Source organism: Hermetia illucens, chromosome 3, assembly GCF_905115235.1.
Source record: "Hermetia illucens chromosome 3, iHerIll2.2.curated.20191125, whole genome shotgun sequence".
In the NCBI taxonomy this organism is placed as follows: Eukaryota; Metazoa; Arthropoda; class Insecta; order Diptera; family Stratiomyidae; genus Hermetia; species Hermetia illucens.
Genome location: NC_051851.1, coordinates 132,671,869 through 132,743,957, shown reverse-complemented (window position 1 = coordinate 132,743,957; position 72,089 = coordinate 132,671,869). Strand labels below are relative to the sequence as shown.

At 42.8% G+C, this 72,089-nt stretch overlaps 1 protein-coding gene across 1 annotated transcript; it reads right to left on the bottom strand.

Moving 5' to 3' along the window:
* Positions 1-26,854: 26,854 nt before the first annotated feature.
* Positions 26,855-34,239, bottom strand: LOC119651706 (odorant receptor 59a-like). Its single transcript, XM_038055419.1, has 3 exons — positions 33,258-34,239; positions 27,364-27,724; positions 26,855-27,301 (listed from the first exon to the last, which is right to left on the bottom strand). The coding sequence occupies exons 1-3, from the start codon at positions 33,998-34,000 to the stop codon at positions 27,251-27,253; spliced, it is 1,155 nt and encodes a 384-aa protein (XP_037911347.1). The 5' UTR covers positions 34,001-34,239; the 3' UTR covers positions 26,855-27,250.
* Positions 34,240-72,089: the final 37,850 nt, after the last annotated feature.

Sequence of the window (72,089 nt, the reverse complement as noted above, 5' to 3'; positions counted from 1 at the left end):
GCTGGCTATAGAACCGTGGAAGCAGATTGGTAAACGGAAGGGTTTGAATGGTCTGTTGACTGCTGCGAGTGATGGCGGGTGTGATTCGCTCGAACTCTGATACCGAAATTCCAAAGTTCAAGTTCAAGTAGTATGCATCGCGGCAAATGGGAATTTGCTATTGCGCTGGTCAGGAAAGCGGAAGACGCTATAGATCGTATTGATTTCAGAAACGGATGCCGCATCACGAAAAAACTTGCATGTGACCACAATTTTTTCGATGATATAGTGAAGCACCTTAACGATTTTCAACGATGATGAGCAGCTGAAGAGGTGGAAAGCGCACTTCACAACGGTCTTCAACCGAATGACATATGTTGAAATTCTACCTCTTGTGTGTCGAAATGGCTAGTCACTGTGACATATTTAACCAATTCGGATGTAATTCCATCGACTCCTGGCGACTTATAGTTTCGGTATGCGGAATTCTTTCATTCCGTTGCTACCAGACGTTCCAACTCTTTTTGCGGCCCATCTATATGTTCCCACATTCATCAAAGCTGAGAGATGGCGGCGTTCGTTGAAAGTGGTCTCGTCTGAAAAGGCCCACGTTTGTTAGCGGACCAATTTCCGCGCAAACCAGGTGCTTCCAACAACCATTTCGTGTGACACTGCTAATTGAATAATCCGCAGTCCGTTATTATTTGTATTTTGATGTAAGCTATAGGAGCCAACGTTCCGCCTGAATACGGGCTCCGTACCTACTTGGCTGTTTAATTCCCCAAGTATGCAGTCTTCCCTGTAGGGGCGTGAACGTTAATGAGGCTTATATTTTTAAATTTGCCTCAGAAGCTTATGTTTTGAAAGCCGATAACAGCAGGTTTCAGTTTTTGGCTTACTAAGAAATCACCTCCGAGCGCACACACTGGCCACTATAATATATAATGTAGTGATTCTTCGCCAAGAAACCGGTCCCTGTCCAGCGCATCTCTTACAAAGCTGTTTCATCAGCCCTAGCGCACGTTCCATGAGAAAATATGCAAATCGTTATTCGATTATTGTTGCCGGGTTCGTCGTTGTGTAGTGTATCCAGTCTGGAGCTCCTTTGGGAGCTTCGTAACAGATTGCTTTTCGTGTAGGGTTGTCAGCCCTATCCAACTCCCAACCTGGAGGACCAGTTGGCACGGTTTGTACTGTTTTTATGCGCGAGAAACTCGACTTGGCCCTTCTTCGTCTGCAGCTTTTCGTTAAGAAAGAGCACCCAGTGGTCACCACGTGGAGGATACAGATAGCTGTTGGTGTTGGTTCAGCAGTCGTTTCCCAGGTTTTACCGAGATACTTGGCTTTGGAATGATGATGTTGAAATGAAGGTCCGTGAAAAGAAACGCCTCTACCACAAATTTCTCGACGATAAAACGCCTGCTAATTGGCAAATTTATAAGAATGCCAACCGGGAAGCAAAGAAAGCGGTCGCTGTCACCCGAGCGAACCATTTCAAAAATCTTTACGATAAACTGGACACTCGGGATGGCGAGAGAGATCTGTACCGACTTGCTAAAAGCCGTGATGAACGCACACAGGATATCGAACACTTCTGTTGTGTTAATGACAAGAACGGTACTTTGCTTACTGATCGTCGAGCCGCCACGGATAGATGGCGAGAATACTTCGAGCAGATTTCAACTGAAGAATTTGCTCATCCTCCACTTCCACAATCATTGCCGACATTTGGAGCAGTTCCACCAGTCAGCGCAACTGAAGTCGAGGAGGCAATAAAACAAATGAAATCGGGGAAAGCAACAGGACCTGACGACATCGCATCTGAGCTCTGGAAAGCAAAGAGCTGGGACCCAACACCGTGGCTGAGTGAATTCTTTAACCGGGTTATTCAGGAAGGAAGAACACCATCTGACTGGCAAGAAAGTACCACTGTTCCAATATGGAAAAAGAAAGGTAGCCCAGCAGAATGTTCAAATTACCGTCCGATCCGGTTACTTTCCCATACCATGAAGATTTTTGAACGCATTCTTGACAACCGTATTCGCGAAATCGTTGAAATAACCGTGAATCAAGCCGGATTTGTCAAGAACTGCGGAACTACTGACGCAATACACGCTGCGCGGTTACTCATGGAGAAACACCGTGAGAAGCATCGCCCTCTTTACATTGCCTTTCTGGATCTAGAGAAAGCGTTTGACCGTGTACCACACGAACTCATCTGGTATGCTTTACGACAACACTTCGTGCCAGAAGAACTCGTGCGCTGGGTTCAATTGCTCTACCACGATCCGAAAAGTAAAGTTCGAAGTATGGCGGGTGTATCAAAACCGCTTCGTGTCTCTGTTGGAGTTCATCAAGGAAGTGCCCTCTCACCACTCCTCTTTGTCCTTGTTATGGACACCGTCACACGGGATATCCAACGTCCAGCGCCCTACACACTGCTTTATGCAGATGATGTTTTCCTAGCGTCTGATAGCAAAAATGATCTCGAGCAACTTGTTCAAAAATGGAATGATCGCCTCATGCAACACGGTCTCAGATTGAATTTAAACAAAACTGAATTTTTGACGACCGATCCCCATGAAACAGGCACAATCACTGTCAGCGGCAGTGATCTGCCCAGATCTGAGCGATTTAAATACCTCGGGTCAACGCTATCAGCCAATGGAGAACTGCGTTATGAAATTGCTTCACGCATTAACGCAACCTGGATGAAGTGGCGTTCCACAACTGGTGTCCTTTGTGATCGACGTATCAACGAACGTCTCAAATCTAAAATTTACCGCAATGTTGTCCGTCCAGTCGCTCTCTATGGTTCTGAGTGTTGGCCGACCATAAAAGACAATGAACGGCGTCTCGCGGTAATGGAGACGAAGATGCTACGTTGGACTAGTGGCGTCACACGTTTAGATCACATCCGAAATGAGGATATCCGCGATCGTTATGGGGTTGCACCGATCGTGGAAAAGTTGCGAGAGAGGCGTCTTCGATGGTATGGTCACGCAATTCGTGCAAACGAGAATTCACTTGCAAAGATTGGTCTGAACATCGAAGTCGATGGTAAACGACCAAAAGGCAGACCTAAGCAACGGTGGCTTGATACGCTGGATGGGGATCTGAAAGCCTCGAGATTGCACCCAGATCAGGCATTCGATAGAGCCAAATGGCGAAGCCGATCACGACGAGCCGACCCCGCTTGTGAACGGGACAAAGGCTGAAGAAAAAAAGAAGGATTCCCGATTTTTTGGAGTTCGATTTTAATCAAAAAAAAAAAAAAAGTAGCTGCAACTGCAGTTATCCTGAGGAAAGAAGCAAATTAATTATAGTAAGGAAAGCGGTGGATTTTTTGTTGCAGCTTCAAGTTGCATATCGTTCTCCGTACATGCTCATATAGTCATCCTATGAAGCAATATACATAATTACGGGGATGATCCCGGCAAATATTTTAGCTGATAAGGCAAACTGCCAATATAATATAAGGATCAGGGCCCTATCAGGCCATTAGCAGCGTAGAAAACGGCATAGGAGCAGGTGAAGAATGGCCGGCGGACATACAGGCTCATCCCAAATATAAGTATGTGGACTACGCGAAATAATGTTGAGACGAGTTACGATCTGGCTTAGTTCTTAACCGGGTACAGTGGATATAGGAAGTATCTCTATAGGTTCGTATTCAATTAATTGTTGCATTGTCCTACGTATGAAGATGAATAACATGTTCTCTCCACCTGCCCAAGATCAAATCTGGTAAAGTTCATGTCCCAATCAAGTCCAGAATGAGGCTGCAATGGTAAAACGGATCCACCAGCAACTAAACGAAGCGGAGGCATAGAAAGGTAGTTACTGCAATTAATGCCACGCAAAGCGGTAGCAGGCTCCGCAAAAATGGCAACTAAAGCTTTAGGAAGAGATAGATCTGCACTGTTTTGGAGCCTAGTGGCCTCCCCTGGTAGAGAGAAATGAGATAAATTTGTTCTGTTTTGAAACTTAGCGTTTCCTGTTGGAGTTTTATTTTTAAATTTTTTTTGCTTCTATTCTTGTCAGGCTCATAAGCGCAATTATTCATATTTTCACTCCACTATTAGTGAATCTGGTTTGTTCCTAATAGGTTCAGGACATTTATTAAAAAAAGTATTTTTCGCAATCCGACTTTTAAACTTTATCATTTACAACCTTTGTACAGTGGAAAATATTGTTATAAGCGTTCCGGGTTCGTTTCTTTTGATTAAAAACACTATTTGATTTCGGTTATACTTATTTCGCACTCTCGGAACAATCACAAATCCTGCTTTTACACGGCCATCTGTTTCCTTCGCAGATTATATCGCTATTTAGAAATGGATACTTTACGAAATCGTGACGAAATCTGGTCTTGAATATTCGCCGGATTTTCTCGCAGTCTTTTTAACCTGTCAAACTTGTCAGTGCCCACTCGATTCGTCAGTTCAGCGCGTTTACGACAATATTATATGATACTTAGTCTTTGGATAATTTTGAATAAACACTTATATATATATTCGTAGGGTTGTCCTGCTGTTGTGAATTGCACCGCCAACAATCATTCGAACAGCTAAACTTCGTTTTCTAATATATGAAAATTATTAATTAGGAGACCTTAACCACCGACCAGAACTCTCCACCAGGGTAATGAAGAACAAGTCGGGAAACCAGAAGTTAGGCGGTTCATGTATGATAGGTTTTGTTTGTTTCTGATGTAAGTATAGAACTATCTCATTTGTACATAGCCCGTAATCTACAGTATCTGTCCATTGAATTATGGACGCAAAGAAAATATGCAAAGTTTCAATTTTAAACAGCGAAAAACCAATGTACTCGTATGTGTGTAATATTGCTCATACACCATGTATGTGTGTAATATTGCTCAAGCTCAACATCTCCTTACATTTAATATACTTTATATTCTTCATGTTTTCTTTTCATATATCCTTTATGTTTTTTTTGGAGAATTAGCAACTAGGTAATTCATGCTATCTTATCTTCTGGTACGGTGCGACGACCTGCATGAAGGCATATTCTGCACGTAGAAACTACAGATGGTTGATATATGACACAACGACCCTTTGTATTACGTTAATGTTCTTCCCAGATCGCGACGTATCTTCAATAAATTGTATTGGACTAGGTCCTTCTTCTGAGCAGAACTGAACGAGTTAAATATTTCGGGTCAATGCTATCAGCCAATGGAGAACTGCGTAATAAAATTGCTTCACGCATTAATACAATCTGGATGAAGTGGCATTCCACAACTGGTGTTCTTTGTGATCGACGTATCAGCGAAAGTCTCAAATCTAAAGTTTACCGCAATGTCGTCCGTCTGCCGCTCTTTATAGTCCTGAGTGTTGGCCGACTATAAAAGACAATGAAAGCGGTCTTGCGGTAATGGAGATGAAGACGTTGCATTGGACTGGCGGCGTGACACGTTTTGATCACATCCGAAATGAGGATCTCCGCGATCGATATGGGCTTACACTGATCGTAGAAAAACTGCGAGTGAGGAGTTTTCGATGATGTGTTCACGTAATTCGCGCTAACGACAATTCACCTGCCAATTTCATTACCCTCTAGTTTTTAGAAAGCGATTTAAATAAATCATTTGATGGAAAGCCCTGTATTGATAATGGCCATCCTCACACGCTTCACACTCTGAGTTTAATATTATTAGCAAATGCGAAGAATTTAACCTACAGCAGATACAAAAAGGGGCTGGGGAGAAGTAGATTCTTCATGAATGGAATTTTGATATTTCATTCTAATGTCAATTATTCTCGTTAACTATGATATCAACATCTTATTTGCATTTCTTAGAATGCGGTAAATTATCATTAAATTGATAAGTTTGAACTGCTATAACTTTGACAATAATAGTCGGATTTCCATAAACCTTGGCATGTATACGCACAAGGTTGCCCTCTATGCCGGTGTGGAATTTAGTAGTCCTAGGATGAATTTGAAGGGGTTTTCAGTAAATTCCTGAAAGTTGTTAATATACTATTAGTAAGTTTATTTGAGCAGATATCGGAATGGGACATATTGTGACGCCTAGATTTCATCTAAGCGCACCACTCTGATTTTTTTCAGATTTTTGGGTTGGGTAGTTTCCGAAAATGAGTCCTGTCTCACTTTAGGTCGATTTTAATAAGGTTTTGTTTTACGCAAAACCTTAAAAAGAAAAAATAAGTTGAAATTCGAAAAAAAGCTGAGAGTGAAAGATTTTGAACCAATTTATCTTTCTCCAATAGTTCGATTTGTATTCGTGTAAGCGGACCCATGAAAATCGACGTCGTCTCATCGCGTCTGTTAATTTCGGCTTTTTAGCCTGTCTCCCTAATTTCAACCCGTCAAATTAAGAACGATAAACTTCATAATTTGATGCACAGATACTGTATATGTATATTTAGCATGTCAAACTATTCACATTAATGTAATATTGATATTAAGTATTTTGATTTGCAGTAAATTTACACGAAAAAGACAACTTTGAACAAATGTGTACTTTATTAATGATAGCTCGACTTTGATCAAACTTCGGGAAATCATGATTCATACTATCGTCTATATTAATGCAACTCTATGGTAAACTCAAGGGTAGTTCTAGTCAATTTCGCAGAAAAACATAGTAATATACTATTAATAAGTTAATTTTAGTGGATATTGATCAAGTGTTTCGAGGCCTGCACACCGTATAGAGCAGCTTCATTTTTTCGGTTGGGTTGTTTCTGAGAATATGTCTCTTAAAGAAATCATCACTTTCCACTCCCGTCTTTCCAACAAATGGCAAATGGCACCGAAAAATACTAATCGAGTTCTCTCATTTGATACCAAACATGATTATATTCGGTGAAAAGAGAATGTTACACCCCCTTATGAGGGTCCTCCTCTTCCTTTAATTTACTGCATGCGTGGGCGTTTACAATTATCACCCTTTCACTTAATTTTGTCCATCGGTATAGTTGTTTCTGAGAAAACTGCGTGTCATTGACAGCCAGACAGATAGAGAGACATTGAACCGATTTTAATAAGGTTTTGTTTTACAAATCTGATCTAGAGAAGGAGGTGTTCAAGCGAAGTACCACCTTGCCGGCAACATCAGCAACAAGAGCCGACAAAGAGATCCTGCTGTACCAGCGGTGTTACAAACAACCCAAGGGACGCCTAAACGTACTGCCATCGAATCACGCGAAATAAACGAGTACACGAAAAAGAGGAGGATCCTCTAAATAATCAACAAGCGCCTAAGAGAAAAATAGGCGGACAAAGCAGTACTAATAGTTCAGAAGGAGGAAATCATAAAGCGAATTTAGGAAAGTCGGCCAGCGTTGCGAAGCCCAAGACGAACGAAAACGAAGGATGGATTAAAGTTACCAGCAAAAAAGCGAAAGGAAAAGCAAAAGTGCGGACTCGTCCGGATGCGATTGTTATCTCCAATAAGGACAATCTGTCTTCCGTGGAGATACTCGGAAAAGTCAAAGCTGATCGTGACCTAAAAGGTCTGAACAGAAATGTGAACAGAATATGAAGAACCCAGAAAGGGGATCTCACGTTCGAGCTGAAAAGATCCAGGGAAGGCAAAACTGATGACTTTCGCACTCAAGTTAAAAACTCACTTGGGGAGAACGCCGCAGTGCGTGTCCAGAAAAATGAGATCTACGTACAATATAAGGATCTCGATGAAGTGACGTGACATCGAAAGCAGAAATTTGTACTGCTCTAAAGGAGCAATTCAAGTTGGAAGAACTTTCCAAACGGCCAGCATATGAGTACCAGTGGAGGCAACGCAGAAGTTGTTGGTTGCCCGAAAAGTTCGGATTGGATGGGTAGTTTGCCGTCGAAGAGAACAAATTTCACTCAAGAGGTGCTTAAAACGCCTCATGTTTGGAAACTTCGTGAAGGCATGCACCAGCGACATTGATCGATCGAATCGATGCAGAAGGTGTGGGGGGAAAGGCCATATTGCTAGGGAGTGCGATGGGGACCCCAAATGCCTATTGTGCCAAGTAAAAGAGGGACATAATAACCGGCATATTGCTGCAAGTGATAAGTGTGCGAAATTTAGGAAGACACTGACTGCAATGAGGAAATGAGGTTTATTCAAATAAACCTCATGCTTGATAATCTTGTTCTCGACGCAAGGGGATCAACTCCGAAGATGATTGCTGGTGGTTTCAACGAATGGACTCTTGAGCGGGGTAGCGGAGAATCAAATGCTAGGGGACGCATTTTGTTAGAAGCTTTGCGCAGACGGACATAGTTTTGGCTAACGAAGGTGCTATAAATACTTTTCAGAAATAGGGGTCAGGCTCGGTTGTAAACCTGACCATTGTTACCCCTTCGCTGGCACGTAGTAGGTCCTAGTGAATCAACAAACGCTACACCCACAGCGATCATCAGGAAATCTTCTTTGAGTCACAGGGCAAAGGCCCGTCATGCCCAAAACTGAGAAAGATCTCAGGCTGGTCTGCAAAAGCTTTGGATGAGCAGACTGCAAACCCCGCAAGCTTGTCATTCAGCGAAACAGCTGAAGCTCTGATCAAAAAGCGGACGTAAATCCGTGGTGGAGTGCCTATAGAATCATGATGGGACGATAGAGAGGCCGTTTAACTCCGCAGATCTCGCGTCTTACCCTCTTGCTGAAAATCATCGATGGGTTATTCCCCCAGCAAGGGGCACCGAAACATTCCAGCCACCTCTAAATGTGACCGCAATTGCGCCAGTCACCAGAGACAAGCTCCTGGATATCTGCGGTAGAATAGGAGATAATAAAGCGCCGGGCTGGGACGATAAATATAATCTCTCCGACTATCCAAATTACGATGGAATCCCAGAGGACCCAGAGCATGTGTTCTTCCACTGTCCGAGATTAGTGGGAGAAAGGAGGAATCTAGGAGAGATTCTAGGAGAGGTGCTGGTACTGGAAAATCCGGTGCCGAAAATAGGATCTATCCAGAACGAACTGCGAAAGGCAGAGGTGAGAAGAAAAGCGCGGTCTCGTATGCCGTGTATAGAAGAAAGGTTACCAAACTAGAATAGGCTGACTTCGCCCCATGTTGTACCACCTTCTGGTGGTTCCGGGGAGCAGGGCGAGTCGAGGGTGATTTTAGTGGGTAAAAATCCCATTAAAACCCCCATTGAAGGGTTATAATTTTTTTCAGATCGAATACCATGGTCAATTAAAACCAATAATGATCAAAGAGTGTCCGGATAGCTGAGTGGTTAGAGCGCAAGGCTGTCGTACGGAAGGTCGCGGTTCAAATCTCACTGGTGGCAGTGGAATTTGTATCGTGATTTGACGTCGGATACCAGTCGACTCAGCTGTGAATGAGTACCTGAGTCAAATCAGGGTAATAATCTCGGGCGAGCGCAATGCTGACCACATTGCCTCCTAGTGTACCGTTACGGTCTTGAATGAAGTGCTCTAACACACTTCAAGGCCCTGATCCAACATGGATTGTTGCGCCAACGATTATTATTATTATTAATGATCAAAGAGTTGCTCAGTTTTTTTTCAAAACCAGCTTAATCCTTATCCAGTGGCAAAAAGCTGGTATCAAACTTTATATTAAAATATTGAAAAGTTCTGAATTGAAAATGGAAAATTCTGAAATTGACTGGGAAAAGTCTGAAGTTAGTTTGGAAATTTCCGAAAATAGTCTTGAAAATTCTGAATCAGACCTGCAAAATCTACACATATATTACTTATCATTTTATTTCACAGAATGACCCAATTTTAGGATTTTTATTTTGATGCTATTTTCTTCCCATTTCACGGATGATTTATTTGCCTGGAAAAATTAACTGACAATTAACGCCAAACTAAAGTTACAATTTCAATGATCTTCTATCAAACACCGGGGGAATATGAGCAGTTCAAACAAATAGTTCTGCATATTCCTGAGTCGTTAATAATTCATCTGCCCTTCCGGCATCTTAAAACCACTGCAGATATTGGCTTACTGCGTCAACATTCCTGCATATTACTGCTCCGGCATTTCCATCTAATTAGGACTGATGAACTGTACGCCAATAACCCTTCACTGACCATATCAGTTAATCTTCCACTTGAATTGTAATCGCTGCGTATTGCAGGCCTATTGAATTTCATTACTTCCTCCCATGAATATGGATATGTGCAGGCAATTGCTTCCGGTGGTCATTCGATATTCAAATGTCCTGCTGTTTGTCGGGTGCGCTATTAATGAGGGTACTTTATTCTCGATCCTTGACGTTGGTTGAGGGGATGTATTGAAACAATCATGTCGAGTACCTAAAAAAGTGCAAAAGTGTTATAAGGACTGTCGAGTTGTTCTCGTGAAATTCAAAATGTTTCAGTGGTTAGTGCTGAAAGCGAGCTAATGAAGCTGATGTTCAATTTGATGAATGAGCTAATTGACTGGAGATAGTTGATGTTCATTCTAGTGTAAATTTCAAACTATATACCAGGTAGTGTAATGAAAAGCTACTGATATTACGCATTCTATCAATCATGTTTATTTGCATGATGGCTTGATGAGGCTTTTATTTTCAGCATTCCCAGTTGATGAAATAGAGTTAGAATTTCTTATCAGCCAAGATGGTATTTGCGCTCAAACTATATACATACTATATACGTTCCAAGCCTGATTGTATATGGAAATCATTGTTTCAAAGTTTGAATTCCTCTACTCTAGATTCATATTAATAGCTTCCATCGATCAACCACCCCAAAAGCAATTAAAAGCCTCTTTCACATTCACAATGTTCCCACTTTCATTCAACAGCGATTTGCATAACAAAGTGACTGCAATCATCGTCACCATCACTTAAATTACTTGTATTTTTCAGATTTGCATACGTAAATTGAAACCTTAGCTCGCCATCCAGAGTAATTGATAGGTCCTGACAGCGAGTTCATCCATTCGATGTGTCCTTCCTTTAACCCTTCGAATTTCGCCCAGTTTGCAAACACAACAATATGGCAATCTGTACAAGCTATGCTAGTTACTCGGGGGAGAGTATGCTCAGCTAGTCGTTTTCAATAAATAGCAAATTCAGTGAAAAATTTTACGTATCGAAATCCTGTAGCTTGGGACTTATCGGAATTCGCCCTTGTAAGAGAGATATCTGTCGCATCTTTCTGGGGGGTTAGACAAATCCGAGGGAGGAGATAAGCCAATCTTTGCTTGTCTATTGCTCTATTCACAGTAGGAAACTAGTCATTTTGAAGGCTTGCGATTTTATCCCTTATTTATTAGGATACGGTTTGATATTATTATTTAATGGAGAGGATAATCGATTTCGAGTGGCAAAGATATTGAAGGTCTTTAAAGTTAGGGAGCAATCGAGGGTGTACTTTTGCTGCCGGCTGTGTCAGATGTAAAAAATAATTTGAGATTGATCTTCGGCTAGATAAATGCGAATATATATTTATAATCCGATTATTTTTTTTGCGAACGATGTAGGTTTTCCAAATAGCTATAGATATTTACATTTCAATGAGTTTCAGTAGGCATTCAAATTTCAGGATCTTATTGAAAAGATTTCTAAGCAGACTTATGGGGAAATGTTGCATGAAATATACAAATCCTCATTTTTGAATGGTATCCTTAACAAAAACTAGGAAAGATTGCCCACTATTGAAATCCACTTAATCTTGAATTGAATTTTTGATTTGTTTGGAGCAGATTGTTCAAGAATATGTTTTTTGATAAGCATTTACATTGATTTTGGGCTTATTCGTACATTATTATTATTTTTTTTTGCCGTTTTGTGTGAAACAAAACCTTTTTAAAATCGATTCAATGTATTGCGTTGTGTTATGTTTGCAGAAGACGTGGGGCCAAGGGTCAATAAAATGTAATACCTCCATATTCTCCGCCACCTTTACGCAGCTTGGGAAGTATGGCGAATCATCATCATTAACGGCACAATAACCGGTATCCGGTTTAGGCCTGACTTAGTAAGGAATTCCAGACAACCCGGTTTGGCACCGGAGTCCACCAATTCGAAATTCCTAAAAGCTAGGACGCCAGACAGCTTTTAGGAATATCTACGCCATCGGTCCCTCTTAGGCAGGGTCTGCCTTGTATCCTTTTTCTATCATAGATATTGCCCTTATAAACTTTCTGGGCTAGATCATACTCATCCTACCGCAACCTATTGAGCCGGATTTTATCCATAACCAGACGGTCGTGGTGACGCTCATAGATTTCGTCATTATGTAGGCTAGGGAATCGTCCATTCTCATGTAGGGGGCTAAAAATTCTTTTCCCGAACGCTGTCGAGAGTTCGCAATTTGTCTTGCTAAGAACCCATGTCTCTGAGGAATACATAAGGACTGGGAAGATCATAGGTCGCGGTTGTGGTAGAGGGATTTGCAATCATGACTGGATGTTGGATACCAGTCAATTCAGCTGTGAGGTAGTACCTGAGTCAAATCAAGGTAGCAATCTTTGGCGAACGCATTGCTGACAACATTGTCTCCTATTGTGGGCTGTAATCCTGTAGTGTACCGTTACGGTCTTGTATGAAGTGCTCTAACACACTTCAAGGCCCAGACCCAATATGGATTGTTGTGCCAACTATTATTATTATTATTAAGACCATAGTCTTGTACAATAAGAGCTATGACCCTTTGGTGAAAAGTTTCGAGCAAAATAGTTTTTGTAAGCTGAAATAAATGGCTGGCAACAAAGTTGTAGTCTCCTATCTTTATTCTTGCCGTTTGGCCAGTGTGATTCAATGTTGTTCGTTCTTTGCTTTTTGGCGTTGACGTTGCCACCATGTACCTCGTTTTGCCTTCATTAATGTGCAGGCCGAGATCTCGCGCCGCCTGCTCGATCTGGATGAAGGTAGACTGTACACCTCGGGTTGCTCTTCCCACCGTGTCAATATCGTCAGCGTAGACTGGTTTTTGGGTGGACTTGAAGAGGTTGGGGCCTCTTGCATTGACATCTGCATCGCGAATCACTTTCTCCAGGGCTAGGTTAAAGAGGACGCATGATAGGGCATCCTCTTGTCTCAGACAGTTGTTGATGTTGTCTCGAAAGTGATTCTCCTGCTTTTATCTGGCCTCGCACATTGGTTAGGGTTAGCCTAGTCAATCTTGCTATGCTATCATAGGCATATCATATGGTGCAACTGATGGCCATATTCCAGGAGTTTCTCCATCGTTAGCCGTTAAGAGAAAGTCTGATCTGTTACTGATTTGCCTAGAGTGAACGCTCTTTGGTATGGACCGAGGATGTTCTGGGCGCATGGGGTTATCTGACCTAGCAAAATAGTGGAGAATATCTTATGTACCTCAGCACCTCTATAATTGCAGCACTGCGTGATTTATCCCTTTTTATGTATGAGGTAGATAATATTTTGTTGCCCGTTGTCAGGCATTGATTCGCTGTCCCATACCTTGAGCACAAGTTGATGAACCACTTGGTGTAACTGGTCGCCTCCATATTTAACCAATTCGGCTGTAATTCCATCGGCTCCTTGCGACTTATGATTTTTTAGCCGACGAATTGCATGGACTGTTTCTTCTATACTTGGTGGTGGCAGTATTTGTCCGTTGTCTTCAGTTGGCGGGACCTCCAACATGCCGATATTGTGCTTGTTGAGGAGTTCATTAAAATACTCAACCCATCGCTCCAATATGCCCATTCTATCGGAAATCAGATATACCTCTTTGTCTCGGCAGAATGAACATCGAGATTTATAAGGCTTCATCCTACCGACTTGTTGGTAAAACTTCCGAGCCTGGTACGGTTAGTCTCTTTCTTTTTAGGGTTCACTGATCTGTTGGTTCTCCCAGGCTTCCTTTTTCCGTGTGTGAACTCGCTTCTCCGCTTACCGGAATTTGTGATAAATCTCTGCCCGTGCCCGCGTGCTCTGAGAATGCAACATTACTCGTTATGCAGCATTTTTCCGTTCCGTTGCTAGCTTACATTCATCGGCATCAATGATAACGTTCTCCAGGCTCATCAAGGCTGAGAAGTGGCGTCGTTCGATCAGCAAGTGGTCAAATTGGTTGAAAATGGTCCCGTTTGGAGAGGCCCATGTATGCTTGTGGACCGCTTTCCCGTCAAACTAGGTACTTCCAATAACCATTTCGTGCGATACTGCTAACTGAATAATCCGTAGTCCGTTATCATTGGTATCCTTAAGTAAGCCATGAGAGTCAACGTATCGTCTGAATATGGGGTCCGTCCCTACTTAACTGGTAAGATCTCCAAATATGATTTTGATATTACACACAAGGTATCCTTCTCCGACTCTGCAGTCTCCTCTGTCTTGGCATGAACGTTAGTGAGGCTTACATTTCTAAATTTGCCTCACAAACGCAGAATGCATAGCCTTTCGCTTATGTTTTTAACGCCGATAACAGCAGGTTTAATTTTTTGGCTTATTAGGAAACCTATTCTGAACACATGGTTTACTGGATGACCGCTATAATGTGTGGTGTAGTGCTACTTCTCCTGGAAACCGGTCCTTGTCAAGGCATCTCTCTAAACGCTTTTGGGACTGGATATCGGCTAGCTGCTGAGCAGCATTCGGTCAATTCATTGAGCATACGTTCCATGAGAAGCGTTATTCCGTTTTCGTTGCTGGGTTCGCCGTTGTAAAATCCATCCTGTCCGAGGTTCCTTCCGTGGCTTCGTAACTTCGGTTTTGCGTGTAGGGATGTCAACCCTACCCAGCTCCCAACCTGGAGGACCAGTTGGTACAGTTTGTCCCGTTTTTAGCACAGGAGGCTTTATCCTTCTCGGTCTGCAGCTTTTCGTTAAGAAAGAATTCCCAGCGGTTACGACGTGCAGGTGAAGATAGGGTTTATTGATAGAGCTGTTGGTGTTGATTCAGCAGGTATTTCCCAGGTTTTATGCTCCATCATGGATACCAATCCACGTTTCGCCCTGAGCATATACTATCCTTTGATCGATGGAGAATCATCATGTTCCAATCGATGTAGGTATGCACTATAACCTCCATGTCCATTAAACAATTGAGTTGGCTCGTAGTTTAATTCCCTGTGGCGTTTGCTTTATCATAGAGACGTCGGCCTTCGCTTGACAGGAGCGCCTCTGTTAATATGTGTGCTGCTTTTCCTGATCTGGTTCGGTAAGCGATGTATGCCCGGAGTGCATTTAGCCCATCTACCGGCCCTTTGGAAAACATTGGTACACGCCAGTGTTTGTGGGACATTTACCCGCTAAAATGAGCCGCGACTCCCTCGTCCTTCCTTTCTCGTAGAGCCATCATAACATATTACATCAAAAAAAGGAGTTAGCTTACGCTATCTTTTTTCTAAACGCGCTATCTGTAGTGACAATTTCCCGGTCACTTTTGCCTTTGCCCATTTGCTCTGGATGGAAGCGATCATGCTACCGTCCTCCGCGCCAGAACTCACCTTGAGTTTCCTGGACAGTGCAAAAATAGGTTCTATGGGTCTTCTTTGATTGCGTGCTAGTTTCGACAATCGGCTGTGGTATTTAGTTAAAATCTGTACAAGTAGTTGCAATATCCCCCATGTTCTGTGAGGTAGGGTAACATTATAATTGACTTTCCATGCTTTCTCTCTAACCACTCCTTAATTTCATGGATTAGCCTGTGTGTCTTTCGATCCTTTCCTGAGCGATTACTATGTTTTCAGATCTCCTCCTTTCGACGGTCTTCGTCTACAAAAATGGGGGAATTAACTTCACATTGTATATGCTTGTCATCTCATTTGCCAAGATATCAGTTGGCATTATTCTCGAAATGATGAACGTTGCAAGGTTAGAGGCAGTCTTGAAGGCAGAGGAGGCCTGTAGTCTCCACTCAGTTTATGGTGTGAGATCTTATTTAAACCTTCAATGCCGTTCCCAAAAATTGGGCTGCATAAAATAAGATCGAATTCACTGCTCTGTCTTCCCTACTTTCGGTATCATCCTTACCAGAGCCATGCTTTCAGTGGATTACTTGTCGCAAGCATACTGCGCGCGTTGCTTATTGCTAAGCTTCGCATCTATCATCACATCCGATTATTTGATGGCCGCCATGGAATTAATGATATGATCTCCAATTTGAATGCGGGTGTGATTTCTTTTACGGCGTTTGTTGATGCGAACTTCTTCCGTTTTTCCCTCGCAGGTGTCAGACTCTCGTCTCTTTAACTCTCTAACTAAACCTCAGTAGTATTGATTATTTCGCTTCAGTATAACTTAGCATCTTCGAAATGGTTTGCGACTACAACCAGGCCTTCATAGACGGCATAACCACCACCACCCCATCCTCCGGAACTGGAAGATTAAGTACATTGTTGTAGTTACATGATGTTCCACAGCTGTGCACCCAGTAAGGAGCCCTCTGGGACACCCGGAGGGACAACGTACTCATGGCATCCGTCGTCGGTATCTTACCAGAGCCTCCATTCTTGTAAGTAGGTATCGACAATATTAGCGAGAAAAGCATGAATTGTATTTGTTCAGTTAGTGCCGGACAGCTCGGAAATCTGCGCCGAAATCCACGCTGCGCCAAAACAACGGACGAGTTGTTGCGCAAAAAGTGGAAACAATTATACTGCGTTCTTGCGGAGTAAACCGATTCATGGCTTGTCGATTTGTATTCTGCGTTTGTTTCACAAAAGTCAAAATCGAATTGACAATAAAGTGATCACTCTTGTCCCACCTTGTATCATAGATGACCTGGCTCTGAAAAACCAAAACTGTCTCTAGGAGAATAGCTCACCTGAAGCTTTACGAATCTTAGGCAGAAACAATACCTTCTATCGCATCCATGGTGCTATGAACAGCTTAACGAATGTATTCTATTTGGATTCCACGGCGAGTTTAAGGACCTTATTCGGTGTATCGTCAGTACTGGGGTTCCAAGTTCGTCTATCTGTCATACAAACTTTTTCGGAAATGGTGGCACTTATTTGGAAGCACTTCCGCCATTTCTTCCAAATAAGTGCCACAAGACATTACTTTGTATGTAGTTTAAGGGGGAGTACTTGTGTCTTTTGAGCTTTAGTAATGATGTTCAGTTTAGGTGTATAGAGACATATAAACGTTTTTGCGTAGGGACTAAAGTCGAATTATTCAGAACCAAATATTTATATGCAGTGCGTTGTCTAATCAAGGTGCGCTTATACACCGTAAGTAAGTTGTGCAATGCCTGATTGCTTAGGATAAATATAATTGTACTCGTATTTTGCATATGTATATTTTGGTATCCACGGACTATGCCACACGCAAGCTGAACTTCACGAGAAACTTTGCTGTGGACCTTCCAACCAGGGCAAAGTGAAAGACCGGCGGCGTGTTGCAAGATTACGACACAGTATTCTTTACGGACGGATCAAAGATGAGATGAGAGTCGGCGCGGGGGTTTCCTCGAATTCACACCGTGTATCCAAGTCGTATGGTCTCCCAGGTTTCGTTGGGCGGCGATATTGGAAGTTTGTCGATGGCTGGAGCGTGATTCGAGTCCCAAGCGTAACATAGCCATTCTTACCGAGAGCCAAGCAGCCATAAAAGCCTTGTACTCAGCGACGACGATTTCCAGGCTGGTGGGACAGTGCAGAGACGCGCTGAACCGTCTAGGCGGCACGCTCAAGGTCAGCTTTCTCTGGGTCCCTGGGCATAGGAACATAGAGGGGAATGAGCGGGCTGACGGATTGGCCAGGCGAGGCTCTGCAGGTCTGGCAGTCTTTCGGCGAATACAGTCGGTATTCCGCTGGCGGCTGTCGGGGGCCGAGTTTACTCGCACTACCAATCAGCCGCGGGTCTATAATGGCGAAGGCTTACGAGCTGTGCCAAGTCAAGGAGAATTTTCCCCGCTTATAACATAGCCCGATCACGAAAGCTCCTGTGCCAGACGCGTGCAAATGCATTCAAGATTACGGCGGTCTGCACGGGGCACTGGCCATGCCACTAGGTTCGGCATACCCTACAACTCGCATTCCCGAAGCTGCGGAAAATGAAGGGAAACCCTCACGCCCTTTCTCTCCGATTGCCCAGCTCTGGCTAGAGTCAGGCTGCGGACACTGAGTAAACCATTCTTTGGGGACCTCCGAAAGATTTCTGGCTGCAGGGTGGGAGAGCTGCTTTATTTCGTGAATTCTACGGGCTGGCTCTGAAGTTTTGAGCCGGCTGGACTCCGCCTCCGTGCTCTCATAACAATAGCCACGGTCTTAGGAGTTTGTGGCATTAGAACGGCGCACCAAAGCGCTAATTGTGTTCCTTGGGCGGCTACTGATACCTACTCTACCGATACCTACCATATCCTGGTATATAGGATTGTGAGAAGAAATATGTTGAATTTTTAGTTATGGGGGGAAACGTACATGAAAAATTCCCTCATCATCAACGGCGCAACAACCGGTATCCGGTCTAGGCCTGCCTTAACAAGGAACTCCAGACATCCCGGTTTTGCGCCGAGGTCCACCAATTCGATATCCCTAAAAGCTGTCTGCCGTCCTGACCTACGCCATCGCTCCATCTTAGGCAGGGTATGCCTCGTTTTCTTTTTCTATCATAGATATTGCCCTTATAGACTTTCCGGGTGAGATCATCCTCATCCATACGGATTACCCGCCCACCGTAACCTATTGAGCTGGATTTTATCCACAACCTGACGGTCATGGTATCATTCATAGATTTCATCATTGTGTAGATTACGGAATAGTCCATTCTCATGTAGGGGGCCAAAAATTCTACGGAGGATTCTTCTCTCGAACGCGGCTAAGAGTTCGCAATGTTTCTTGCTAAGAACCCAAGTTTCCGAGGAATACATGAGGACTGGCAAGATCATAGTCTTGAACAGTAAGAGCTTTGACCCTATGGTGAAGCGTTTCGAGCGGAACAGTTTTTATAAGCTGAAATAGGCTCTGTTGGCTGACAACAACCGTGCGTGGATTTCGACATCGTAGCTGTTATCGGTTGTGATTTTCGACCCTAGATAGAAGAAATTGTCAACGGTCTCAAAGTTGTATTCTCCTATCTTTATTCTTCCCGTTTGACCAGTGCGGTTTGATGTTGTTGGTTCGTTGGTTTTCGATGCTGACATTGCCACCATATATTTTGTCTTGCCTTTATTGATGTGCAGCCCAAGACTTCGCGCCACCTGCTCGATTTGGATGAAGGCCGTTTGTACGTCTCGGGTGGTTCTTCCCATGATGTCGATATCGTCAGCATAGGCCAGTAATTAGGTGGACTTAAAGCGGATCGTACCCCTTGCATTTACCTCAGCATCTCGAGGGCCAGGTTAAAGAGGACGCATGATAGGGCAACGCCTTGTCGTAGACCGTTGTTGATGTAGAATGGTCTTCAGAGTGATCCTGCTGCTTTTATCTGGCCTCGCCCATTGGTCAGGGTCAGCCTAGTTAGTCTTATTAGTTTCGCCAGGATACGGAATTCTCTCATGGCCGTGTATAGTTTTACCCTGGCGATGCTATCATAGGCTGCTTTAAAATCGATGGATAAATGGTGCAATTGTTGTCCATATTCTAACACTTTTTCCATCGCCTGCCGCAGAGAGAAAATCTGATCTGTTGCTGATTTGCCTGGAGTGAAGCCTCTTTGGTATGGGCCAATGATGTCCCTCGTTAAAGAAAATGCAAAGCCCTTCTCCTCAAAGTGTCCAGCTTTCAATTTTCCTACTTGTTTTTATGCTAGATTTGCTTACATTATAAAAATAGGATTTTCACACCGTTGGTGATGCTGTTCTGCCAGGGCATAGCTCATTGGAAACACAATTCAAATTTAAACTGAATTTCATTCCATATTTATAGTCAACGGTAGGGGCTATTGGGCTTTAAAGCTTTTATGTAATATTGATTATACTTCCACCTATGAAAAAATCAATGGAAAATTCATGATTTTTCGCCTGGAAAGAGGCTATCGACTAAAAATTCACTTCGAAAATAGCTCCATGAGGTAAATCGTAAACTAACAACTATGGGAAATAGCGAACCAGAATGGCAATCTGTAGGATTTATGGCGTGAATGTGTGTTGATTTATAATCATCGGGAAAAAATTATATTTCGCTTCGATGCCTTCAATTTGCCAACGTATTTCAATTCTACTTTTATACGTTCAAATCCCAATTCCATGTCTGTTTTTGCTCACAACATAGGGTTGAAAATTGCAAGTTCAATGAACATGCTTGCATTTAGATTTTGAGCAGTTTCAACTGCTGTAGGGAATAATCCACATTTGTTTAAAAATTTGTTAATATTACACCGTGGAAGCTCCCTAGCTACAGTTATAAACTGTTTAAATAATTTAAATCTATTTCTAAATCTCATCATATTCGTCGCGCTGCGATCATCTTGGAGAAGAAAAGTAAACGGCATTTTAACGTACAGACTTAACTACAGTCCGCAAACTAGGATTATTAAAAAATATTAAAAACTAAATTTTTAGTGCCTTGTTAACCTTTTTTTTTGAATTTTTTACGGCTTCTTCAATGAATCAAAAAAAGCCTACTAAATGAATCGCAATTATCCTAGTTTGCGGACCGAAGAAATCCGAATAAGTCCTGAAAATTTCAAAAATTTCGTTGAGTAGATTTTGGGCTATGGTGGCAGCCGATTTTCATGTAAAATGCGATTTTTAGCCATAAAACCTTAACTGATCATTAATCTGCTATACTTAGTCCATAAACCTTAGGTTTCTTGAAGAAACACATGTACGGCCTTGGCTTCAATTTTTGTTCTTTTAGCGAAGTCATTCGAACGTCATTCGGAACGATAAATACGAACTATATTACGGCGATCGACATAAATCTAGCATGTGACTTATCACGTGTTTAACACTATAATTTTCGATCGCCTCCGAATACTTAGCCCATATATTCTACACTATATCTAGATACAATTGATATAAAAAAAAAATTCGATTCCGCGGATCCGACACATGGGATGACCCCCTTAAAAGGTTTTGTTGATTTTTTATGTAAGAATATCAAGTATATACGTTGAATATACTCAATATTGAATTCGACTACTGGCACTTTATCTCCTAGAGAGTAGCAACTTTTGCTAATAGTACTAGGATTTCCAAGAAAGTTTTGCAGTAAATTTTCAAAAAATATATTAATATACTTTTATTAAATTTCAGATTTTTCGGTTGGGTGGTTTCTGAGAATAGCTCCTTGACGTAGTTGACCCCTTTGGAACTACTGCAGTGTGCTCCTTTGCAACCGATGTCAAAACAAATATCTGTTTCGGAAAGTATGGCTATGTTCGATGAAGAAAAGGTTGCATCCGTATATAGGGACCCCCTTTCTAAGTGCAGCAATGTAATTCACCGTATGTGTGGAGGTTCGCAGTTCCAACCTTTGCATAAAATCCCGCGTCAGTAGGTGTAACTTTTTCTGAGAAAAATGCATATGATTGACAGACAGAAAGGGTATTTGGGCCATGGGGGATATCGCCATTACCTCTATAGGTGCAGTTTGGTTAATTCGCCCAATTGCCAAACCTGTGAGGGAGTTCTCGAAAACCCAGGGTACGTACTTTTCTACTGTCCGAGATTCATGGAGGATAGAGAAAGTTTTAGATGCAGCGCTGATACCGGAAAATGTGGTGGGGAGAGTGCTAGCGTTGCAGGAAGATTGGGATGCGATCAACTCAATGATCGGATCAATTCAGTTCAAATTGCGAATAATGGAAGAGGTGAGGAAGTCCCGATTATGAACTTCGCGCATAGAAGATAAGGGTAGTTTCTGAGAATGGGTCCGTTAAAGAAATTATCACTTTCGATCCCCGCACTCCCTACCTTTCCAACAAATGTCAATACTAAGACCGGCTCCGGAAAGTACTAACAGAAAGCTTTCATCTCTGCAACCGTCTCCGAAAAAAATGCGTGTGACAGACAGACAAATAGTAAACCGATTTTAAGGTTGTGTTTTATACATTTACTGCTTTATTAAGGTGGCTGGCCGAAACCTTAAAAACAGAATAGTTAGCAACTGTTGCGGTGAACCATTGCGGCTACCAAAACAATAGAATCGACCACGCAGCAGAGAAGGAATGGAGGACACTGCTGTAAAGTTTCCGACACAAAAAAAAGCAGAAGCTTCAAAGAGCCAATAACGGAGGGAGTGCAACGTTTAGATTTCAAATTGCCAAAACGGATCTTCGGATGCAATTGTTATCGAAAGCATAGTAGAGGCGACCCTTCGTACGCTAGGATTCTTCGGAAGGTCAAGGGCGATCCGATACTAAGCGGCTTGGGAGTCAATGTCACAAGAATTAGAAGATCGCAGAAGGGAGAACTACTCCTGGAACATCAGAAGACGCAGGATGAAACGACGCTCAACTACCAAAACTAAATCCTTACGAGATAATTATAGACTACAGGGACCTTGACGAGACTTCGGCGGAGGAGGACATATAGTAAGGGGGGAACTGGTACGGCAATTTTAAATTCAAATTACGGAAAGCATACGGTGACACACAAACTGTTTGGGCTAGCAAGTTGCTGGAAGCTGGAAGAGTCAAGATTGGATGGGTTGTCAGTAGGATTCGAGAGAATGTCTGGAGTACGGTCATAAGGTCAGATCTTGCACAATCAAGCACGATAGGTCTGATCAACGCAGGTGGTGTACTTGGCACTTGGCATGAAATTATGAAGTAAAACCCTGAATGCATATTGTGCAAAGATGCGGGTTTTATTGATAAGGACTACGCTACAGAAAGCGGGAAAATGCCCATTGTTTTGGAGAGAACCAAAAGCAAAGAGTAAATGATGATTATTCAGATAAACCTCAACTTTTGTGGGGCCACACAGGATCTGTTGAGATAATCAGTCTACGGGCTCGATGTGGACGTGGCAAACCAGAGGCACAGAGGAAAAGAAAACGTCGTATGAGCTACGCACAAAAGTGGAAAGTGCGCTATTTGGTCGACAGAACGATACCCATTCGAAGTAATAACCGGTAATGGGTTATGGGGCCGAAAGAGCTAAAATTAATGGTGTTCCCAAGCGTGGAATATAAGCGAATGTTATACGCAAGTGTATGATCTCGCATTGTCATCTACTAAGTGGGGAAGCAAAGTTTCTAATAACAGGGGATTGGTATTGCTGCCTTTATGCCAAAGCGTTGAAATAACATCCACTAATTACAACAAGTCGGGAAACCGGAAGCTGGGCGTTTGTTTCTTTTGTGAGTATATTTGAGTGTTTAAATATCCCTACATACGTAGCCTGTTATGTATATGCATTTGGCATGTCAGATTTAGTACTACGGGTTGTAAATTTACACGGTAAAGACCACTTTAAGCTACTGTAACTTTGTTACTAATAGTATGATTTTGACCAAACTTGGAGATAATATGCTTTATATTATACTTTATACTACTACCAACTTTTATAACTCTGACATAAACTTAAGGGGGGTTTTACTCAATTTTCCCAAAAATATGGTAATATACTATTATTAACTTAATTTGAACAGATATCAATATGGGGAGTATTTTGAGGCCTGGGCATATAGAGGCAACTTCATGATTTTTTTCAGATTTTTTCGATTGGGTAGTTTCTGAGAATGGGTCCGTTAAAGAAATCATCACTTTCCACCCCTCCCACTCCCCGCCTTTTTAACAAATCTCAAAACTAACTTCAAAAAGTACTAATCGAGACCTTTCATTTGATACCCCACATGATTATATTTGGTTGAAAATTTTTTTACATATATGGGAACCCCCCTAAATCTCAACGTAGAAGGATATCACTCACTGCATGTCTGGAAGTCCACAGTTCCCACATTCTTACCAAATTTCGTGTCAATTGGTATAGCCGCTTCTGAGGAAAGTGCCTGTGACAGACAGACAGACAGACATTGAACCGATTTTAATAAGGTTTTGTTTTACAATCTTAAAAACAGTGGTGGAATGACGAAATCAGTCCGAATGCCTGCAAGCGCGAAATAATTTTTAACGCGCAAATGATGACCAGGAAATTGTACAGAGAAAGACGAAGTACAAAACTAGTTGGAGGGAGTTGCGGAAGGCGTTCCGCAATTGACTAGAAGAACTGTATGAAGGGGCCACTGAACTGTATCAAGGAGGCTATTGTTAGTCAGATTTTGCTCATTCAGTTTGCTGTACGCAGCACCAGTTTGGACAAAGTCTCTTAATATTCAGGCGTTTAAGGAGAAAATTATCTTCAGCATATCGTTTGAACGCGTTATTAGTTGCTAGCTTATTCCGTACAACCTCAGACGAAGCAGGGTTTTTACATAGTCATGAGAATGGTGTCCATTCATATTTTGACTGAGGTGATGCGAAGATTATACAACGGGAGAGCATGCAGTGACTATAATGCCGAAGATCAACGAAGGGAGGGGAGAACGCCCACAATCAGGGAGTGGCAGGCGCATTGGGATAATTCTCAAATTTATGCCTCAGTAAAGTTATTATAAGTAACATACTACATTTTGTATAGTAGTACTGTAGTAATAAAGGTCATAATATGGAACATAAGACACAAAATTATCTATTTAACGTAAATTTGCTGTACCTTTAGACTTGAACGCTGAGCTTGCAATCAGCATAACTCTGTCCCGCGGTGTTAGTCTTGCGGGACTGTTTCTGGTCTGCAAATCAATTCGTGTCGGAAGAGGACAGTGAACCCCCAGGACCTTCAGGTGCCTTAAAAATTCATACGTATGTCGAATGTTAGTAATATTACCACCACTCACGACTTGCTGTGAATTCAATATACTCATATTTCAGATATTTATGTTATAAACTGTGCTTTTATTGCTTTACCAATGGCGTACCTACGCCTGAGTCGCTCAGCGTTAACGTTCCAACTATCTACACCAGTTAGATTCTTGGTTTTGGTCATGGACGTTACTTGGATCCTTTAAGAGGATGTTAATTGATATTATTTTGTAAACAAGTCGGGAAACCGGAAGCTTGACGCTTCAGGTATAAAAGGTTTTGTGTTTCCCTATGTGAGGAGCATAACGTAGTTCTCCATTGGTTTATAGCTTTGACCCGAGATATTGAAATCGCTCAGTTCTGGGCAGGTTACTGCCATTGCCAGAATTGAGCGATTTAAATATCTCGAAGGGCAGGTTACTGCCATTACCAGAACTCAGCGATTTAAATATCTCCAGTCAATGCTATCAGCCAATGGAGAACTGCGTAATGAAATTGTTGTTCCGCATTAACGCAACCTGGATAAAGTGGCATTCCCCAACTGGTGTTCTTCGTGAACGACGTATCAGCGCACGTCCCAAATCCAAAATTTACTGCAATGTCGTCCGTTTGCCGCTCTCTACAGTCCTGAGCGTTGGCCGACTATAAAGGACAATGAACGGCGTCTTGCGGTAATGGGGACGAAGATGTTGCATTGCACTGGTGGCATGACACGTTTTGATCACGTCTGAAATGAGAATATTCGCGATCGATATAGGTTTGCATCGATCGTGGAAAAACTGCGTTTTCAATGGTCTGGTCACAAAATTCACGCTATCGAGAATTCAACAACCAGTATTGGTCAGAACATCGAAAGCAATGGTAAGCAACCAAAAAGCTGGCCAAAACAATGGTGGCTTGATTTAAAGGTTTTGCGATTACATCCTGATCAGGAAATTGATAAAATAAAATGACGAAACCGATCACCACGAGCCGACCCCGCTTGTGAACTGAAGGCTGAAGAAACAGATGTGAGGAGCGATAAGTGCACGACAGCTCCGTGTAATATAGCTAAAAATTCCATTGCCCTCTATTTTCTAGAAAGCGATAATAAATAAATCATTTGATGGAAAGTTATGTATTGATAATAGTCAACCTCATACGCTTCGCATTCTGAGTTTAATACTATTAGCAAATGCCAACAATTTAACCAACATCAAATATAAACAAGTCGGGAAACCGGAAGCTGGACGCTTCAGGTACGAAAGGTTTTGTGTATTTCTTAGTACGTAGCACGTAATATATCCATATATTATGTGAGAGTATCCACTTTCGGGTGATATTGACATTCATAGTCTTTAATTTTCAAAGAATTTGAGGTATTATAACTTTGTTAGTAATAGTGCGATTTCCACCAAACTTGGTAAGATCATGCTCTATATTATAGCCTATATCACTGAATTCAGTGGAAGCAGTAAATTCGCGCGAAATTACTAAGTTTGAACTGCTATAACTTTGGCGCTAATCGCTAGATTTCCACGAAATTTAGCACGTATATACGAAATATTGTCCTCTACGCTTCGGAAGTCCTAGGATGAATTTAAGGGGGGGTTTTCAGTAAATTTCTAAAAAGTAGTAATATGCTATTAGTAAGTTTATTTGAGCAGATATCGGAACGGGATATATTTTGAGGCCTAGATTTCATCTAGACGCACCTACCCTGATTTTTGTCGGATTTTTGGGTTGGGTAGTTTCCGAAAATGAATCCTGGCTCACTTTAAGTGCGAACATTTTGACTCCTTACTCACGCACTTTGCAATTAACGCCAAAACTAATATCAGTTTCGGAAAGTACACAGAGACCTTTCATTTGATACCCTACACGGCTATATCTGGTGAAAAAAATTTTTGAATCCCCCCTTTGCATGTATGGGGAGCCCCCCTTTAAACTCCACCTAAATTTATGCCACTCGCTGTATGCGTGGGATTTCATAGTTCCCATCTGTCCACCATTTCGCTCGGATCGGTTTAGCCGTTTTGGAGAAAAGTGCGTGTGACAGACAGACAGACAGAAAGGCAGACATTGAATCGATTTTAATAAGGTTTTGGTTTACACAAAACCTTAAAAATGTTTGCTGCAGTTTCAAAGCAGAATTTTGCACACTGTTTTTCCATTTATACAGAGCTTAAGAGTAATGGTCATTCGTCAGATCCGGTTTTAATCAAAAGTCAACTAATTTTCCTAAAGTCTAAGAGAAACTTTATTCGTAATGAATTTCATTTCATCCTAATTGTTTGCTGCAATCTAGACTCATGAACACTTTTTCGGTGAATTTTCGCAGGCAATCCTCACCCTTAACTAAGTTGTACTAACCATGATTTTAGAAACGGGATTCCTTGATGGTAGGCCTGCCATAGGAAATTAACATAACTAGAATTCATAAACTTTAACAATTGATTATATTTTAAATTATATTTGTCAGTTGTTGATTTCGTCGTTGCATGACCGTAGATCAGCTTTTCAAATAAAATATGTGAAACCTCTACTTGTTTATCAAAATTAATGAAGCCGCGGTTTGTTTACTAGTTCGTACATGAGAACGAATACGCATTTCTCTATGATCCTGTGATGCTCTGGATATATCCGCTCAATTAGGTGGCCTTGATCAGAACAGCAAATAGTGAATATGAGCTTTTTAAGACCTAAAAACATTTAAACATTCAAATGAAGATGAATGGCTATAAGTTACCCCTTCAAATCTTACCGCCATATACGATTCCAGATTGACGTTTATTAATCCCCCAGCTTTCACAGACATATCCATTTGGGTTGATTGCATAAAGATTATCATGACTTTTTTGAAACGTTCACTCTGTTCCGTCCAACTGCAGGAATAGATAGCATTGGTAATCAAATGACTTTCATACAGTAATTCATTTCCATAGTAGCAGCTCAATAAAATTTCCATAAGGATGCACGCGAAATAAAACCCGAGGTAAATCATATCAAATGCACTTCCATCAACAAAGACCAGGTAAACTGCTGTGATGCATACCACAATAGCAGTTACGAAAAACTGTAAGAAGAGAGCTCCTGATGTTATAGGTTGCAATACGTTGTAATATCTGGAATATTAGAAATAATTTGTAATTGATTATTTCGATTATGGTCAATGAAATTGGTGTTGTAAATATGTATAGTTTTTTTTTATTGAGGATGCTGGAAGTCCTGAGTCACAACAACTTGTGATCCACGGAATCCTCTTTTTGGGTTAAACACCCAAGTTTATCAAAAATTTTGACTGACGATTTCGTCAAGGGCAGAGACAACTCGTCAGACGCTGGCTCACCTCTGCCTTGGGAGCAGCGTGGCCGATAGTAGCGACAGGTGGTAATCGCTCCATTTATATATAATCGCAAACGAATTATATTGAAGTGAAATCCGTTCTTAGTTCAAACCTAGACCATGGTGAAGAGTTGCCTCTGCCCTGGACGAAACCGTCGGTCCAGATTTTTGCCTAAGGAGTTATTATCATTACTTGAATCGAGGAAACAAGAACAGCAATCGGAAACTATTTTATTCAATGGATGATTACATAGATGGTGTTAAAGTGGTTTCTATGATTAAAATGACAGATAGTATAATTATTTTGCTCAATCCAATGATTTGGAAATAAGGAATATTTCTTTATTTTTCGTTCCGTTTAGTATTGTCGCATTAGATGAAATCCTAGTTGTGAGTTGTGATCTGGTATGGAGAAGAAATCGTGTATAAAATCACTGAATAGGAGGGTGATCAACAACCGGCTAACCTAGAAAGCAAGCAATGGATTGTGTATCGAAAATGAAAAAGCGGGAAACTGATCCGAGACAAATGCTTTCTTTTTGAAAATCGTTAGATGTAGAAAGTTTCATAATGACTTTTCAGAAGTTCTGAAATACCTCAAGTATCAGCCTTATTAAAGGATGAAGGATTGGCTGTAATTTGTATACATTTCTTTTGAAGGCTCTACTTTCCAAATTTTAGCATTCCAAATTGGAGTTTAATGACAAATCTTGCTTTTAGTGTTGAGTGACCTCTCCAGGAATACGCTCCGTTGGATTCGGTCCGTTCTTTTATTCCTTCCAGAGATAAATCGGTGCATTCTGGTTGAGCAGCTCAGTGAGTAACAAGTATCCGTACTTGTTTCGAAATCACATTAGGGTCATAACGTAAAGGTGAGGACTTTTCTAGATTCTTATAATTTTTTTCTGATGATGCGCCAGTTACATTCAGATGATTTAACGTGAATTCCCGCCTTACAGGGCTAACCGCACGGTATCCTTAAGATACGGATGGATTTTGTGATCTTCGCTTCGGTCTTTTACCATCGACTTCGATGTTCAAACCAATCTTGGCAAGTCAATCTCTCGTTAGCGCGGATTACGGGACTATACTATTGAAGACGCCCCTCCACGATCAGTGCAACACCATAACTATATCGGATATCCTCATTTTGGAAGTGATCAAAGCATGTTACGTTACTAGTCCAACGCAACATCTTCCTTTCCGTTACCGCAAGATGCCGTTCGTTCTTTTTAATAGTCGGCTGACACTCAGAACCGTGGAGAACAACAGGGCGGACGACACTGAGTTAAATTTTAGATTTGAGACGTTCGTTGATACGCCGATCACAAAGAAAACTGATTGTAGAACATCACCTCATCCCCGTTGCGGTACTGTGTGAAGCAATGTCATAACGCAGTTCACCATTAGCTGATAGCATCAATTTGCGATATTTAGGCCGCTCAGTTTTGAGTGGGTTATTGCCACTGACAGTGATAGCCCCATTGGGATCGCCCGACAAAAATTTAGTTTTATTGAATCTGAATAAAACTAAATTTTTCTGACAAGTGATCATTACATTGCAACAAGTTGGTGGAGATCAGCTTTGCTATTAGAAGCTAGGAAAATATCGTCTGAATAAAGGAGTGTCTAGGGCACTAGACGTTGGATATCCCAAGAGAACAAAGAGAAAGCGCCTTCTCGCTTTTTTGACCAGCACCGACAGGGGCGCGAAGTGGTTTGATATGGCTACATGCAGATTTTTGTTCGGATCGGGGTAGAGCAATTTAACCCACCACACGAGTTCCTCTGATAATAGATGTTGCCGCAGAGTATGCCAAATGAGTTCGTGTGGCACACGGTCAAACGCCTTCACTAGATCCAGAAATGCAATGTGAAGAGGGCGATGTTTCTCACTTTGTTTCGCCATGGGTAACCGCGCAATTGCGTCAACAGATCCGTAGTTATTTACAAAACCGGCTTGATGAACAGGTATTTGAATGATTTCGGGAATAAGATTGTCAAAAATCATCATCATCAAGGGCGCAACAACCAGTATCCGGTGTAGGCCTGTCTTAGTAAGGAATTACAGACATCCAGGTTTTGCGCCGAGGTCCACCAATTAGATATCCCTAAAAGCTAGCTGGCGTCTTGGCCTACGCCATCGTTCCATCCCAGGCAGGGACTATATATTTTTAAGCAGGTAGGATCGTCCAAACCTAAATACTTGACATCTAGTACTGGTATTAGGTAAAAGCCGGCATCCAAAATCGTGAAAACTCGGAAAAATAGGAAAATAATCGTGGTCCAATCGAATCAGCCTTGGAGCGTGTTAGACCACCTCATTCTATAACTAGAGGACTACGGTACACTGTAGAGACACTGTGGTCAGCATTGTGCTCCCGCAAGATTGTTAACCTGATTTGGGTTAGGTACCCATTCACATTAAGTTGATTGGTATCCGGCGTCCTGTCACGATATAAGCTCTACTGTCATCAGTGAGATTTCAACTGCGGTCTGCCATATGACAGCCTAGTGCTTTAACCACTGAATCATTCAGATATATATGCATATGTTAGTACTTAATTCTAAACTTTCCGCCCGCCAAGGACCATTGGTTCTATTGTAGCTTCTTGTAGCTGAGATGTTTACACTTACGCTTTATATCATTCGGCTGTCGGTTCGTAGTTTCCAGATTAAGTAAAATCTAATGGTTGATGTGGTTGGAAAACAGAATCCAAAACTTGATCCTAATATAATGTCGTATTTGATGCAATTTTTCTTCAGACCACAATTCGGATCGTAACTGACTTTCTTGAGTTGGGACTGTCTGAATAAAGCTGTATTCCTGTTTAAGGAGTGCTTCTGTTGCGATCTGTAGGAATGAGTGGTGTTGTTTGAACCAACCGTGTAGGTCTGATGAACGTTAATCGTATGTCAATGGTCCTTGAAGTTTGTGAAGTTATCAAAAATAAATTAGTGTGCAAAGTAGCAATATTGGCACGACAGATGAACTGGAGTCAAAGGTTGGGGCGCTAGAAAAAACATTCTAAACCGCTTTCAAAGTTTCGTACCTTACTAAATAAAACAAGAAGACATTGTCAGCCTCAGGAAGCTGACCAGGGGGGTCTTCAACACCTTCTATTGGTATAAATATTGTCAGACATTGAACGCCTGCCTGAAGAAGTACAAATCCGCTATTAAGACCGCCAAGAAGTGGTTTTGTCACATTAGTAATGACAAATTGTTAATTATGATGGCCAGATGACCATCTTGAGTAACTGGAGACGACCAAGAGGGGAGACCTATCCCAAAAACAAGAAATGATGGCGGAATTGACATGAAGGTTTGGCTGAAGCTATTGAAGTGTTCCATAGACATGCTTTCTTCTATGCTAGCCAGGCTGAGGAATGTGGGCGAGTCCGCGAATACGATCCCTCACGTGCCATCAGTTACCGATATGTGAGTGCACATCGGAATCTGAAGAATCAACAAACCTGGGAATTAGCGCGAACCCACCGAAAGACTAACACGCAAGCTAAACTTGGAAATTAAAAAAAAATGATGGCGCATCCTTCAAGTTCTCAAATAGGGGAAAGTTAGCTAAAATTCGTCTTGGCACGGAAGTTTTACCAACAAATCAGCAGGATGAAGCCATACACACCTCGATGCTCATATTGCCGACACGAAGAAGAAAATCTGATTTCCGACAGAATGGGTATATTGGAGCGATGAGTCCAGTACTTTAATGAACTACTGAACAACCAGAACATCGGCGAGTTGAAGGTTCCGCTAACTGAAGACGACGGACAAATACTGCCACCACCAAATGCAGAAGAAACAGTCCGTACAATTCATCGGCTTAAAAATTATAAGTCGCCAGAAGCCGATGGGATTATAGATGAATCGGTTAAAAATGGAGGCGACAAATTACACCAAGTGATTCATCAACTTGTGCTCAAGGTGTGGGACAGCGAATCAATGCCTGGCGACTGGGAAAGAAGCATTATCTGTCTCATACATAAAAAGGGGGATATCACACAGTGCAGCAATTATAGAGGTATAACGTTGCTGAGTACCATCTATAAGATATTCTTCGCTATCTCGGATAGCTAGTTCGGATAGCCCCGTATGCCCAGAACATCACTGGCCCATACCAAAGAGGCTTCACTCCAGGCAAATCAGTAACAAATCATATTTTCTCTGCGGAAAGCGATGGAAAAACTGTTGGAATATGGACATCAGTTGAATCATTTTTTCATCGACTAAGCGGCTTCAAGCAGGGTAAAACTGTATACGGCCATGAGATAATTCGGTATCCCGACGAAACTGATAAGACTGACTAGGCTGACCCTGCTCAATGCGCGAGGCCAGATAAAAGCAGCAGGATCACTCTCAAAACCATTCGACATCAACAACGGTCTACGACAAGGGGATGCCCTATCATGCGTCCTCTTTAACCTGCCCCTCGAGAAAGTGATCCGTGATACTGAGGTAAATGCAAGGGGTACGATTCTCTTTAAGTCCATCGAACTACTGGCCTATGCTGACGATATCGACATCATGGGAAGAACGACCCGAGACGTACAAACTGCCTTCATCCAGATCGAGCAGGCGTCGATTGGCGCGAGATCTTGGGCTGCACATCAATGAAAGCAAGACAAAGTGTATGGTGCCAACGTCAGCACTAAAAACCAACAAACAAGCAACATCAAACTGCACTGGTTAAACGGGAAGAATAAAGATAGGAGACTACAACGCTGAGACCGTTGATAATTTCTCCTGTCGAAAATCACAACCGATAACAGCTACGATGATGAAATCCGCGCACGGTTGTTGGTAGCCAACAGAGTCTATTTCGGTTTACAAAAACTGTTTCGCTCGAAACGTCCCACCATAGGGTCAAAGCTCTTACTGTGCAAGATAATGATTTTACCAGTCCTCATGTATTCCTCGGAATGGAAGATTCCGTAGCCTACATAACGAGGAAATCTATGAGCGATACCACGACCGTCTGGTTGTGGATAAAATCCGGCTCAATAGGTGTGGGCGGGTCACTTAATCCGTATGAATGAGGATGATCCACCCCGGAAAGTCTATAAGGGTAATGCCTGAGATGGAGCGATGGCGTAGTTCAGGACGCCAGACAGCTTTTAGGGATATCGAATTAGTGGACCTCGGCGCAAAACCGGGATGCCTGGAGACTGGAGCCTAGATCGGATACCGGTTGTTCATGCGTTCTTTGTTTTTTTTTTTAATCAAATTCTATTCAGATATCATCACTATTTGAAGTGGAGTGGAAATGTGTTTTTGTTTTAAAGTTTGTATACTTACTGTTTTAAAATTTGATAATCCTGAATGCAGTGTACCAGCTCCTCATAGTTTCTTTCTAATGAAATTCTCGTATTTGTTCCAATTCGTTCTATTCTTTTCATTAAAGCCTGGATATGACCCGTAAGAACGCCCATATAAATTGCTGGAAATGTATCATTAACACATTCCTGGACAATTCCAACCATGATCCCGACAAATTGATAGATATTTGCAACAGCGTAGTTGAAGTTAGAAGATTTCCAATCGAAAGGAAGCCATGCAGGATACATAAGCCTTTTATTAGTCGCAAATAATGTTGCAATCTCACTCAAAAGACCAGTCGAAACGTAAACGACAAAGTATACATAGAAAAATGTATAGGATGTTTTGATCATCGCCTTCAGAATCCTTTGTTCGTCACTGTGGTGGGCTCTTGAATCCAGCCTTGGAAGGAGGCTTTCTATAGCCAAAATGTCACTTCGCCTAAGGAAGGCGTTGATCTGTTTGCTGCTGCACGCTACATTGGTCGCTGTTAATACCAGAGCCTCCAGAATTTGCTTGATGTTATCTGACAGAAAAACCGCAATTACCAAGGAGGAGGGGTAGAACAAAGTAATTGTAATATTTAGGACCATCGAATAGATCGCATAAAGAGCTTTGTATCGTTCAGTGGGATGCATTCCCAGAAAACGCCAACATGCCCAGTTATGTTTGAATGCGGCATTCGTCTTAATATACGACATTGTGTCCAGGGGATGGACCATTTCTGAATAAAGTATCAAAAGTTTGCGACAATTGGTTAATAAGAAATCCGATTTCAGTTTGCCTTAATTTTTTGGTTTTTAAAGAATGCCAATTCGATTATTTAATCGAATTTAATAAAATGCGAAATTTAATTTTTTTTTATATATATTAGGACTGCTTTCTTTTTATTTTCAAGTCCAGTATTTTGCAGCTTTCCACAACTATTGAATTTATTTTAGTTGTTCACAACTTAAACTTGCACAGGCCTCACACTACTACCTCCTACACAAAATTTTAAGTTATATTTATATCATCGTCTACTGATTTACTATTCCATACATACTGAAAGCGATTGGAATTCCCAGGAAGTGTTCATTTAGTGTCATTTAAAGGTGCAATTGTGAGAACTTGAGCTCTATCATTATTTACCCCGTCTTTCGATTCTGAATTATGTAGAATATATATTTATGGTGAGAAACAGATGTGAAACACGCGGATTGTGCACATGCATGTTACTTAAAAGTTTGGGAATTCCACCCTACAAAGGATTATCTGAATAATTTAATAGCCAAGGAGATCTCAGAGTATCAGGGTCTTCCTTTTATGGAATGCAGAATGATGAAAAATAAAATGTTGAGAGGTTCATATTCACTCATAGTTAGATAGATTGATACTTGAATAATGACATGTATGAAGCTACATGGGTATATGACGTAAATAATATTGGCACTGCTAGTTGAACTTGGTACAGAGGCTCTGTAATGCTACAGACAAACTATATTTATACCAGTGTTATGATAAGCGGATGTAGGATATTTAATTATTTTCATTCGGTAAAATGCACTTTCATCGACAAGTGTCAAATCATGCTTCAATCATATATGTAAGCAGGGTATTCTGATCTCAACCATACAAGTTAAGGGATCCACAAACAAGTCGAGAAACTGGAAGCTGGATGGTTCAGACATAGAAGGTTTTGTGTTTCCCTATGTGAAGAGCAGAACGCAGTTCTACATTGGCTGATAGCATTGACTCGAGATATTTAAATCGCTCGGTTCTGTTAGCGGCAGTGACCTGCCCAGAACTGAGCGATTTAAATATCTCGAGTCACTGCTATCAGCCAATGGAGAACTGCGATATGAAATTGCTTCACGCATAAATGCAACCTGGATGAAGTGGCGTTTCACAAATGGTGTTCTTTGTTGTCGACGTATCAAATTTACCGCGATGTCGTCCATCTTGTCACTCTCTATGGTTCTGAGTGTTGGCAGACTATAAAAGACAATGAACGGCGTCTTGCGGTATTGAAGACGAGATGTTGCGTTGAACCAGTGGCGTGACACCTTTTGATCACATCCAAAATGAGGATATCCGCGATCGATATGGGGTTGCACCGATCGTGGAACAACTGCGAGAGAGGCGTCTTCGATGGTATGGTCATGTAATTCGCGCTAACGAGAATTCACTTGCCAAAATTGGTCTGAACATCGAATTCGATGGTAAATGACCAAAAGGCAGGCCGAAACAACGGTGGCGTGATACGCTGGATGGGAATTTAAGAGCCTCGCGATCACATCCAGATCAGGCATTTGATAAAATAAAATGGCGAAACCGATCACGTCGAGCCGATCCCACTTGTGAACAGGGCAACGGCTGAAGAAAAAGAAGAAGATATGGAAAGCGATGAGTGCGTAACAGTTCTGTGTCACATTGCTAACAATTCTTTTGCCTTCGATTTTTTGGAAAACGATTTAAATAATTCATTTGATGGAAAGCATTGTATTGATAAATTCAACGTCATACGCTTCACACTAGGAGTTTAATATTATGTGAAAAACTGCACCTGCAACAGATACAAACAAGTCGTGAAACCGGAAGCTTGATGCTTCAGGTATGAAAGGTTTTGTGTACTTCTTTTATAAAGAAATTTGAGCGTGCATTTGGCCCATTGCCCCGTGTAATATACGCATATATTATGTGAAAATGTCCACTTTCGGGTGATATTGTCATTGAATTTGCAAAGAAGCGAATACTCTGACCTAATATAACTTTGTTAATAGTAGTGCAATTTTTACCAAGTTTGGTAGGATCCTGACCTATCCTGTAGCCTATATTGCTGATTATAGGATGAACTTAAGAGGGGTTCTGCCGCCAATTACTAAAAATTATAGTAATGTACTATTATTTACTTTATTTGAGCAGATATCGCTATGTAGGGTATTTTGGAGGCTAAGCACCATATAGTGCCAGCCTTTTAATTTAATTTTTCAGAATTTTCGGTTGGGTAGTTTCTGAGAATGAGTCCGTTAAATAAATTATCACTTTCAACCCCTCGCACTCCTCACCTTTCCAACAAATGCCAAAACTAAGAGCGGCTTCGGAACACTACAGACAGACAGACAGAGAGTAAACCGATTTTAATAATTTATTAAATAGGACTGGGGAGAACTAGATTTTTCATGAATGGAATTTTAATATTTCACTGGAATATCAATTATTCTCGTTAATTATGACGTTAGCATCTTATTTTCATGGCCTAGGATGCGGTAAATTCGCACGAAATTGGTTTTTTAGTCAATTTATAAAAGTTGGTAATATACTGTTAGCAAATTTATTTGAGCAGGTCGGAATCTGACATATTTTTAGGCCTAGATTTCATCTAAATGAACCTTCCTGATGTTTTTGAAAATCGGCGAAAAATGATGGTTACCAACAATGGTGGTAGCACACGTGATTCCGATGTCGGATTGTTTCTGCGGCTACCGCAAGGCGCGCCTATTGGTCTTGGAAGTCGGTTTCTGACAGACTTCTGACTGCTGCTATTCCGGCCTAGGTTAAGGAGCAAAACCACTCTATAGTGCTATGCACCAACGGAGATTTCCGATGTAGTCGAGGTTGATGCTTTCTATGTGCAAGTACACGGAGTTCAGAAGAGCCTCCCTAAAGACGACATTGTGATCATGATGGGTGATCCGAATGCCAAAGCGGGCTTTGGCAACACCTTTCTCGGACATGTGATGGGAAGCACGGTAACGATATTGGTAAGAGGTTTGTGGATTTCTGCAACTTTCACTGACACGGGGCGAGGAATCAGATTGATCACTTGGCGATCAGCAGTAGATTTAGAAGTTGTCTCTTGGATGTGCGTAACAATAGGGGCGTTGACAACGGCCTCGAAAGGGATCACTATATGATGGCCGTTTACTTTCGTGTTGCTTGTTGTGTCTGTTATTTCTCGCAAGGCTGGAGAGCTGTGAACTCTCTAAAGTTCAACATCGACAGCTTGTGTGATCCAGCTCACAGTGGAAGAGCTATGTTGCCGATCGATCATTAGATATCCTGAATAACATACTCGAGAATATCTATGAGCATTTAGCCGTTGTCAAAAGCGCTCTTTTCAAGGGTACTGTGCAGGTCATTCTCCACGTCCCAAAGGGAGATCGATGAACGCCAAGTAATCAAGCGTCTATTAACTGCGATTGATGGTGGGCGCGATGTGCTCGAACTTCGGTACCGAACGAAATCCCGAGAATTTCTGCATAGTGCGCACGGTGATAATAGGGCATTTGTTAATGTGCTGCTGGTCAGGGAAACGGAAAGTGCCGCATCACGAAAGAACTTACATGTGGTCGCTAATCTTCCTATGGTCCAGTGGAGGACGTTAACGGCTACGTCCTCCTTCACAATGACGAACAACTGAAGAGGCGGGAAAAACAATTCACCACAATTCTTAACCGTATCACATCCGATAAGGTTTCTCCTTTTGGGGATGAAATGGCCAGTCACCGTAACATACCGATACGAACTGTTCTGTAGACGGTGACACCGAATTGGATGTTGCCTGACGCATTAACGGCACCAGATCCCCTTTCCTTGTCTTGTCTAAAATTTGGAAATGCAGTTATATCAACATCAAGATCAAGTTGAAACTGTTCTGTGCTAATATTTTTTTTGTGTTGCTGACTTCCCTGTCACTCGAAGATTCCAATCCTTCGTTAACAGCTGTCTGTGACGTCAGAGTATACTTGCCTGATACTATCACAAACGGAGAACACGGGCTTGTCTCCTGTATGCGATCTAATGGGGAAGTGGCATTGAGTAGGGTACACATTAAGGTGGGACGACAGTTGCATGCAGTTGAATTGGTCGACGAGTAGGTCGCCTCCAGAACATATTCGGCAGAACAGTAAAGAAGGAGTGCGGGCGTCCTGACTGTATGGTTAATGCGCTACCTCCAATCAAATGGGCAAATGGCAACCGGAGAGTGCCGGAGAGAGAAAATGTTATTGATTTGCCTGGAATAGAACTTCTTTGGTATGAGCCGATTATATTTTAAGCGTATGGGGCTATCCGGGCTAGCAAAATAGTGGAGAATATTTTACAGAAGGCCTTCAGTAACGTGATACATTGATAACTGCTATATTGCGGTATATTTCCTTCTTTTTGTATGGCACAGATAGGCATAAGTTCGCTGTCTTACACCTTGAGTTTTTTCCATTAAATTCAAATTGGTTGGTGAAGAAAAAAATCGACTGAACGCATAACGCAACGAGGTGGGTTTCCCTTTTAGATTCGTAAAGCGTTTAAACTTGTATACGAAAAAAAATATAAGTGGAGCAAAATAATCGTAATGTGCAGTTGTGTATTGCTTGCGATAATAATTAATTTCAATATAGACCATCGGGATCTGCAATGGACTTGTAATATATTTCCACCAAGGGTTTATGACTCCGTTCCAGTGACCCATTCACCTGTTGATGGTATGGGGTGATAATTCACAGCATTTTACATTTTAATGGGGGAAAAGAGTAGATGTACTGTCATAGGAGGTCGCCAAGAGTTGGTAGCGGGTAATTATTTCATCCTAAAAGTGTTTTGCCGTTGTTTCAGTTTCAATGTCTGGCTTGCGAGCCATCTAGTTAAGTCATATTGACAAGTCAAAATATAGCTGTTCTCAGAATATGTCACAGTTAACCCACAGGCTCATGATATTCATGTAAACTTATACAAAAGGTAAATATAGAGTATCGTTAAGATGCATGGCCGCATAAGAATGAATCATGAAAATCTTTTAAACGGCCTATTGTCGGTGTATATTTTCAAAACCTATCCAACAAGATATGTCCTAAAAAATTTTTAGACTCTTGGCAATCCTCGGTCTAGATATTTTTTATGGAGTTTTGGGCGAGTCCTTTCCGAGCGTTCATATTTGAGTGGGTTCGTCATGCAAATTGCTTCGCTGTAGCATTATACCCCCAACTGACACCAACGGCAAGTCCGCCGCAAGTCAAAATGGATGAGTCGTGCGCTCTTCCTCCAGGCTGTGCTTTCTTCTGGGAAGAAAAGCTTTAGTCTAGCAAGGTAGACTCTCTAGAGCGGTCCTCCCATGTCTAAGCTAAAATGGGTTGGGTTTCGTTCGATTACTTCGTAGGGGCCCTCGTAAGGTTGTGGTACCCCTCTCCGGGAGGCATCCTAATTAGGACGAGCGTGCAGGAGTCGAGATCGTTGAGCACGTTGGCCTTGTTTTTCGCCTGGTTGGCGGGTGGTGGCGGCTTCAGCGTCCGCACTGCGTCCCTGAGCAGACGCAACAATCCGGGTTTGTTGAGGCTCGATCTCAGATTTTCTGCGTGTATCATCTCCGTGGTACTTCAAGCAAATTTCTCACGATTGGCTGTCCGGAGGTCAAGTACGGTTTGTAACGAAGAACGGTAGTCTCGGGCCTTCACTAGCTTGTGCCATATTTCAAGAGGTAGTACGCGGTTGCCCGGTAACGTTTGAAGCCAAAGAGTTATGCGCAACTCCGGAAAAATGGAGGACTCCAATTGCACTTGAAATAATTGTATTACGTGAAACAGTGCGAGTCCCGCAAAGGGCCGATTATGGTATTTTGAAATGGATTGTGTGGAAATTCTTGGTGGACCGAGAGAACACGTTTTGGGCTTTTGGGATGCGAGCTCAAGAATTAATGTACTTGTTCATGGCAGAAATAGTTTGTGATGATTCTCAGATTCGTTGTTTGGATGCGTAGGTACGCTGGATCGTGAAGGTGAGAAATACTTCTTTATGGAAGCCGGTTGAGATATATTGCCTTGGTCCCTTGCCTGAGGTCTCGTAGTAAAATATACAATTTAATAGCCGCTGAGCCGAAGATACAAAACTCCCAAAATATTAGGTTGGGGAAAAAGTAATGTCGTATTTTGTTAATAGATGGCGACACTTACACATATCTTGTGTTCTACTTATCGCATTGGGTTATACTATACGGCGATTTGAAGACGACAATCTGGGCTACAGGTGTCTCTTTGACAGTTTTATGATTGTACGTTTCAGTTTCAAGTTATAAAACTGGAGTCCATCAAGCAAGAAATTCGTCATATTTTACGTTTTTACTACCTGAGAGGTAAAAATGCAACGACGGCGGCCGAAAAAATTTGTGAAGTTTATGGGCCCGATACTGTAACGCTTCGCATAGCACAGCGTTGGCTCGATCGATTTCGTTCTGGTGCAGTGGATGTCGAAGATACACCCCGTACTGGTAGACCAATCGGCGTAGAAACCGATAAAATCGTCGAAATCATCCAAGTAGACCGGTATGTGAGCACTCGCTCTATTGGCGAGTCGGCCCAAACCATCGCCAAGCCCGGATTGACGGCCAGGAAAGTTTTGCTGTGTATTTGGTGGGATTGGAAGGGATGCGCTGCTAAACTATGGCCAGACCCTCAATTCGATCCTTTACTGTGAGCAGCTCGACCGTTTGAAGCAGGCGATTGACAAGAAGCGGCCAGGATTGGTCAATGGGAATGGTGTTCTGCTCCACCAGGACAACGCTCGGCCTCACACATTTTTGATGACCCGCCAGAAGCTACGGGAGCTCGGATGGAATGTCCTATCGCACCCACCGTATAGTCCGGACCTGGCACCAAGTGATTACCATCTCTTCCAGTCCATGCAGAACGCTCTTCGTGCTGCTAAGTTCGCCTCAAAAGAGGTTTGCGAAAACTGGCTGAGTTTTTTTTGCAAATAAGGAGGGGGGGTTCTATAAGAGGGGGATAATTGAGTTGCCTTCTAAATGGCAACAAGTTTGCGAACAAAACGGCGCATATTTGACTTAAATCGGATAATTCTAACTATGGTAAATACTTAGAATGTATTTGGAATTGATCTGCAGAGTCCTTCTGCGCTTCCATCCTTTTCAGGCATGTGTTTAATATGGGAAGTTCATTGGCTGATTAAGCTCAGGTGCGAAGGTATACTTTGCCAGGCTTCTGTTTTTTTTGCGTGAATGCGTGAATACTGTGAACGGCCTACTTCAAGGGCATACCGGGAGTATTATATTGCTAAACGTGCGGCTAACAACTCACCATCGTAGGTGCTGTAGTTCTGTTGTTGCTTGTTGCTTTGAAAGAGTTCAATGGGTGCCATAGTAGCGATTGCTTGGTTGTTTGGACAGCCTTTGGAGACCACGCAATTCAGCGGGAGACTTTCGATTGGATGTTTTCAAGTTTAATCAGGTGACCGAGGAATCTCACGTGCGATTGTAAAAATTTATATTATATAAAAATGCATTCGACGTGCTCTGAATGTTTGGACTCTCAGGAGTATGCGACTACAATATTCTCCAAATATACGCAACAAAATGGAAGTTTCGTATCACCGAGTGGGTTAAACTCTGGAAAGTATTAAACGGGAAAACTGGGCTCGTTGTGCAAATGATAAGGCAGATCATTGTACAAGCGTGTACAAATCTAATGCCAGTCTAAAAAGTTGACTTAATACTACCCATCGTATTGGATAAAGGTAAACTTTTCGAATTGGACTAAATGAGCTGACTACAGAAAGGAAAATAAATGGACTTCTTAATAAAGTTCTTGGTTACGAACTTATTACAGGAACAATAGTGAGACAATTGGCAGGAAAAGGCCTAATCAAGTATTACAAATAATCAATGTCTCAAACGAGTATAACCCAATGAATGACTATCAGAAAGGGCAGAATATAGCCTTAGATTTAGCCTTTTGAGGAAGAGCCGGCCACAACAAAGTAAACCACAGCGCTGGAGTTGACCAGTTGGTCCTTTTCTTATACTTGTAAATATGAAGCTGAAATAGTCAAAAGAAGTTGCTTAATGGGAAAATCTTAGGCGTAGCTTAGGGAGACATGGTTTTGTGATCCAATTGTCTCAGGGCACGTGAACCCCTGAGGCTTGTCTTTTCACCTTTCAATAAATTTTTTTTTTGTTTTATTCCCCTCTCTCAGACTATTAAGTCGAAATACCGATTGGAGTTTTTTCTGTAATCCTTCGTCCAGGTCCTGTACATGTCCAATCCGACAACAAATAAAACTGCATTAATTAGTTTCTAACTGTTGCCTTTAAATGAACATTCGGAAAAACTCTTTCAAGTTTTGTGGCGAACACAATTGGACCAGCATTTTGAACTATCAATGTGTCCTGTCGGCTTATCACAATCAAATCATTTACAGTTAATTGTACCTAATTCCTCCACCTTCACTTTGAGAAATTATTAAATATATATTAAATGTACCTGAATGGAAGTTTGATTGACTGAGTTACATAATTTACTTATTCGAACCCTAGCTAACCGAATATGCATATTATCCCAATAATCTATCCGATAAATCCCTTATTTAATATGAATATAGTCCTTTCAAAATTTTATATCCAATTACGTACACATATCTATGTATTCACATATGCTTGTCTCTATTTGCACAATATGCATGCAAGTTCTTTGCCTAAACTACAAAGCCTGTCATGACCACAATCCCTTCTGAAAGCAACAAAGCCCCGCATCCTTGAAATGGTTTTACCGGGCCTCTAAGGTATGTACATCCAAATAGTTCACATACCCGAATGCATTGTGAATTTGACTATCCTTCCGGCGGATGCTTGTGTGCTTGAATTCAATTTAAATTTATAAACCTCTGTTAAATTCTATATGAGGATTTACTGGAAGATTCAGATTCCCATGAAATTCTACCGGCGTACATAAGTCTACCCGGGAAGAGGTGTTTACATTTAATTTTCTTGGCATATGCCATGACCAAGACGTTGGGTGATCCTTTTGTTCTTATTGCATTCCTCATCTATTCTGGTTGGGGCCGGAAAACGAAGGTAAAGTTGAAAATGTTAGCTTTGGTGTGTGAAAAAGATAATGGTGGTTTGATTAAGTGCTTGCAGGTATTTATAGAAGAGGTAATTGTCAGCAGGTACCAAGGGAGTAGACGGTGGTTCGAGTGGAAAACAAACTTAATTTGAAACAAAGGAGATGTATTTTAGTTTTGATAAATTTAAACTTCACACCGGAACAGGAAAATATCTTTTCGAATTCATCTTTTCTTTTTCGTGAAGATGACTATAAGCTTTAGTTTTAGTAATGAAGTTTCCTGTAACGACTTTATATAGCGAACTTTAATTCGTTGCTTTTTATTTGGCATTTCTAAACACTTGCTTTCAAGCGATGGATTATGTTGTCTCTTTCCCCAATTATTTTTTAAATATTTGATGAAATTTGAGCAGCTCCATGGATTGCCATGTTTACATCCCCTAAAACTATCCAAAGTATTTATGGGATTTCCTGTCTATATCGTCTTGCAGGATACACCTGCACAGCTGCTCCGCTTATGACTTCAAATACGTGCGAAAATAATGGCAATTCCATTGTCACAGTTAGAGAGCCCCCGTGGTTTTCGGGATTTGAAGATAAATTCCCCCAATTTGTTGTTTGGGGCTATTGGTTTTTCTTATTGAATAGACATTTTCCTATGTATTCGATTTTTCTTTATAGTGGAATTTCCGTGCCAAACAAAGTTGGCGAATGTAATAATATCAATCTTTACATCCTGGGATAAGGATCATTTACCATAATTGGTATAATTATGACCGAGTAATCCTGTTTAATCTATGAAGTGTTGCTTTATACAGAAGTTATTTTATTGCATTTCTGGATCTAGAGAAGGCATTTGATGGTGTGCCACACAAACTCATTTGATATGCTCTGGTAGAACGCATGCGCTTTGTTATAGTTTTCTAACATGGTCTGAACAACTTGTTCAAAAATGGAATGATCGCCTCATGCAACACGATCTCAGTTTGAAATCTGAATAAAACAGAATTTTTGACGGCCGATCCCAATGAAACAAGCACTATCACTGTCAGTGGTAGGTCACCGTCACCGCCACTGACGGATTTAAATATCACGGATCAATGCTAATCAGCCAATACAGAACTGCGTTATGAAATTGCTTGACGCGTTAGTGCAACCAGGATGAAGTGACGTTCCAGCATTGGTTTTCTATGTGTCTCAAATCTAAAATTTACCGTAATATCGTCCACCATATCGCCCTGTATGGTTTTGAGTAAGCCAACTATAAATGATGATGAACGATGTCTTTCGGTAATGTAGGCGAAGAAGTTATGTTGGGCCAGCTGCGTTAGACGCCATGATCACTTCCGAAATGAGGATATTTGCTATCGATATGGAGATGCACGAGAGGGAGAGGCTTCGTTGAATTCATTTGCTAAGGTTGGTCTGAACATTGAAGTCGACATGATAAGACCAAAAGGTCAGTCGAAACAACGATGGCTTGATACACTGGATGGAGGACTGCATCCATGCCTTTCACAGAGCAAAATGGTGCAACTGATCAAGACGACACGACACTGCTTGTGATCGGGACAAAGACTGAGGAAGGAGTAAATTACCAACATTTCTGGTTCGTTTCGCCTCTCTCGGTTCATTGTGACTGGCGGGCTTATTCACTTCCTCCAACCCTAGAATTTATGCAGCTACCCAATCTAGCGTATCAAGCCACCGATTTTTTAGTCGTTTACTATCGACTTGGGTGTTTAGATCAATCTTGGCGAGTAAATTCTCATTAGCGCGAATAACATGATCATATCACCGAAGATGGCTTTTTCGTAATTTTCCCACGATCGGTTCAACCCCATATAGATAGCGCATTTTACTTCGGATGTGATCAAAGCGTGTTATACCACTAGTATAACGCAACCTCTTCGTCTCCGTTATCGCAAGACGTCATTCATTGCTTTTTATAGTAAGCCAACATTCTGAATCATAGAGGGGACGACGCTGTTTAAAATCTTGGATTTAAAACGTTTGTTGATACGTCTATCACAAAGAACACCATTTGTGGAACGCGACTTCATCGAGGATGCGCTAATCTGTAAAGCAATTTTACAACGGAATTCTCCCTTGGCTGATAGCATTGACCCGATATATTTAAATCGCTCAGGTCTGGGCAGGTCACTGCCCCTGACAGTGATTGTGTCTGTTTCACGGGAATCGATAGTCAAAAATTCAGTTTTATTTAGATTCAATCTGAAACTCTTTTGCATGAGGCGATCATTTCATTTTTGAACAAGTTGCTTGAGGTAATTTTTGTTATTTGACGCTAGGCAAGCATTATCTGTATAAAGCAGTGTATAGGACGCTGGACGTTGGAGGTCCCGCGTAGCAGTGTTCATAACAAGAACAAAGAGGAGTGGTTAGAGGGCTCTTCACTGATAAACACCAACAGAGACACGAAGCGCTTTTGATACACCCGCCATATTTCGAACTTTACTTTTCGGATCGTGGTAGCAGTTGGACTCAACGGACGAGTTCTTCTGGCACTAATTGTTGTCGTTGAACCTACCAGATGAGTTCGTATTGCATGCGGTCAAACGTTTTCTCTTTCACGATGGTTCTCTATGAAGAACCGCGCAGCGGATCGGTCAGTAATTTGAACATTCTGCTGGGTTACCTTTCTTTTTCCATATTGTAACTGTGTGCTTTCTTGCCAGTCAGATAATGATCTCTTTTCGTAAATAACTCGATTGAAGAATTCACTGAACCACAGTGTTGGATTTCAGCTTTCTTTGCTTTCCGGCTAGTATTCGTTTAGTAATAGTAATAGGCGTTTAGTATTAGTAATTGGCGAGCGTTTTGACGTCGAGAATCTTGTGATAGAGGTATTTCGTTTCATGGACCTTCATTTCAATATCGTCATTCCAAAGCCAAATATCTCGGTTGATGTACGGATTACCTGGTTTCGTGACCGCACTTTGTGCATCGTGTCCTTTATCTTTATTTTATGGTCGATTTGCGTTTCATTGTTCCCACTATAAAGTGTAGGAAGATGAGCAATTGTTTGATGAACCATGTATTCATATGTGCAAGGTCATGGGTGTCCGCAAAATTGATTATACGCACGCCACTCTAATTGCGTACTCCAACCCTTTCTCCCACGGCACCTGTTACCGTCTGCTTTTTCACCCACATGCCATTAAGGTCGCCTGCAATGATGATATAGTCAACAGCAAGCGCGTTGTAGGACTTTGCGTCGATAAGTTGCTAGGAGGCATCATTCTCGGCACCAGGTCGACCAGTCTGTGGTGCGCACACGGTGAGGAAGTGAATGGTGTGATCAGCTAATATAATGGTGAACTTCATCAGTCGGTCATCAAGTCGTTCGACTTCATTGAAGGGGATTACGGAAATCCTCTGAGATGGCAATGCCAACACTGTATTGAGTGTGTGGGCTACCAAAATAGAGAAGTTTATTTTTACCGCGTTTGCGTTCCATGCGTCAAGAACCCTTGCCTATTCCTCGACAACCCCGGGGCCCGTCCTGCCGCGCCGAATGAGGTGGACGTCCTAGCACTTCTCCGAAGCTTGTTATTCGATCCGATCATGTTGTTTCTAATGACATTGGATGCATTGGTCGGTTTGTCGCGGGACCTGTTTCCAAGAAAGATCAGGAGGATTTAGCATAGTGGAATAACTCAAACTATACTTTATTTATCTCTCTCCCTCATCTCAGCCTTTTATTTTTGCTTTATTGAGGATAGTGCAAAGTGCATTGCCTCAAACCCTCCTCCTTTACCTGGGTTTGCGACCAACATGCTATGTTAACAACATGGCGAAGTTCTCTTACCGTCTCCATGACTATGATATGTATTTCAAGACTATATTGCCCCTTCTCACTCTTAGGAGACATCCTAAAATGATTTCAAGGCCCCTCTGAAGTAGTGCTCAGAAAATGTGTCAATTCCGGGTGATTTCAGTATCACTGTCGATCTTACTCCTTTCGTTAGTTTTAGCTCTGCTTTCTTGCCCTTTTGTTCGTTGTTGAGATGTTAGGCAGAATGTTATTGCCTTCCGCCGTGGGATAAGACTCTGGGAAATGAATTCTGAGAGGCAGATGTACCCTGTCCTCCCCATTCTCGGTAAATATCCCATGCTCTTTCTTCAGACAGAAGATATTGCCTTGTCTTTGGCTAGAGTTTTTTATATCCCGGATGCTTCTGTGGTTTGTTTGATCAGTTCACAGAATTCCCTGAAGCTCTTTCGTTTTGCTTTCCTTATCACGTTGCTGCACGCCGTCGGTACGCTTTTATACCTCGGCTAGTATCCGGCTTGTTTCGACTGGTTGATCAGTTTTCGCCCCTTCTTCCCAATTTCCCCACCAGAGTACGTCCCCTTGATGACTCAACTGTCTTAGTCGGACAGTTCATCTTATATGTGTCAATGACGACTCTGTTGAGGCCTTCTACCACTGTTTCGCCCTTAATGTCACTGCTCAGCTGTAGATGATGCTAAGTGCGAAGTGCGAAGGGGTCAAATTATTAGGGTGGAAGGGAGCACCGGGAGAATCTGGCCATTCAATGGAAGCAAAATTGAAGTTTCCGCATGGGATGAAAGGTAAACCAGGATATTTGACTATGAGGACATCCGAAAGTACATCGAGGACTTCCTAGATAGAATAGGCTGGATACGAACAAGGAAGGTAGATACATCATATTATAAACGCGGCACTTTTTGGAGGAAAAATTAGAGCAAAGAGCGAATCATGAGGACGGGCACTTAAGGATATGATGGGGGTAATAGAAAATTGTTGCTTAACGGCAATTAAAACATCGCCCCCTGAGTTTACCTGGCATTTGCAAATCGGAGGAGCTTTTCATTGTGTACATTAGAATTGAGCCCAATTTCAGATATACAGCCCGCAGCTTAGTTCTGAGGCCCCTCATATTTTGATCACCATCATCAACGGCGCAACAACCGGTATCCGGTCTAGGCCTGCCTTAATAAGGAACTTCAGACATCCCGGTTTTGCGCCGAGGTCCACCAATTCGATATCCCTAAAAGCTGTCTGGCGTCCTGACCTACGCCATCGCTCCATCTTAGGCAGGGTCTGCCTCGTCTTCTTTTTCTACCATAGATATTGCCCTTATAGACTTTCCGGGTGGGATCATTCTCATCTATACGGATTAAGTGACCCGCCCACCGTAACTTATTAAGCTGGATTTTATCCACAACCGGACGGTCATGGTATCGCTCATAGATTTCGTCATTGTGTAGGCTACGGAATCGTCCATCCTCATGTAGGGGGCCAAAAATTCTTTCGAGGATTCTTCTCTCGAACGCGGCCAAGAGTTCGCAATTTTTCTTACTAAGAACCCAAGTTTCCGAGGAATAAATGAGGACTGTACAGTAAGAGCTTTGTACAGTAAGAGCTTTGACCCTATGGTGAGACGTTTCGAGCGGAACAGTCTTTGTAAGCTGAAATAGGCTCTGTTGGCTGACAACAACCGTGCGCGGATTTCATCATCATAGTTGTTATCGGTTGTGACTTTCGACCCTAGATAGGAGAAATTGTCAACGGTCGCAAAGTTGTATTCTCCTATCCTTATTCTTCTTCGTGTTTGTGTTTGACCAGTGCGGTTTGATGTTGTTGGTTGATTCGTCTTCGTTGCTGACGTTGCCACCATATATTTTGTCTTGCCTTCATTGATGTGCAGCCCAAGATCTCGCGCCAATTACCGCCTGCTCGATCTGGATGAAGGCAGTTCACCCGAGACGTACAGTCTCGGGTGGTTCTTCTCATGATGTCTATATCGTCAGCATAGGCCAGTAATTGGGTGGACTTGAAGAGGATCGTACCTCTTGCATTTACCTCAGCATCACGGATCACTTTCTCGAGGGCCAGGTTAAAGAGGTTGTTGATGTCGAATGGTCTTGAGAGTGATCCTGCTGCTTTTATCTGGCCTCGCGCATTGATCAGGGTCAGCCTAGTCAGTCTTATCAGTTTCGTCGGGATACCGAATTATCTCATGGCCGTGTACAGTTTTACCCTGGCTATGCTATCATAGGCGGCTTTAAAGTCGATGAACAGATGGTGAAACTGTTGTCCATATTCCAACAGTTTTTCCATCGCTTGCCGCAGAGAGAAAATCTGATCTGTTGCTGATTTGCCTGGAGTGAAGCCTCTTTGGTATGGGCCAATGATGTTCTGGGCGTATGGGGCTATCCGGCCTAGCAAGATAGTGGAGAATATCTTATAGATGGTACTCAGCAACGTGATGCCTCTATAATTGCTGCACTGTGTGATATCTCCCTTTTTATGTATGAGACAGATAATGCCTCGTTGCCAATCGTCAGGCATTGATTCGCTGTCCCATACCTTGAGCACAAGTTGATGAACCACTTGGTGTAACTGGTCGCCTCCATATTTAACCAATTCGGCTGTAATTCCATCGGCTCCTGGCGACTTATGATTTTTTAGAAGATGGATTGCACGGACTGTTTCTGCTAAACTTGATGGTGGCAGTATTTGTCCGTCGTCTTCAGTTGGCACGACCTCCAACTCGCCGATGTTCTGGTTGTTCAGTAGCTCATCAAAGTACTCAACCCATCGTTCCAATATGCCCATTCGGCAGGATGAGCATCGGGGTGTATAAGGCTTCATCCTGCTGACTCGTTCGTAAAACTTGCGAGCCTGGTGCGGTTGCTCCCTGTACTTTTCTAGTTCACAGACTTGTTGGTTCTCCCACGCTTCCTTTTTCCGTCTGTGAAGTCGCTTCTCCTCTCGACGGAGTTCGTGATAAGTCTCTGCGCGTGCCCGCGTTCTTTGAGAATGCAACATTACTCGGTATGCGGCATTCTTCCGTTCCGTTGCTAGCTTACATTCATCGTCAAACCAGCCGTTCCGATTCCTTTTGCGGCTGGGACAAGTATGTTTGTGGCCGGATCCATGATAACGTTCTTCAGGTGATTGTGAAGATCAACTCCGCCATGCTATTAACATAGTATGCTGGTCCCAAGCCCAGGTAAAGGAGGAGGGTTTGAGGCAACGTACTCTGCACTATCCTCAGTAAAACAAAAATAAAATGCTGAGATCAGGGAAAGAGATAAATAGAGTATAGTTGGAGTTATTCTACTATGCTAAATCCTACCTGATCTCTCTTGGTGACAGGCCCCGCGACAGGTCGACCAAGAAAATGCATAGATTGTCGTTACAAACATGATGATCGGATTAAGTTACAGGCCTCGGAGAAATGCTAGGGCGTCCACCTCAGTCGACGCGGCAGGACGGGCCCCGGTGCTGTCGAGAAATGGGCAAGGGTTCTTGGCGCATGGACGGCGTCAGGACGTAAGCAAGTTAGTCCGCACACAACGAACAAAACAAATACGTGTCTGCACGCTAAATGTTGGTATCCTAACTGGAAAGACGGAGGAACTCGCAAGAGCCCTTCGGAAAAGGTGCATTGACATCTGCGCTCTGCAGGAAACCCGATGGTCTGGTGCCAAAAGCTGCTACATTGAACGCTAACGCGGTAAAAATTGCTACAAACTTCTCTATTTTGGTAACCCACACACTCAATATGGTGTTGGCATTGCCATTTCAGAGGGTTTCCGTGATGCTATTAAAGAAGTCGAACGATTTGATGATCGGCTGATGAAGCTCACCATTATATCAGCTGATCGCACTATTCACTTCTTCACCGCGTATGCACCACAAACAGGTCGACCTGATGCCGAGAAAGATGCCTTCTGGCAACTTCTCGATGAAAAGACTTGTCACGTGCCTGCTGACGATTACATAATCATTGCCGGCGACCTTAATGGTCATGTGGGTCAAAAGACAGACGGTAACAGGTGCCATGGGGGAAAGGGGTTCCGAGCGCGCAATGAAGGTGGCGAGTGTATAATCGATTTTGCGGACACCCATGACCTTGTACTTATGAATACATGGTTCATCAAACGATTGTCTCACCTTCCCACATTTTATAGTGGGAACAATAAAACGCAAATCGACTATATTCTCATAAGACGCCAACATTTTACCACTGTCACTGATTGCAAAGTCGTTCCCTATGAGACCATCGCGCCTCAACATCGGCCGTTGATTGCCGTCCTGCGAATTAAGCCACCGATAAAACAGCGTGAGGAACGCACTGGCCCGCCGCGCATTAAATGGTGTCGATTTGGTGAGGAGAAAGAAGAAACGGTCTCACTCATATGATTGCCAACCATTACGAATGTGGAAGAATCATGGCACCAAATGAAAGACACGATCCACAAAGCGGCCTCTGCAACCCTCGGGGTCACCAAGCCGGGTAAGCGGTACATCAACCGAGATACTTGGCTTTGGAATGATGATGTTGAAATTAAGGTCCGTGAAAAGAAACGCCTCTACCACAAATTTCTCGACGATAAAACGCCTGCTAATTGGCAAATTTATAAGAATGCCAACCGGGAAGCAAAGAAAGCGGTCGCTGTCACCCGAGCGAACCATTTCAAAAATCTTTACGATAAACTGGACACTCGGGATGGCGAGAGAGATCTGTATCGACTTGCTAAAAGCCGTGATGAACGTACACAGGATATCGAACACTTCTGTTGTGTTAATAGGAAGAACATCATCTGACTGGCAAGAAAGTACCACTGTTCCAATATGGAAAAAGAAAGGTAGCCCAGCAGAATGTTCAAATTACCGTCCGATCCGGTTACTTTCCCATACCATGAAGATTTTTGAACGCATTCTTGACAACCGTATTCGCGAAATCGTTGAAATAACCGTGAATCAAGCCGGATTTGTCAAGAACTGCGAAACTACTGACTCAATACACGCTGCGCGGTTACTCATGGAGAAACGCCGTGAGAAGCATCGCCCTCTTTACATTGTCTTTCTGGATCTAGAGAAAGCGTTTGAACCGTGTACCACACGAACTCATCTGGTATGCTTTACGACAACACTTCGTGCCAGAAGAACTCGTGCGCTGGGTTCAATTGCTCTACCACGATCCGAAAAGTAAAGTTCGAAGTATGGCGGGTGTATCAAAACCGCTTCGTGTCTCTGTTGGAGTTCATCAAGGAAGTGCCCTCTCACCACTCCTCTTTGTCCTTGTTATGGACACCGTCACACGGGATATCCAACGTCCAGCGCCCTACACACTGCTTTATGCAGATGATGTTTTCCTAGCATCTGATAGCAAAAATGATCTCGAGTAACTTGTTCAAAAATGGAATGATCGCCTCATGCAACACGGTCTCAGATTGAATTTAAACAAAACTGAATTTTTGACGACCGATCCCCATGAAACAGGCACAATCACTGCCAGCGGCAGTGATCTGCCCAGAACTGAGCGATTTAAATACCTCGGGTCAATGCTATCAGCCAATGGAGAGCTGCGTTATGAAATTGCTTCACGCATTAACGCAACCTGGATGAAGTGGCGTTCCACAACTGGTGTCCTTTGTAATCGACGTATCAACGAACGTCTCAAATCTAAAATTTACCGCAATGTCGTCCGTCCTGTCGCTCCCTATGGTTCAGAACCATGTTGTTGGCCAACTATAAACGACAATGAACGGCGTTTTGCGGTAATGGAGACGAAGATGCTACGTTGGACTAGTGGCGTCACACGTTTAGATCACATCCGAAATGAGGATATCCGCGATCGTTATGGGGTTGCACCGATCGTGGAAAAGTTGCGAGAGAGGGGTCTTCTATGGTATGGTCACGCAATTCGTGCAAACGAGAATTCACTTGCAAAGATTGGTCTGAACATCGAAGTCGATGGTAAACGACCAAAAGGCAGACCTAAGCAACGGTGGCTTGATACGCTGGATGGGGATTTGAAAGCCTCGAGATTGCACCCAGATCAGGCATTCGATAGAGCCAAATGGCGAAACCGATCACGACGAGCCGACCCCGCTTGTGAACGGGACAAAGGCTGAAGAAAAAGAGGAGGTGATTGTGAAGATCATTTGTTGATGCTTCATCTCCAGGTCCTCTGTTGACTGCGGTTATTGCGGCATCCATTTCCCTCTTATAGGTGTTGCGGAGGGTTGTGTTGTGGATGGCTTCAGTGTTCACTCTCACCTGATTGTCAGAGGGGATTCTAGGTGGTATTGTTATTCGAGCTCGGAGCACCATGCCAACGAGATAGTGATCCGAGACTATATTGGCCCCCCTATATGTTCTAACATTCATCAAGGCTGAGAGGTGTCGGCGTTCGATCAACACATGGTCAATTTGGTTGAAAGTGGTCTCGTCTGGAGAGGCCCACGTATGTTTGTGGACCGCTTTCCGCGCAAACCAGGTACTTCCAACAAGCATTTCGTGTGACCCTGCTAATTGAATTGTCCGCAGTCCGTTACCATTTGTTTTTTCGTGTAAGCTATGGGAGCCAACGTATCGCCTGAATACGGGCTCCTTCCCTACTTGGCTGTTAAAATCCTCAAATATGATTTTGATATCATATCTGGGACAGGCTTCGAGGGTTCGTTCTACTGCCTCGTAGAAGGTATCCTTCTCCGACTCTGCAGTCTCCTCTGTAGGGGCATGAACGTTTATGAGGCTTATATTTCTAAACTTGCCTCGCCAGCGCAGAGTGAATAGCCGTTCGCTTATGTTTTCAAAGCCGATAACAGCAGATTTCATTTTTTGGCTGACTAAGAAACCTACTCCGAGCCTCATGGTTTACTGGATGACCGCTATAATATATATATTTTGATAGTATAGGGAAAACGGCATTAACTGTGACTATGATTATGGCGATTCTTTCGAAAATTTACTGGGTGAGTTTGTCACTGGAAATCCTTAATGAAAACGCCGGGAGGCCCTTCAAGCCATGTGGGTAGGTAATTTTGAATCACGCTATGGCTCGGATAGGATTGTCTTCCCCTCGTTAACTTAGTGCAAGCAAACGGTGCCGGCAAATATCCTAGGTTATCTTTAACATAGTTCGGGATGTTACGAGGAGGTGTCGATAATCTGTTGCCAATTTTTCCTTTGAAGGCAGCAGCATTGGTTGTGTAGAGCAAGTTGAAACTTGATTTAAGTAAAGGACTGTTGCAGAGGATTTAAGGGAGGAACTGATTAAGAGGCGTAGAAGCCTCCCCGTCTTAATCGCTGCGGCTTTGGGAAATTAAACCGTCACAATATGTGCTCCCGGTATATGGTTCTCAGTACATGTTAGTAGTTCCGTTCTGTTCCATCGTGGCAGTTTAGGGACTATAGTCCTAAGACAGTCCGCCGGGTTTTCCGTCGGGTAGTCTACCAGTATAGGACTTGATCGAACGCGCTTGCCGGTAAACACGAGCTCTTCATTCCGTCCCTCATACACCTCCATAATAATGAGGTCCTCAGTTGTCGGGTGCCCCTCATGAGTGAGTATTTGCTCCGGAAATACTTTCGGCAATATGGCCAGTCGAAGTGAGAAAGCGATGCTTAATCACCTGCCGAATGAGCTGATACTAGGCAATCGTACCCTCAGCCAGTTGCTTCGAGAAGTTCCTGGCCTGCCCGGTCGACAAAGTGTACGAGGTGTACGCGGAAGTTTCCCGAGATACAAATCGGGAAGTGGACGAGCTCAAGGGTATGGTGACGACACTGGCCCGCCCGAACATTTTAATTCCGCAAAATCTAAGACTGGCGGCCGCGAACCCCATGGGCTCTTATGGATATAGATAGCCTTGACCTGAATCTTGGACTGTGCATTAGCATCCCCATATTAGGTGCAGACTTCCTGGGTCACTACGGACAAGGTTTTGATCGACCCCGTAACTTCATTACATATGTTAGGGGAAAATTCTACTTGCCAAGATGAAATTCTTTCAATCATTTTCGAGGATATTACCGACCACCCCGTTCGCCCACTTCTCAGAAAGTATCGCAACATTACTACTGAAAGTAGTTTCTCCAAGCCAGTTAAGTGCGATGTGCAGCACCGTATCAACACTACCGACTCTACAATCTTCTCAAAGATGAGTTTATTTTCAACCCAGGCGCTTGTTGTTGCGAAGAAAGAGTTTGAATACTCAATAAAACAGGGAATTTGTAGACCATCCAATAGCTGTTGGTCCTCTCTACTTCATTTTGTTCCTAAGCCAAACGGAAAATGACGACTATGTGGATGTGCTCAGAAAATTCGGAACCGATATACCATTCCAGTCATCCATGATTTTTCACACTCACTAACGAGCTGTCGTGTTTTTACGACCTTGGATCTAGCGGCGTATATCTAGCTCTCGAAGAAATCCCGAAGACGACTATCTGCACACTTTTCAAATCCTTCAAGTTCACTAGGATGACTTTCGGCTTGTGCTATGTTGTGCAGACTTGCCAGAGGTTCATCCACTCTATCTTGCGAAACTTGAACTTTTATTTCGTCTACATGGATGATGTTTTGGTCGCTCCCTCTTCAGAATTTGAGCACTTAGTATTTAGTGTATTTTTCAACGTCTCCTTGAGGCCAGGCTTTTCCTAAATGTTGAAAAATGCAGATTCCTTCAGAGGCAGGTACAATTTTTTGGGCACTTGATAACCCCTGATGGTATTCAACCTGATCCAGACAAGGTGGAGGCGATAAAGAGCTTTCCCCTATCAACTACGGTAAAGGATCTGCGAAGGTTGTTTGGCGTGTTAAACTTCTATCGTCGTTTCTTGCCCGTTAATCACCAAGCGATCCTTAACGCCTACTTGTCTGATCCCAAAATTAAAGATTGCCGCGAGGTTCTGTAGTCTGCTGAGGCCATCCATGCGTTTGAGATAGTCAAACAAGAGCTTCTTGATGCCAGATGCATCCGCAGCTGTGTTCATCAATGCCTCAGATACAGCGGTAGGCGCCACCCTTCACCAACGGGTGAATCAAATCTGGCAACCGTAGAGCATCTTTTCAAAACAATTCAACCCAGCTCAACGCAACTACAGCGCCTACGATCGTGAGCTGCTCGTCGTGTATCTCGCTATAAAATACTTCCGTTTCTCTTTTGAGGGTAGTCCGTTCAGCGTGTTAATGCACCACAGACCACAAGCCACTTACGTTCACGCTTAGACAACAGGAGTTATATCAGCCAGTTTACTTCTGATATCCAACATGTGTTTAGAAAAGACAATGTGGTTGAAGGCGCTTTGTATCGAATCTCGGAGGTCACAGGCGTGACATGGGACTGAGGTGACAAATGTCAAGAATAGCATTTGTCAGTAAACTCTAGTCACGTCCGTCGGAGGCTAAGACTACTTTCACCTGAGTACAAAATAATCAAAAATTCTGGGAATATTTTCATACAATAGTATAGATTGGTAGTTAGCATATAGCAAAGAAAACTGTTATATATGAGAAAGGTTTTGGTGAATAAAGATAGAACGAGGTCTCTTTGAATTAACGGCGGAAACGGTTCTCTAAACAATTTAACATCAGCGCCACCGAGACTTGCCTCCTCTTTTGACATCTGATATCCTGACCTCAGACGTACCCCTGCTCGTCCCTGCCTTTTTAAATGGGGAGCAGTAGACCAATGGTGATCCCTACTTTTCCCTTCTTGAGTATAGTCACCTGGTTCTCGATATTGCGGAGATTTGCTTCCCACCGATGGACCAGTTTGTGTACGTTACGGGGACCTGTTTGTTTATTATATGTCCTTTTCCGTCTTTATTTTTTGAACTCATTTGAATTGCACTAGTGTGACAGTTAGGTGATTCGCCGTGCCATGCCTCCCCTTAGTACGGGGGGTTTACTCCTTGAGGCAACCAGGTTTCAATGAGACTCCGTTCGAATATAGTCAGTTAGTCCCGACTGCAAACTATCCAATGGGCACCGTTCGCATAACACTCTGCATTGAGGGAGGTGCTTTTCGAATGCCCGGTTAAGATCCTTAGCGTTTTGTTAATAGTAGGATCACCTGATATAGGGTGTGGTTGTCACCACATACTAACGGTCTTGGTAGAAGAGAAGCTTGGCTCCTGGGGAGCCGCATATCCATCTCAGGGAGAGATAGGTTGGACCCAGAAGTCTGTGATGATTGCTTTCAGTGAGCAATCTACAATGCGACAAAGTCCCTACACTTTCCTCGCCTATCTCCTATTGTACTTATGTAATTCGTCCTCCTCCATAGCATACAAAAAGTACGCATCTCTTCGTGGCTTAATTAAAAGAAATGTAAGAGATGCAATGTAGCAAATGTGTCCAAAACACCAACATATGCACATCCAATTTTACAAATAGTTAGGTTAAGTATCTCCATAATTTTAGTCCTAAATCATTAAAACATTCATGAATCGGCTTGTGAGTTCTACCCCTATACATGCCTAGATAAGCACCTCATGTCCGTGACGTACGAAGATAGAGCCTCATATTTTGCCAACATTTTTACATGCATGCATATGATTGACAGCTTTTCTGATAAGTTAAATTAAATTCTTTTATGATTGAAAATGAATTGTCAAAAGCAGAATTGCTTCATTTTAAATTTCCGCTGAATTGTATTTTAGATAAAGTGTGTGGTATTGGCTCACATGTCTTGGTCATATATGATGAGGAGGTATCCGCACTGGTGGAATTGACATTGTGATATTTGTATTTGTTGTTTTTTCAAAAAGGCTCAGTTATGAATCAATTTTCAATCCCTTGGAAAGTATGGAATATAAAATGGTTCCATAAATTCCTCGAAATAATACCAAAGAAAGTATTTATGGTTATCTGCTTATCTCCAACTAATATAGAAAAATTTTACTTCTGCAGATAACATCTAAAACGTTCCATTGCTGGTGGTTTCATTCTGTATTGAGCTCATATTGAGAAATTCTCTCGATAGCTTGTACAAATGGCATTCACAAATTCCCGAATGAAAGTAGAGAATAAGAACAATAAATGCTGAATTTGGCGGATAAAAATCACCCCACAAAAATTAATGTACCATTATAGCCTATTTTATTATCTACTCTTTGGGTAGACTACGGAAATAGATGGGGTCGTTTTGAGAAATTTCTCACCCCGTCATAAAAAATTGCTAACGGTTATGAAGGAAATAAGAAGTCATTTACGATTCTCTGTTGGAATCTCTTTTATTGTTTAGAATGTGGAAAGGAAATATTTCTCGATCTTTGCTCATCCTGAAGTAATTATTCTCTGAAATACATCATAACTTTCCTTAAAGTTGAAATACTATTATTCCCCGAATTTCCTGTACTTTAACATATTCGTGAAAATCTCCCTATATTTCTACCGAGAGAGAAGATAATAATTTTTGAGCCATATAAACCACAGGGTTCCATTGCATTCACTCCCCATATTCCTCGTTAGAGCTTCAATGCAATAATATGCTCGTCCTTGCAAGTAAAATTGACCAAGCCATAGAAACGAAAATTTTAACTTTTCAGGCGAAACTTCGAGTGCCAGCTTGAACACTATTTGAATTGTATCCTTCGTGTCTTGTTTGAATTTTGAATTAGTAATGATGTGGCTTGAGGGCCATGTGAGGTGGTTTTCCAAGCCTGCCTTGCTAGGATGATGAGTGCTTTGGTAGCAAAAGTGTGATGATAGTGGTTAAGGGAGGGAACTGCTTTCCTGATTTCATTTATTTCTCCAATGAATAAACCGTGCATGCATGCTTTCAAGGACTAATTGCAGTATCGAATTTGAATAATTTAGAAGTCAGTGTGTTTGCTAATAGTTTGTTAGGAAATGTATAATTTTCAAAAAGATATGATATCCGTGCATAATTTGCATTATTAAGTTTCCTAGTTCTAAAACGCATCTAATTTTGTTGAAACAGAAAAGAAATCGATGAAATGGTTTACTATAAAGTTCAGCTTCAGTTGGTATTGCAAGGAGTATCTGGTCTTATAAGATCCTATAATTATTCTTATTTTTATAGTCAATGGTAATGGTAACAACGTTCCAGTAACAATTAGTCGCCAGATAAGTGATTTCCTTGGGTGAAGGAAGCGAATAAGGAGTTATATGGTTGCCACTAACTCCTAGTTGAAGTATAGTGCGTCAACTCTTCTTAAGCACAATTATTGTCCCATATGGCAATGTGCTTCAGCTGGTCCCATGATCTTCCGAGAAGCTTTCTTCTTTCTCTACTGTGCTACGCCCCGTAGTTCAAGGGCGGTGCATCTGTCGGGCATATTGGGATAGTGTGTTTCATTTCGTGGCCTAACTGGCAATTGAGTTGCCGCCGTTACTTAATGTGCGACCTATCCACTACTGTGTCCGGATAGCAGAGTGGTTAGAGTACAAGGGTGTCGTATGGAAGGTCGCGGTTCAAATCTCACTGGTGGCAGTGGTATTTGAATCATGATTTGACGTCGGATATCAGTCGACTCAGCTGTAAATGAGTACCTCAGTCAAATCAGGGCAATAATCTCGAGCGAGGGCAATGCTGACCTCCCTCCTAGAGGGTGCTGTAATGCTGGAGTGTACCGTTACGGTCTTCAATGAAGCACTCTGACACACTTCAAGGCCCTGATCCAATATGAATTGGTGCGCTAATGATTATTATTATCCATTGCCGCTTTCGCCGATTCATTAGCCCGCCATAGGTGCCTGACCTGCACGCACATGAACTTCTCCATTTGCTATTGTCTCAGGTCGGAATAGGGATTTACTGAGAAGCTTGTGCTTTTCCTACACCATTCTACACCCTGTGTTTTTGCGGCGACCCACTTGATGATCATCTTGCAATACTGGATTCCATTGCATGCATAGCCGGCAATGCAGAAGTCGCCCTTTCTCAATGTGCAGCCGCTTTATGATCAACATTTGCAGGGGCAAATGATCTGTGCTCCAAAGATTTTTTTTCTCAATTTTATCAGCTCCCCAATAACACGACGCAGATAAGTATGCTTGGAGCTTTCTAGTAGCAGCGGCGCTCACTCTCCATGTGCCACCCTCGTATAGCAATTCAAAGAGAACATTAGCACAGAACAATCTTAGCTTGATCTTGGTGTGAAGATAATTACATTTTGGAAGTTTCGACTAGGCAGTGAAGGCGAATCTAACGCTTCTAATATGTTGAGTGACATCAACTTCGATATCACCGTCGCAGAAACTACATCCCTAAATCCCTACATCCCTAAATCCGTAAAAGCGAAACGGCATCTTGGCCTACGGAAGCATTTCATGTGAGGCAGGCTCAGCCACATCTTCTTTTTCTTCCATAAATACTACTTCCACAGTCTTTTCGAGCTGGGTCACCCTAGCCTATACGGATTAAGTGACTCGCTAAACGCAACCTATTGAGCTGGATTTTATTCGACGTATATAGGCTACGAAATCGTCCATTCCCTTTGGGGGCCACAAATGCCTCGTAAGATTCTTTTCTCAAATGCGGCTAAGAGTTCTCAATTTGGCTTGCTAAGAACCTAAGTCACTGAAAAATAAATGAGATCTGGAAAGATTATTGTCTTGAACAGTAGAACTTTGACCCTGTAGTTTTGAGTGGAATAGTTTGAAGGCTCTGTTGGTTATCAAAAACCGTGGATTTCGATCGTAGATAGGAGAAATTATCAACAGGTCTAAAGTTGTATTCTCCTATCATTACTGTTCTTATTTGACCTAGACCAACTGACGCTGCTTCTTCTTTGCTTTTTGGTGCTGACGTTGCTACTATTTATTTTGTTTTACCATATAAATATATGCAGCCCGATATACCACGCCGATTGCTGCTTCATCGTCATCTTCAACGGCGCAACAACCGGTATCCTGTCTAGGCCTGCCTTAATAAGGAATTTCAGACATCCCGGTTTTACGCCGAGGTCCCCAAATTCGATATTCCTAAAAGCTGTTTGTAGTCCTGACCTACGCCATCGTTTCATCTCAGGCAGGGTCTGCCTCGTCTTCTTTTCCTACCATAAATATTGCCCTTATAGACTTCCCGGGCTGGATCATCCTCATCCATACGGATTAAGTGACCCACCCACCGTGACCGGATTTTATGCACAACCGGACGGTATCGCTCATGGGTTTCTGATTCTTCTCTTGAACGCGGCCAAGAGTTATCAATTTTTCTTGCTTAGAACCCAAGTCTCCGAGTAATACATGAGGACTGGCAAGATCATTGTCTTGTACAGTAAGAGCTTTGACCCTATGGTGAGACATTTCGAGGGGAACAGTTTTTGTAAGCTGAAATAGGCTCTGTTGGCTGACAATAACTGTGTGCGGATTTCATCGCCATAGCTGTTGTGGGAAAGTTGTAGTCTCCTATCTTTATTCTTCGTGTTTGGCCAGTGCGGTTTGATGTTGTTGGTTGGTTGGTTTTTGGTGCTGACCTTGCCACCATATATTTTGTCTTACCTTCATTGATGTGCAGCCCAAAATCTCGAACAAATCGCCGCCTGGTCGATCTGGATGAAAGCAGTTTGTTCGTCTCAGGACGTTATCCCCATGATGTCGATATCGTCAGCATGACCAGTAGTTGGGTGGACTTAAAGAGGATCGTACCTCTTGCATTTACCTCAACATCACGGATCACTTTCTCCAGGGCCAGGTTAAAAAGGACGCGTGATAGGGCATCCCCTTGTCGTAGACCGATGCTTCTTTTATCTGGCCTTGCACTTTGGTCAGGGTCATTTCAATCACTCCTATCAACTTGATGCGATATAGAATTCTTTTGAGGCGTGTACAGTTTTATCCTGACAATGCTATCAAAGGAGCCCTTGAAGTTTATGAAGAGGAGGTGTGGCTGATGGCCCTATTCCAACGGTTTCTCCATCGCTTGTTGCATCGTGAAAATCTGATCCGATGCTGATTTGCTGGGAGGGAAGTCTCTTTGTTATGGACCGATGATATTCTGGGCATATGTGGCTATTCTGACTAAAAAAAGATATCATATAGATGGTTCTCAGCTACGTGATACCTCGATAATTGCTACGCTGTGTAACATCCCCCTTTTTAATGTATGGGACAGCTAATGCCTTGTTGTGCGTCATCAGGCATTGGTTCGCTGTCTCAAAACTTGAGTATGATGAGCATCTTGGTGTAGTTGGTCGCTTGGTCACCTCCATATTAAATCAATTCGATTGTAATTCTATCGGCTCCTGTCGACTTCTTAAGCCAATGAGTTTCTTCCATGCTTGGTAGTAGCGTTTGTCCGCCGCCAATATTCTGCCCATTAGTGCAAATGTGAAGAGTGCAATGGCCGGTCAGACTGAGAACCTTGATTTTATTGTTGTTGGTCTTCAATCGTTATATCCTCCTCTGCTTACCTCCTTCTCTTGTGTGTGGGGAAGAAGCTACAACTTCTGAACACTCAGGCCGTGCTGACCCATTGTACTCGCTCTCCTTCTCTTAATCTCAAAATATTTGGCTAAAGTCCATGATTTGGTGAAAAAGCAAGCTGATTCCCTGCTGACGCTATTGAAAGCCTTCTTCAAATCAGTGAAGGGCGGGGAAAGTGCTGATCGGAGGGTGTTAATATTGTTGGTACCAGGGGATGCAAAGCGGAAAACGAGCCGATTGATCAATCAAGCTTTTCTGAACTTCTTTAAGGCGTTCATGAGTGATTTTCACGACAGGAAGAAGCATGCAAACACCTCCCCAGTTTCCGCATTTAAGTCTGGCGCGTTTTTAGAGCCTTGACGACCATCCTCCTTCCACCAGCTGGGAAAGATCTCGGATTCCAAAGATTCTCAACTTTACATATTTTTAGTGCGTTGATAGCAAAGATAATTTCACTTCTGTTCGGAGGGGCAATACTGATCCGGCTGGTGGCTCGCCATATCATTCATAATAGCTTGAGCTTTACTGGAAGTTATTCGATTGAGGGCCGTAGTGAAGTACTCTTTCTGTTTTTTGAGCTAGTCGTCACGTGGAATCGACCGTTAATGTCTTTAATCGGAACATTGAATGATTTGCGACAGCTGCAAGTTCTAATTATTCTAAAATAAAAAAGGCAGCCTGTCTATCGTAGTATCGCTATTCAAGCGCGCCATGTACTCCAACATTCGTGGTGATCAATAGAGCCTTTAATGCCATGTGTTAACAAAATCGTCTTCACGATTCTGCTGTCAATCAGGTTTTGTCAGGAATTAACTTTTTTTTTGGTTTCTAATGCTTATCAATATTTTTGGGTGGACTCCGTAGTCCAGTAAAACAATTGTTTCTCTGTAGAAAGACAGCATGATCCTATAAGCCTCCGATGTTGAAGAGCCAAATGAAATATTACACACCCTAAGGCTAGCGACCATGGGGTTTAGATAATTTTGGAGGCGGGTGTGAATGCTCGTCTTATTATGCACATCTGGAATACTATGTCTTCGATAATTACGTCATGGTCGATGGGATTACTTCTATCCTGCGAGTCAGTCAAAACCCGACTCATGTTGTGGAACCTCTGTGCTTGCTCGAACAGTCTGGTACCAATGACGAGGCGGTGGAAGCGGTAAAAGTGTACAAATCTATCGTCACTTCGTTTCACTTTCTAGAGTACATTAACACAATGATATCAGAGGATTACTCTCCAGAGTCCAATCATCTTACTTCGCTATCCCCAGAATGTCTAGCTGGCAAATAAAGTCTTTGACGAGTTTGTACAATCGAAGTACCAGTTTGTGCCATTATACGGTAGTCAAAGGTGGTATTTTTTAGTTCGGCCCTATCTGTGGTAGGTCGCTAGTCCATAAATATGTATTGCTTTCTCTAACTGCACAACCGATCACGACAAGCCGGTCCCGGGATAAAGGCCAAAGAAAAGGTAAAAGGGGAATCTCCACTCCAGTGGGGTGGTTGTTAGTATATAGCACCGTTGGTGGACATCTTTGGGGAATCATTTGAAATAGAATCTAGTGCAGAAATTTAAGAGTGAACGAATCCTCAAAGTTTTTAGTTTGGTATAATACAAGCAGTATGTGCCTCAATTGATTGGGGATTTTCACTGGCATGTAGACCACTTTTTCTTTCGCACTTATCCACCCTTTACATGTCCGGAAACGTGCGATAACCCAGAGTCGGACATAATTATCTACTGCGCACGCAACTTTATCCGGAGAAAATCGGTTTTGGGAGTAGTTAATAGACCTCAACTTCGCTAGTTGTTCGCTGTGATGGGAAGTGGAAATGCAGCACATACGTATATGCACGGCTCAATAGCCACTCCCATCTGAGCTAGGAGTGTAAAATTCTCTGGCTAGTCAGATGCCATTCCGATTAAATTATTTGTGTTTTAGGTGGAAACACTTGCACCGTCCAGGCTGGGGGACATTTTGAAATTGTTCTGCCAACACGCAGAGATGGGTTTTGGAGATACCCCCGGTTTGTATGTGGTAAGAATTGGGATAACAAAGCAAACTGCACGTTTCCGAGATCCCGTGTAGTAGATTGACCTCTGGAAGCTAATAAATAACAATAATCGTTGACAGAACAATCCAGTAGGACCGAGGATTCAAAAGCGTAACGATACAATAGGAGGCAATGTGGTCAGCGTTCCGCTCGCTTATGATTATTACTCTGATTTGACGCACAGTATGGTCACCAGTCTAACCAACATCCAGTCACGATATAAATCTCTTTGACAGCAGCGGAATTTTAACCGCGACCTTCTATTGCGACAACCTTGTGTTCTAATCAGTTAGTCATTCGGGCTGGCGAGAAAGGAATTACGGACCTCCTTAAAGGGGACCAAAAAAGCACTTTTCTAGGAAGGGGGATATTATCAAAATGCCGGAAAGAGACTTCTTGCCGTCAACTCCAAAAAAAATTATCCTTTTCCCAGCAATGACTGTTCATGAAGGGAACAAGTATAACGCACTATGTATGTATAATATAATAGTACCTTGTACTAAAGTGGGAGGATTCTCTTATAGAGTGGCCACCGCAAATTACGTGTCAAAGGGACACTTCAGTGGAACAGCATTTTGCAGGTTGTTCTGCCGTTCTGATTGATCATTGTCAAAGCGGGTGGTCATTCTGACCATTACCCAGATATATGACCATCGCATTAGGCTTCCCGCTATGTATTTCTGTCACTAATAATTACATTCAGCCTGGCATTTGCATCATTAATTAGATGAAATGCATAAATACTCTGCTATTTTTCTCTTTGGTCTCATCAAATAAATCCATAAATGAATTCACGGAAAACAGCAGTTGATTACGAGCTAGGGCTGAGTTCAGTTTACTAGTGCAACTGAAATGAAGGAAATGATTTCCAAAAGGATGAGGCAATTAAAACTTCTCCATTAAATCCATTCAGCATTTGTGCTCGTTGCTCACGTTTTGACTTTATTAGATACTTAACTTCTACCCACTGTACTTAGACTTATCTCGATAATTAACATCATAAGGAAGAGGTTGATCTATTTACTGTGGATAGCAGCTGTATCTATTTGCTTGATTGTATATTGTATGTAAGTATGTTTTTATCTACAACGTTGCATGAATAGAAGGAAGCAGGCATTATGTGCAACGGATAGTTGGGTAGATGAGTAATGAAATATTACCATGGCTCCAGCAAGAAGACGCACTGTGTGTATTGTGTTGCAAGCAATCTTTGCTTGGGTAATGAAGTGAGGACTTTCTAATTGTTTTAATATAATTAGATGAGTGTCGACGAGAGATTATGAGCTGAATGAGGAGGTGATGAATACTAACAAGAGCTAATTGCAGTCTGTTTGCAGAAGTAAATGGATGCAGCCCCAAGTGAGGTACGGTGGATATAATGTTTACAATGTTTGAAGGAAGGGGATAGATGATTCTATAAAGATAACATTTTCGTGGACATGCTTTCTCGCCTTTCTTCGCCTGCATTGAATCCAACGGTCTGAAGTGGTGGTTAGCGATTGCTACGATATCTGTCTCTTGCCTGGTTGTTTTCGATTATGAACCCGAATTCTTCAGTTCACCCCTCATAGCTCAAGTCCAAAAATACTTTCCTTGTATATTTCACCGACATTTACAGTTTTGTCGACACAGTTTACTGTGCTTTCTTCTCTTCAAGAAACATTTGCTCCTTAATACCTTTCTTGCATAGTTCAGAATTCTATTAATCATCTTGAACTGCCCTGTTATTTTTCAATGCTGCGTTGCTTATACAGATTGATTGCGAAAACCTTTTTTAGTTACTATGATATCTATGCTGCTATCAGTGGTCGTCCGGGAGGCCCAATTAGCACTGCGGTGTGTCTTTTGATGCCACAAGTTTCTAAAGGTGGCCAAAGGGTAGTATAGGTCCCAGGGCGAAACGTAGGTTGGTACCCACGATGGAGCATAAAACCTCAGAAACGCCTGCTGAACCCAAACAGACCCTCTCTCGACTTTTTCGTGGTGACCGCTGGGAGCTCTTTCTTAATGAAAAGCTGCAGACGGAGAAGGATGAACGCGAGACTCCCGCGCCTAAAAGCGGGAAGAATTGTACCAACTGGCCCTCTAGTTTCTTTATTAAGGTAGGCCTGGACCAGATACCGGTTGTTTCGCCGTTGTAGATGAAACTTCTAAGATCATGACAGCTGCGAAAAGAACAAAGGGAACAGAATGATAGCTGCTTCAGATCTTCCGAGCCAGTCCACAGCATTCTCACACTCCCATTTTGAACCTTAAAAAAGCTCTTGAGGTCGGGTCCTGTTCTAGAAGCACCAGATCATCCTTTGCCACCTGAATTCATCGACTGTTAAGCGGTGTAGATTCTACCATTGACAGTCATCAACACGACGCAGACTGCGCCTACCGAGGGATTGCCAAGTGGAGAGCCCCGCCTTGTTTGTCCGTCAGCCTCACTTATTTCACTTTAAGTTCCTGTGACCGAGAACCCAAGAAGTGTGGCTTTGAACATGCCGTCCAGATTGTTCAGCACGTCACTGCACCACTCTCCCAGCATTGAGGATTGCGGCTATCGCTTAGAATGACTTCGTTACGCTGGAGTTTGAATCATGTCTCAGCCATCGACAGGCTTACAGTAAATCCGTACGACTTGGCTACACCGTGTGTATCTGAAAAAATTTCTGCCTCGACTTTACAGACTTTGAATTGAATACTGGGTAATAAGCTTGTAAGACGTCACTAGTATTCCACCCCGCCCAGGCTGGAGAGCACAGTCAAATTTCTATTGAAGCTTGCTTTCCATGTGGCGTAGGCGCTGGGGATGTCCAGAGTTCTCGGGGTATTTTGTCTAGGTGGTTACTATGGCCGTAGGCTTCGTTGTACAACGTCTGGATTCAAGTAGTCTGGCGGTATAGTACGCTATAACGTGTGGGAGTCCAGGAGGAGGAGGTGCAGTAGAACATTGAGGGCATTTCCCAGGCAGGACAGCAGAGCTCCAGTAGCACCTCCATGGACGGTGTTTGGGATATTCTATTATTGTGTGTGAGTTTGAGACGCAAACGCTCTGAGCACCTAGACCCTAGTTGTCCATTGTACCCGATTCCCCCGCCTAACGGAATATCACGGACTTGTTTATGTATCACAGGATTTCTGTTAGTGGATATGATGTTACCAGCTGCAGTTGTAGGACATCAGCACCAAAAATCAGATGTTTGATGCGTCCATAGGCGAGGCACTCACATAGAAAATGTTCCGTGGTTTCCGCTTCTTCATTACATGATAGACACGTATTATCTTAGAGAATACCTATTCCGAACATATACCCAGCTAATCAATTATGGCCAGTCAGTATGCCCACAATAGTTCTGCAAGTCTTCCTGATTTTTGACACTTTTCAGTATATTTGTTTGGTTCTGATAGGAAAAGTTTAGTATGTTTAGCAGCATTAAGGCTCAGTTGCCTGTCATTATGGGAAGCTTGTTTTTGATAACAGCATTAGTGAATGCTACAGACACCCCAATTGGTGGTTCCGGTCGGGTATTGGAAATTGAAACCTGTTTTGCTAAAGCATCCGAGATTTCATTTTACTCTATACCACAATGACCGGGTACCCAGAGTAGTTTCACCGTATTAAATCTAGAAACAGAGTTCAATCGATTTCTACATTTCTGAGCCATTTTTGAAGTGATCAAAGGACTACTTAACGCTCTCACTACAGCTTCATTATCTACTACAGATTGTGATGCGTCTGCTCTTTAACCGCTCGTCAATCATCTAGGTTTGCATATACTTCAGTCTGACATACCGCTGCATATTGTCCTAAAGGAAAAGCCCACTGCTGCTATAGAACCCTGTTCTATTTTTGAGCCTTCGATTTAGAAGACGTCAGTATATCCTGACACACATTCTTCTTGTTTGTCCTAGTTGTCTCTTCGTTTCAGGATAACTCCATATCTTCTGCCAGATAGTTGTATAAATAATAATAATAATCGTTGGCGCAACAATCCATATCGGATCAGGGCCTTGAAGTGTGTAAGAGCACTTCATTCAAGACCGTAACGGTACACTACAGAACAATGTAGGAGGCAATGTGGTCAGCATTGCGCTCACCCGAGATTATTACCCTGATTTGACTCAGGTACTCATTCACAGCTGAGTTGACTGGTATCCGACGTCAAGTCACGATACAAATCCCACTGCCACCAGTGAGATTTGAACCGCGGCCTTCCGTATGACAACCCAGTGACAGTTGTATGGGGTTCCAATAATCAGAAGGCATTGTGAAAACTGGATTCAATTCTCCCAATATCTCTTCCAATATTCTGGGCCTCCCCACGTCCGTTGTTTCCCTATAGATCTAATCGAATTAGTCTATGAGCTGCTCTCTTCTCTGGAAGGTAGCGACCATTTACTTTCTACGTTTTTGTAAATAATACCATTGTGACTTTATTTAGCCTACACAATGACGAAATCTATGAGCGATATCATGACCGTCATGATGCTGATTTTATTTGGATTAACTGGAGTCCATTTCTGTGGCACCAACTGTCAATCAAATCAACGGAACGTTGTGTATTGCTAAACACAGTTCCGAGATCTCGACCAGCAGCTAGCACAGCCACGTCATCTGCATAAGCTTGAGCGTGTATTGGCAGATTTTGTAGTTCGCATAGTAGTGCAATACTCCACAGAAGTGTCGATAGCACCCCACCTTGAGGACAGCCTTTCGTCCCTTCCGTTGTTAGGTAGCGATTGATACCCACTTCAGCACATAACAATCTCTGCGTTAGCATAGCGTAGATCCACTTAATTAAAGTCTATATCATCAACTCCATGCTCTCTAGCGGCATCACAGAGGAAGAGCGTGTGGCGCGGCAGGATTCGCAGCATTCGAAATTTATTTCGAATGTTGCGAGCGAATAGATGGCGCGGATCTATCCACTTTACGTGGCACACCAAGGGAGTCGAAGATCGCAGTAATTATGTTTTTCAGACCTGTCACTGAATTTAATTATTAAGTGAAAATTGCTAAAGAATATGGAAGTCCTTTTTGAAAATAGAATTTGAGTTGAGTTTACTGTATAGAATTCGCGTTGAGTTTGCTGTATAAAATTCGCATTGAGTTCGCTTAAATATTTCAATAAAAATAATAAGTAATCATAATTACTTAATTGGATTACTTAATTGGTGACCCCGGAACTCGCACCAACAGCATCAACAACTGGGATCCCGAATTCCCAGAACCTGCAAAATTGAAAAACTCAAGCACATCATCATCCCCATCAACAAATCGCAGTCTGCGCAAGCACAATCGCCCAGCAGGCAGCCGCAACAACCGATTGGAGATAAATAAGAGTTCCGCAGCCGCAGCCGCCATCGCTGCCGCAGCCACTTTCGCCGCCGCACTCAACTCCACCATCGCCGACATTGGTGAAGTTCTATTAACGACAAAAATTTCGTCCGAACAACACGGCAGAAATAGAACTTCCAAGGACTGAGAAATCCTTCCAAAACATCAGTAGACCGTACGGCAAGCGATTTTCACGCGTTCGCATCTACAGTTGAGTGTGGAGTGCCGTGGTAAACATCACGAAAACGTGTCACATCTCCACATCCCGAGTCGGAGCAGAGGCAAGAAAGAAAAACGCGAGAAAACCTTCTCTACACAGTGTACTGCGCGACACACGTCGGACCCTCACCAGAAGTGGATTTTCACGCGACTTCCCGTACGCACGCCCTCCTGCACAACACCTTTCACGCACCGAACTAGTCATCATTGCCACAACGATCAACAACGGCAACAAACGGACGTCCCCAGCACCGCCAACGCCGCAGCTACAGCCGACAAACAACGAGGAGTTATTCTTAAGAGAAGTTATTATTCATTTATATATAATATATTATTTATTCAGTTAAAAAAAAAAAAATAGTAATACAAAAATTGAAATCGCTGCAAGAGACGGCGTGCAGGTGTTTAGCATCGCGAGTCCTCCATTCTCATTGGTGGTGTTTTTGGTCTGCGCTGGATAGCGTCCGCTTCGTTTTTTCTCGTTTCGTGCGTGCATTTGTGGGTGCGGCCTGCCGTGTCGGTGTAAAGTTCACCGCGTTTCAGAATAAACTCACCGCGTTTGCATTTCAATCTCGTACTTTTCGTGAAACAAGATGTCTTTTGACAATAAAGACGCAGCAGGCCCATCGAACCCGCAAGTGACCGCCCTCGCCGTACGCGTTCCTCCGTTTTGGCGGCGGAACCCCGAACTGTGGTTCGTGCATCTGGAAGCACAGTTCCAAATGTCCGGCATCACATCGGACGCGACCCGTTTCAACTACGCGGTGATCGGCCTGGACGAAGAGTCCATACTTCTGGTGTCCGACGTGGTGAAGTCGACATCGTATGTGCAGCTCAAGAGCGAGTTGATCAGGCGCCTGTCGGCAAGCGAGTCGGCAAAATTAGACCACTTGCTGGCAGGTTTAACCTTAGGTGATCGAACTCCCAGCCAATTGCTTCGTGAAATGAGGCAATTGGGTGGGAGTAAGATCGGCGAAGACCTGATCAAGTCGCTCTGGCTGCGTCGGCTCCCGGAGGGCACCCAGGCGATCCTCGCTTGCGTCTCCGGTTCCTTGGAGGAACTGGCAGCGACGGCCGACCAGGTTCAGGAGGTGTACGTACGCCCAACCTTGGCGGCCGTTCAACCACCGTCGGATGAGGTGGGTGAATTGAGGCGCGGGATTGCTGCATTAACAGCCAGTATGGCCGAGATGCGGGCGACGTTGGACGCTCAGCGTTCGGGCGCCAGATCGCGAGCACGCTCGCGGTCTGCCATCCGAAAAGGGCGATCAGGTAGCAGGTCGTCAAGACAGTCCACGGACCCAGGGATTTGCTGGTACCACCGCAGATTCGGGGATAAAGCGACAAGATGTACGCTACCGTGTAGATTCTCTTCTACCGCAAAAAACTAGGTCCGCGGGGGGTTTTGGCGGCGGCCACCCAGAACGCAGCACCACGTCGCCTAACTATTTTTGACCCCCTCAGCAGGCGCAACTACCTCGTCGACACGGGTGCGGAGGTTTCGGTTCTTCCCGTACCCCAGCATCATCAACTTTTCCCTCAATCGCTCAAACTTGCGGCAGCAAATTCCTCCCGCATAAACACGTACGGGTATAGGCAAGTGGACGTGAGTCTTGGCTTGCGTAGGACGTTTTCGTGGCGTTTCATCCTGGCGGATGTCAGCTTCCCCATACTAGGCGCAGACTTCCTGTGTCACTATGGATTGCTGGTGGACTTGCAAAACAAGTCTCTTATAGATTCCACGACCAACCTTAATACGTCGGGACATATGGTATCTCACCCAGGCAATAATCTTTCCGTTCTTTTAGAAGACATTACCGACTCTCGTGTTCGGGCACTTCTCCAAAAGTTCAGCCAGATTACTACCAACTGTAGTCTCTCCAAACCAGTGAAGCACAATGTGCAGCACCACATTATCACTACTGGTTCCCCGATCTTCTCGAAGGTGCGTCCTCTACCATCTCAGAAACTGGCAATTGCACAGAAAGAGTTTGAACAACTCGTTCAACAGGGTATCTGCAGGCCCTCAAACAGCTGTTGGTCTTCCCCACTGCATATGGTCCCTAAGCCAAACGGCGAATGGCGCCCATGTGGGGATTACAGAAGGCTAAATGCACAGACTGTTCCTGACCGATATCCAATTCCACTCATCCACGACTTTGCGCATCACCTCGCGAATTGCCGCATCTTT

Excerpts from the sequence above, each read along its gene's own strand:
- LOC119651706 (XM_038055419.1), bottom strand. The coding sequence starts at position 34,000 with ATGGTCCATCCCCTGGACACAATGTCGTATATTAAGACGAATGCCGCA. Across the intron at positions 27,725-33,257 it reads GATTATCAAATTTTAAAACA|ATATTACAACGTATTGCAAC; the intron begins GTAAGTATACAA and ends CTAATATTCCAG. Across the intron at positions 27,302-27,363 it reads ATCTGGAATCGTATATGGCG|GTCTTAAAAAGCTCATATTC; the intron begins GTAAGATTTGAA and ends AAATGTTTTTAG.